Consider the following 68,845-nt stretch of genomic DNA (forward strand, 5'->3'; position numbering starts at 1 on the left):
CTCCACCAGTGCCCATTCTCCTCCACCAATGATCCCAGTATCCCTCCCACCACCCCTGCCCCACCCCCCACCACCCCACCCTGCCTCTGCGGCAGGGCATTCCCCTTTGTTCTCTCTCCTTTTGGGTGTCCGTAGTTTGCAACAGAGGTACAAGGCCGCCTGTTTCTGGAGCCTGAGAGATGCAGCGAGTAGGTGCTAAGCCAGCCCGAGTTCGATCCCTAGTACCCCATATGACCCGCCATGCCTGCCAGCAGTGATCCCTGAGCACAGAACCAGGAGTCAGCTCTGAGCACTGCAGGATGTGGCTCGAAAACCCCAAATAACAACAACAAAAACAACAATAAAAAAAAGGAAAAAAATTTTATTTATATTTTGCTCTTTGAGTCACACCCAGTGATGCTCAGGGGTCACTCCTGGCTCATGCACTCAGGAATTACTCCTGGCAGTGCTTGGGGGACCCTATGGGATGCTGGGGATCAAACCCGGGTCGGCCACATGCAAGGCGAATACCCTCCCCACTGTGCTATTGCTCCAGCCCTTACTTAGTTTACCTTTCTTGCAAACATCGACCCTGTTTCTAGCAGAATTCAGGGAGCTCCCGGTCACTCTGTCTGTCGCAGAGAGGGGAGTCTGTGGAAGAGGCTTACATCCCACCAGGAAGGGCGTTCTCGGAGCCCCAGCGCTGGCTGAGGGCTACTTTCTGCTCCTTGTGGGAAAGAATTCCAGTTCGTGCTTCCACTCTTGAGCTAACGAGAGGAACTGCATTCCCTGGTAGTTTCTAGAACATTCCTTCTCCGGTTCCCAAGGTGAACGTTTGCCACGGACACTTGATAATAGTGCGTACTTGCAGATATGTTTTTGGCTCCACATCAGCAGGATTCCTCGTATCAAGGAAGACCCCTGAGCAGGCAGGAGGCCGGGCCTGGGAGGGCAGGGGTTGGCCAGAAGGAGGTGTGAGGTGTTTCTCTCCGTGCTCTCAGTACAGGAGCCCCCGGGGCCTGAAGCGCCGCTCCCCGCTGAGCCGGGAATGGGGTCTGGCTGAAGCATCTCCTTCCTGCAGGCTGCCTCAAACCTCCATACGGATGCTCACGGGCCTTTCCACGGAGGCAGGGTCTTTCCAGGCTTTATAAAATCAATATAAAATACATTTATACAAATATGCTTATACATTTATTTATATTTATATGTAATATATTTATTTATATTTATATGTAATATATTTATGTATTATATATTTATATAAAAATTTATACAAAATGATAATTTTGTTATAATTTGCCCTGCGGGCAGAAAGCAAGACAGCACCCATGGGTCCCCCTTAACAGGACCATCTGGAGAGCGGGGCCTTGTCTCAAGGTACGAAGAGTGCGCGCACGCTCACACAGACACACAGACACACAGACACACAGACACACAGACACACAGACACACAGACACACACCCCTTAAGCAGCTCTTCAGAAGAATTTAAAAGCTCGCTCAGCTCTGGCTGTTCCCAACTGGGTGGAGGGAGGGGGGCTGTGTCTGCTCCCTCCCCAGACAGCTCTGCACCCCTGCGGTAGGAAAGATCTTCCTCAGGGTGCTGACGCGGGACCTGAGAAACGGAGGCAGGCCTGAGAGGGAGCCTCGGGACTCGGAGCAGGGGGAGACTGAGGCCACTCGAGGCCGGGATGAGACCCGGAGACGGGCAGGCCAGGTGGGTTCCGGAGGGGTTTCCTGACTTCGACGGGCAGATGCTGATGGAGACGGGAAGAGGTTCGGGCCCCGGGAACAGCCGAGGCGAGAGGGAGAGCAGGGGCAGAGGCAGGCAGGGGAGGCGGCAGCCGGCGAGGCTCTCGGCGGACAGTGAGGAGCAGTGGCGTGAGGCCAGAGGGGGCCACCGAGCAGGAAAGCAGCCCCCGGTTTACGCTCCGGGCAGAAGGCGGGTGGGACTCAGCCCTCGTGACCTGCGCGGGGCGCGATCATCGGTGCCACAGCATCTCTACATCCCTCCGGCCCGCCGGTGGGGCCCGCCAGTGGGCGCTCACCCAGCAGGACTCAGCCCAGTCCTGGAGGATGGACGGTGTGGGCAGAGGGTCCCAGGTGAGGCGGCCTCCCGGCCTCTCCCATGGTGATGTGGGCTGCCGCCCTGGGATGCCCTGAGCTCGGCTTTTGTGGCGCATGCCCCCAGGGTGTGTCCAGCCACCTGCCCTCCCCTCCCTCGTGCCCCCCTCCCTGATGCCCCCCTCCCCCAGAGCACTCCCGTCTCTCCCGGCACAAGACCCCGTCATGCCCCTGCCATGCCTCTGCAGAGAGCCCATCCTCAACAAACTCCTATTCTTCTTAAATTTTTAAAAAAAATTTATTTCCCCCTTACACATCATATAAGCACTGCAGATTACAAAGTTGTTAACAATGATTTGTTACGGACAGTCAATGTTCCAGCACCAATCTCACCACCGTTACTCCCGACTTTCCCGACCACCCCTTAAGCCTGCCCCGTAGCAGGCCCTCAGTGATTTACATTGCTTGCTATTATTTGCCAAAAGAATAATTTTTAAAATGTTTCCTAACATGAAAGTTGGTGGAGACTGCCGTACCTCACTGTGGAGCCACTGAGCCCTGGGATGTCACGGTTAAGCCTACTGTGTTTGTACTGCATCGAGATCGGTTGCCTTCCCCATTACACCCCACCCAATCCGCTGGGCTGCTCCTGGCTTGTCACTGTTGTAGTCTGAGATGTCACGTGGCCACGCATGCAGTCACGAGTCCAAATTTATTAGTGGGGTGAGACAGCTGGAGTTAAATACTTAGCCGGGTGGCAGCTTCAGGGCGCGTGCGTCACCGTGGGGGCTTCTGGACGGGCAGGGAGATGGAGGAGGTGGCCCGTCCTGGCTCTGTGAAAGCCTGGAGATTTCAGTCACAAAACCAGTAGATCTGCATTTTCCAATAGATTGATTTTTGGAATGAGGCTCAAGTGGAGTGGGGTCCGGCCAGGGGCAAGGCGGGGACTGTGGAGTGTGGGGGTTCTCGGCTGCCGGGGCTCTGTTTTGGCGGTGCTGCAAGGTCCCATTCTGAGCAGCAGGGAAAGAACATCATCTAGGGGAGTGAGCTAGACAGCGCTCCCTAGAGGAGGCAGGCAGGACAGCAGGAGGCGAAAGGGTTGACTTCCGCCCTCTGGGGAGCTCTGTCCTGATGCTCAGAGGGGACCCGGGACATGGAGGATGTGTCTGCAATGCCAGGACTCAGCCAGGAGCCTGCCTGCTGGATCCCATTCTACTGCTCCCCGATTTTTTTAAATTAAATTATTCAATAAATTAAAGAGATTGTGCTAAAAGGTTTGTTTTGTAACTTTCCATTCCCCGTGAAGCTGAATATATTTGTGGCCAATTTGTTTATTTTTTTAAATTTCTTTTAAAAATAATTTTTAATGAATCACCAGATACAGTTACAGACTTACAAACTTTCGTGATTATGTTTCAGTCATCCAATGATTGAGTACCCATCCCTCCACCCATGCCCATTCTCTACCACCAATGTTCCCAGTAGCCCTCCCGTTATCCCCACCCTATCCACCCCCCACCTCTGTGGCAGGCACACTTCCTTTTCCTCTCTCTCTTTTTGGGTGCTATGGTCTGCATTACAAGTAGTAAGTGGCCACCATGTTTGGTTTATAGTCTACTTTCAGCACACATCTTACTGCCCAGTTTTCTCAAGGGCACGACTCCCATCCCCTTCGGAGAGGGGCAAGTGTTTGATATTGGAAATCAACTCAAAGGTAGGGCCTGGCAATTCTAGTCCTGACTTAGCTCCTTTGAACGTTAGCACAGGGGCGTGATCTCGGAGATGCCTTCCTCTTCTGTAAAATGGAAATGTCCAACTGTTTTCTCATCTGCTCTGAGTGTGCTGAGGACCAGGGAAGGTCCTTCTAGGTTATTCCTCTCAGGTCCTCGAAGAGAATGAAATTTATTTTATTTTATTTGGTTTTTGGGTCACACCTAGTGCCAGCAGTGCTCAGGAGACCATTTGGGGTGCCGGCTGTACGCTGGCCCCCAGGACAAACTTTCTTAGGGATCCCTGACATCACCTGCTTTTGTTTATCTTGGGGCCACACCCAGTGTTGCTCAGGGCTTCCTCCCGGCAGGCTCGGAGACCATATGCGGTGACCAGGGAAGGTCCCTCCCTACCCAGCGTACGACCACCCCGCCCAACCTCACCATCACTGAGAAAGTTGCTCTACCAGACAGGCTTGTGGTTGCCGGCAGCAGGTCTGAAGACCTCGAGCCACACGGTGCCTTAGCAGGCTTGGTCCCAAGGGCTGGGCCCAGGTGCCTGGTTCAGACACTGCAAGGGGAGGGTCTGGCTCCTTTCTTCCCGCTTCTCACTCACCCTCCATCTCTGTGCTGCTTGTTTAAGCGCCGGCGTCTTGCTCAAAAATCCAGCCAGTGGTTTCAGCCTTGGATGGATCTCTCGGTCCTCTGGGTGCAGGCAAAGGGAACATGTCCCAGAGGCGGAGGGTCAAAGGCAACCCGGGGCAGCTGCGAGGGCGGGATGTGTCTACAGCCAAGGGGCGCTGGAATTCGGTCAGGTGTGGAGACTCAGATGGTCTGTCTGCACCCAGGAGTCGCTATACCAGAGATCTTGCTGCCTTAATCTCATCACCGCCAGCGAGACAGCAGAGGGAGAAGGGGCTCGCCCTGCACGTGGCCCGCCCTGGCTTGATCTTAGCCCTCATGTAGTCCCCTGAGCAGAGTCAGGGGTGGCCTCTGGGGCACTGCAGGCAGTGGCCCAACTCTAGCTGCAAAAACACACGATTTATCACACACACACACACACACACACATATATATATAAATATAATATATATATATATGTTTTGCAGTTAAGAGCTCAGATTCTAGAGTTGTAGGAATCTCAGACTAAGTCTCTGCTCCAAGGACCTGTATGGCTTGCGGAGCTACTTACTATTCAGTACACAAGAGGCGTGAGTTTCCTCATCTGTAACTGGGGGATGGTGAGAAGTCTGATCCTATACAGAGACTATTGTGCCGGTGAAAGGGAATGCACATGTAACGCCTGGCCCATGAGAGATACGTCACCCAATACTACCAACAATCACTGGCATCGCCAACTTCAATGGATTTTTTGCTTTCCTTGAGGAGCCTTCACAACCTCTTCCATCTTTGATGCACGCAGAAACTCTGGTTACCACCAGGCAGTTGGGTGAAGGGCACACACCGCTGACAACTGCCCCGTGAGGCCAGTACCACTCAGGGGAACTCAGAGTCAGGGCCGGGGCTGCTCTGCCCACCGCTTGCCTTATCATCAGGCTGGGGGCCTCACGGCGTATCCCAGCAGCTCTCCTGCAGGAGAGAAGGGAGTGTGGGAAGATGCCCAGGCTCAGTGCTCAGGGGCCACAGGTGGAGGTGACAGTAGAACCAGGGTCAGCCACACGCAAGGCAGGTGCCTTAACCCCTGCACTCTCTACCCCACTAGTGGGCCTCTGCATGCAGGGGGCTATGCTGGCTGTGCTCAGGGGTCACTCTTGGTAGTGGTAGGGGCTCAGGGAATCACATGGGGTTCCCGAGACTGAGCCCAGGCCCACCGCATACAAGGCGCAGCCTCACCTTGTACTGTGTGTCTGGTTGGAAATTGTGCCTTATCATTATTTTTGAATGCTGGCACACTGCCATCAGCCCCGCCCTCTCTAGGCATTCTCTCTCTTTTTTTTTTTTTTGCTTTTTGGGTCACACCCAGCGATGCTCAGGGGTTACTCCTGGCAGTGCTTGGGGGACCATATGGGATGCCGGGGCTCAAACTCGGGTCGGCCGCGTGCAAGGCAAACGCCCTACCCGCTGTGCTATCGCTCCGGCCCCTAGGCATTCTCTTTCAGGGCACATTCACTGCGATACTTAGGAATGAAGTTGCACTGCAAACAAGTTAGTAACAGCAGAGGTTTGCTCACTGAAGGAAAAGCTGTGATGCACCACACTTACATGTTTGAGGCAGCGGGGCGAGCGATTCGTAGGAATTAGCACATACTGCTTGAATTTTGTTTGGTTTTTGATTTGGGGCCAGTCCTGGAGGTACTCAGGGATCTCTCCTAATGCGCTTGGGGGACCATATGGGATGCCAGGGCCGGAGCCCCGGTCAGCAGAGTGCAAGGCAAATGCTCTCTCCAGTCCCTCTGCTTGATTCTCCTTTTTAAGTAACAGTTTTTACGGATATACTCATAGGATCACTGTATCACTGTCATCCCCTTGCTCGTTGTTCATCAATTTGCTCGAGTGGGCACCAGTAATGTCTCCATTGTGAGACTTGTTACTGCTTTTTGGCATATCAAACACGCCACGGGTAGCTTGCCAGGCCCTGCATGGGGAGATACTCTCAGTACCTTGCCGGGCTCTCGGAGAGGGGCGGAGGATCCAACCCGGGTCGGCCACATGCAAGGCAAACGCCCTACCCGCTGTGCTATCCCTCCAGCCCATATATACTCATAGTACAGATAAAAATTCATTGCTGAACCACTCTAAGACTTTCCCCTCCCTACCTGCTTGGTTTCCACTTTCCAAAGGTCCGCACTGCCTGGGGCTCGGGGTGCGACTCTAACGCACAGGCGCGAGGCCCTGGCGTTCCCAAATGCGTGCTGAAAAATAAAATCAACACGGTTTCCTGGGCTTAGACAGGAGTGATCCCTGAGCACAGGGCCAGGAGGAAGCCCACAAACAAAAAGCAAACAAAGAAAATCAATCTGCTGTCTCTATTTTCCCTTAGGAGGAAGTTGAGCCCATTTCTAAAGAAAGAAGTTACGCAACTCTGCATCGCCCCACCTTGGAACCCCATCCCGCTTAGCACAGGGAACCGGTCCAGCCCCTGAACAAACGCCACCGGCACGCAGTGTTCAAGGAGACGGCTTGAAACAAGGAGTCGGGTTTTTAAAAGCACTTTCGGTGACGAAGCCGGGGCGGGCCGTCCTGGGGCTCCCCTCCCCGCGGGGACCGGCCGGGGGTCACCGCAGCGGGCTCGGGGGGCCTGTCGAGCGCCCAGGTCCTGCAGACAGAGGCAGGCAAGGGCTGGGCCACAGGCTCGGGCAGAGCCGCGCCCCGCGGGACCCCAAACCTCCCGTCCGGACCCCACCAGCTCCACTCCGCGAGCACAGCGCCCCCGCCCCCAAGCGATGACGACCCCGATGACCCCCGCTACCCTTTTCGACAGTTCCCTGCCCCCACCCCAGCTCACACATCAACTCCCACCAGCTCAGGACGCCCCCGAATCCCAATCATCCGCGTCCCAGGCCGTCCCCCAGCACGTGACGTTGCCCCCACGCTCCCGACCACACCGTCTCTCCTCCCCAGCCACTTTCAGGCCCCGCCCCCGATCACTCCCCGCCTATCACGCTCACAGCCGCTTCTCACGCCCCGCCCCCAATCACGCCCCGCCTATCACGCGCACAGTGGCCCCACAAGCCCCGCCCTCTGACACGCCCCGCCTACACGTCACAGCCGCTCCTCACTCTCACACCACGCCCCTACGCTGCCGTCACGGCCCCGCGTTTACAGCAGCTTCTCGGCCCCGCCTCCGATCACGCCCCGCCTCCTACGTTCACAGCCGCTCCTAGGCCACGCCCCTGGCTCTCACACCACGCCCCTCACGCTCACGTCACCCCCGCCACAGCTTTTTGGTCCCTCCCACAATTACGCCCCGCCCCTCACGCTGACGCTCCGCGGTGCGCGCTGACCCCCTGCTGCCCCGGCCCGGCCGGCCCGGCGCTGACGCCCCGCCCCCGTGATGACGCCCCGACCCTCACGCCGGCGCCCCGCCCCTCACGCTGACGCTAACCGCTCACGCTGGGGCCCCGGCCGGTCCACCTGGTCCCCGCGCTGACTCCCCGCCCCCGCGCTGGCGTCCCGCCGCTCACGCTGATGTCCCGCCTACGCGTGGACGCCCCGCCCCTCACGCTGATGCCCCGCCCCGCGAGGACGCCCCGCCCCCACGCGCACTCCCCGCCCCGCTTTGCCACTGCTCCGCACACGCTGGCGCCCCAGCCCCGTGCGGACACCCCCGTCCCCGAGCAAGCGGGAACCCGGCCTCCACGCAGAAAGAAACCCCGGCCCCGCGCGGAGGAGAAGCCCCGCCCCTCACGCGGACGCCCCGCCCCGCGCGGACGCCCCGCCCCTCGAGGAAGCCCCGCCCCGCGCGGGCGCCCCGCCCTTCACGTTGCCGCCGCCCCGCGCACGCCGGCGCCCCGCCCGCCGGCCCGCCCGGCCCGCCCCCCGCGCTCACGGCCGCCTGCGCCGCGGGCCGAGTGGTGGGCGCGGCGGCCGGCCGGGCTGGTCGCAGGCGCTGCCGCTCGGGCGAGGCGGCCCTCGTGCAGGCGGCGGGGCCGGCCGCGCCCCGGGAGCGCCGGCGGGGAGCGGAGCGGCCGCGGGTGAGCGAGGGGCCGGCGGCGCGTGCCGGGGGGGGGGCGCGGCGGGCGGGGGCGCGGGCGGCGGCGGCGCGGGCCGGGGGCGCGGGGCCGGGGCCGGGGCCTGCTTCCGCCCTGCCCGCCCCGCCGCCGCCCGGCCCGCCCGCCCGCGCCGCCGCCTTTGTTGCCCGCCGCGCGCGGGAGGCGCCGGGGCCCGCGCGGCCTGCGCGCCCGCCCGGCCCGGCGCCGGGACCCGCGGCAAGTTGGCGGCGGCGCGGGCGGGCCCCTCGGGGCCAACTTCCCCGGAGTTGGCGCGCGCCCACCCCCGGGGGCCGCCAGCCCCGCGCGCGCTCGCCGCCCCGCCGGGGACGCCCGGCCTGGCCCCCCGCCCGCACCCCTCCCCGCACCCCTCCCTGCACCCCTCCTGCACGCCACCCCGACCCGCCGGGAAGGCCCCCCGCGCTGCGCCCGCGCTCACCGTCCTGCGGGGCCCCGGGGGCCACTCGCCCACCTGGCTGGGGCGCCTGTCGGGTGGCCCGTCCCTGCTGCCGGCCTTGGGGCGCCTCCCCGAGCCTCCCCGACGGTGCTCCCGGGGCCACTCCTGCGGGCCGGGGTGCAGAGGTGGGCGCTCGGCCGCGCACCTGCCGGGCTGCGCTCTCTCCCCCTCTCCCCTGCCCCGCACACTTTCACTCTGTCCCTTTCTCCCTCTCTCGCACTCTCTGCGCCTTATCCGTCCTCCTCCTAGTCCCCCTCTTCTCTCTCCGTCTCTCCCTGCTTCTCCCCCCCCAGCCCCTCTACCCCTCCTTAGGCTTAGCCCTGAGCCCTCCTCTCTGCACTCCTGGAGGACGCTGGGAGCCCGACGGGGCCTTGCTGGACCTTCCCTGGTGACCGGTGCTGCGTGGTCGCTGCACCGCCTTACAGGAACTCTCCGCAGGTGCCGCGCGGTTGCTGCCTTTCTGCTGGGACCCGCCACCCCGTGACGTGTCTGCGCAGCCGGGCGGGCAGGTGAAGGACTCAGCCAGGAGCGTCCCTCGTCCTTTCGGCTCTGTTCTGCGTGTTGTCTCTCCCGGGGAGCTGAGGAAGACTCGTGTTTCAGTGCTCTCCGCAGCCCTAGCTTCCCCCGCTTCGGAAATGGCCCCAGTGCGTGCTGCCAGTCTCGTCCCGTGACGAAAGGGGAGTCTGCCACCCCACTGTGTCTCGCGGAGTGGACGCAGAGAAAGCCCTGTCCGGGCTGGAGCCGGGCCAGCAGGTGGGTTTGCTCTCCAGGGGATGGCCGCCACTGTCGTTACCGTGTCCCCGAGTCCTCGAGCTTTGGGCCGGAGGCGCACTGTCGTGGCAGCTCCCTTGGGTGACTGTGGTAGTGTCGCCCGCTGGGGGTGACGTTTAGCCCCCGTGGCTCGCGATGTCGGTTCTGTTTGCAGACCGCGGGCGTGGTGGAGGCGTTCGCGCCTTAGGGAAGAGGGCCGCTGTGAGCCCAGGAGCGAGCTCTGCGGCCCTGGGGGTCTCACTCCTCCCGACGGGACCCTCAGGACAGCAGCCCGCAGACAGCCTCCCGGCACTCTTGTCACTCCTGTGGCTGGGCGGAGAGAGACAGTGGAGTCTGATGGGCGCCGTGCGGCCTGCGCGCTCTCCCTGGCTCGCGCCTGCGTGGGGTCTCCCCCGGGGCATCCCAGGGGCTGCCACCGCCGAGACCGGCGTGTGAGGGGAACCGAGCCCCTCGGCCGGCCCTGGCTGAGTGTGGGGTGTGTGCGGGGGCAGGGGGCGCTGATGCGGGCAGCCCGGACTGGCCCCCACTGGAGTGGGGTTAGGGCCGGGGTTGGCGGGTGCAGCGTGACTCGGGGCCCTCGGGAGGGGTTCGGTAGGGCGCGAGTGGCGGAGACGGGGCAGGCGCTTTGGCGGTACCGGGCGGGCCGTGGCCAAGTGGATCCCCTCCCGGCCTGTTTGCACCCGCGAAGTTAAGTGAGGACAGGCTGAGCAGGGGGTCCCTGCGGGGAGTTCCCGGGACCGTGCGGCGTCATGTGTGCCCGAGGCCCCCGCGGGGAGGCCCCCGACCCACACTCCTGGCCTGCAGGATTGCCGACCCCGTCTTCGATGGTGACCTTCCCCCCGCCTCGGAAGCTGGCTCTGGCTCCCCTCCCTGCGCCTTTCCTGCTCGTGGGAAACGCAGTTCTCTGCCCCGCGTGTTCTCAGCTGCTTCTGCCCTCCCCGCCGTTGGGAGCGTGGTCCTGTCTGCCCGACTCTCCAGGCCCCGGCCCGTTCCCAGGCCTTCCCGTCGCGTCCCCGCCCTCCTGGCCTCCGCTCTCCACCCGGGCCCCGCTGCAGCCCCCTTGCGGCCTCGGGGGTTTCCGCCCTCACACCGGTGACGGTGGGCTCTGCTTTTTCCTGGGCTGTCTCTCCCCAGGGGAGGGGTGGTCTGTGCCCTGCCTTGGTTTCCCCAGGAGCCTGGGTCGGGTGGGTAGTGGTTCTCGCCCTCGGAGTGCCACTTTCTGACCCAGACACGCTGTGTAGACCCGGGCACTCTGCTGGGTCTGGCGGGGCTTGTTGGTCCCGATCCGGGAAGACTTGATGCTTGGGTGAGAGCAGCTTTGTTGTGCCCCGCGCAGGTAGCCACGCAGAGACAGCCCCGGGTCCAGCCACGCTCCCCAGGGGCTGGCCAGGAAGTGTCGGGCACTCAGCAGCGTGGAAAGGCCCTGTGCCAGCGCCGTCCCCGGGGCCCCGTAAGGTGAAACCCCAGTCCCCGGGACGCTGGCCGCCCGCCCTCTGCTGGACGGTTGGCAGGAAGGAGGACCGACGGACAGTGAGCCGAGCCAGAGGCCCACGGGCTCGGGTAGCGGCAGGTGAGGGCGGCTGGCTCGGAACGTCAGCCCCGAGCTGACAGGGTCGCCTTAGGACGCGGCGGACGCCCAGATGCCCAACTGGCCTCGCGGTCGGTGTTTCTTAGTAGGGAAGCCGTGGGTGAGAGCCCAGGCACACGAGGAGGGCCGCAGCAGGGGACGTCGTCCCTCCTGGCCGGGCCTCGTCCAGCAGGGGACCCCACCTGCCGTTCTGCGAAGCCTCCGCTCTGCCTTCTTACTGCCGTGATGGGTCGCTCTGTGCTGGGACGGCGCCCGCGTTTTCCTTAGAACAGGACAGGAGAATCCCGCGTGCAGACGTTGCTCTGGGCGGGCTGTCTCGGCCCCCGGAAGCCGACGCCCGGGCGGTCAGGAGGAAGGAAGGAGGAGGACAGGCCCCGGCGGTCACTGTGCAGGTGAGCTCGGGCCCTGCACAGGCTCTGGGGACCTGGTGGCCGCCTGTCCCGCATGCACGTGTGGTGAGCATCTCTGAAGAAGGCGCACGGCACGGCGCCCGGCTCCCCTCAGAGACGCTCCCGTCAGGACCGATGTCAGGAGTCCCAGGGTGCCATCGAGGGTGGCCGAGCTGGCCAGACGTGCTGGGTTCTCTGCTTGCGCTGGCACCGATTCTGGCCACGCTGAGAGCACACCGGGCGGCGGGACAGGGCTCTCACACCGTCTCGGTGAGGGGGCAGTGCCCCAGGTTGCTTTATGTGATTTTCTTTTTATGAATTTTGGTAGTTACAATAATGAAGGGATTTCGAACTACTGCGGAATTTTGGTTTGAAGGAAACGTCCCTTTGATAACAGTCCTACTTGGCTGTGCACGTTGCTTTTGGAATAATACTGTAGCTGTGAGATGGCGCATTTGGGGCGCGTGCCTGGCAGGTACCCCCGGCCCAGGCCCTGTGTCCAGCATCTCCCAGGGCAGCCCTAGAGAGCGTTAGCCGCAGACAGAGCCGTATTAGGGCTCTGGGGGTCTGTCCGTGTCCTGGAAAGTGCTTAGAATTCGGAGGGGTCGTTTATCACTGACCCGCGTCACCCTTGCACAGCTGGCGAGGAGGTGGGGATTGGAGCCGTGTCGGTCAGCCCTGGGCCCCCCCGGCTGCAGAGTGGTGTCCAGCAGGGCCGGCTCTCCTGCCACCCGTGGGGTGTTGCTACCTGCTCCTGGCATGCAGGGGCCCGGGGCGTGCCCTCCAGGGCGAGCCCCGTCCTAGCTGGCTCTTGGGGCGTTCCCGTGCTCGGGGGGAGCTGGGGGCCAAGGGACAGTCTCAGGCCGAGCGGCCGAGCTGGGCGGGGGTCAGAGCCACCCCGACACTTCCGCTGCCGTTGACGGTGCCTTTCGTCCAGCCCCGTGCCTCAGTCGCAGACAGCACCTGGGCTGGCCCGGGGCAGCCCTGGCGCCGCTCAGCCGCACCCAGCAGCTTCCCAGGGTGGCGAGAGGGGCCCCTCGGGTCGGAGCCTGCCGCCTGCTGGGCTCAGGGACGTTGGGGTGAGTGACCGAGTTCCCGGGAGTGCGGGCGGGGCTCCCCGGGCCCCTGGGAGCCAGCCCGCTGTCCCCCGCGGGCAGCTCGCTGCTGCCCCGGGCCCGGGCGTGGCCGTCGGGGCCTTGCTCCCGAGGTCACTGTTCACTGCGTGACTTCTCAACCTCAGGGCCTTGGTCTGTTACCTGAGTCCTGCCCCGTGGCCGGCGCCCGCGTCCCTCCAGGAGCGTCCCGGCAGCCGGCCGCCGTGCTTCTGCCCCGAGAAGGCGCGGCACGGTTTCTCCTCGCGAGTCCCCCGCACTCGCTTTCTTTCCTGGCCGGCTACTGTTCCTGGGTGCCGAGCCCCCCAGGTTGACACCTGCATTCCTGAGTCTGTCTGGAGTCCGGCTCTGTGTTGTCACTCAGACGGCCACGGGGACTTTGTCCCAGTACCCACCCCCCCCCCCCAAGAACCCCTGACCCGCCAGTGCCCCACGGACACCCCGGCCCCCACTGCGTAAACTCAGCTCTCGGAACAGAATCTCCGGTTCTGATGACTTTGACTGTTTGTTGTTCCCTTTCCTTTTTTTTTTTTTTTTTTACTTCATATTTTGGACATCTTCCTCTTTTTTAAAAAAATTTCTCTTAACTGTGGAGGTGGTGACATTTACACGCGAGGGTGTGTAGAGCTAATCTCCTGGGGCACCACAAAATTCTGAAATCAGTGGTAAATTTCAAGTAAGATTTTTTTCAGACACCATCTTTCTTAGGAGTATGTTTTTAAACAGTATGAACGATTCTGTGCTGATACATTTTAAGACTCCTATAGAACAGATTAACCCTATGAACGCAAAATTAGTGAGGATGAAGGGAGTTAAGAAAAATATAAGGGAGGATTTGCATAGGCCAGTAGGAGCAAAAATGTGGGTTTTCTCCCACGGAGAGGGACTGTGGTTCTGTGCTAGGGAATGCCGTAGGTACCGCTTAAGTGCCTGCGTTAATAAGTAAAAGACTGTCGTAAAAGTCTCCCTGGGTGTAACAGAAACTGGGATGAGGGGTACGGCATTCGGCGTAGGGAAATGTGAGTCTGTCCCTGCTGATATGTACAGTCCTTAGCTGTTCCTGAATCTAGCCGTGGGCACCTGCCGGTGCCATGAGGAAGTGATGCCACCCTTGGTGCCAGGTGCTGAGAAGCCTGTCTTGCCTCGTAAAGAAGCCCCTGTAATATGCCACTTGCACGACGGGTTTCGTCGCTGTAAACTCCCTGGTGCTGCCTGGAGCTCTGTCCCTCCCGGGCGCCTGTTCTTGGTACGGCGAGACTCGGAGTTTTGGTTGTTCTTTGGCTTCGGGTGGGCCTGGGGGCTGGGTGGGGGGGAGGAGGAAGAATTCCTAATCTCACTCCTGTCTTGGCCCCGGCGGGCCCTTGTCTCTGCTGCCCTTCCCCGCCGGCCCGGGCCTCCCTCTTGCCCGGCCCGCCACACGCTGTCCCCGGCCCTGGCCTCCCTTGCCCTTGCCCTCGACTCAGGAGGTACGGACGGGCGCGGTGGGTCTCGGAGGATCTAACCCAGACGGGTTTGTTTCTTTTGCTTTTGAAGTGAGGTGTGTGTGTGTTAAGGTCTGACTTTGGGGGCAGGCAGCTCCCGTTCTTCTTCACATAAATCACGTTCTCAGGCATCGCTGTCAGGAAGCCCCACCAGTGGCCTGGGGCTTGGTCTCCCGTGGTTGATGGGGGGTGGGAGGGGAGACCAGGGTGGGGCGGGCCGGCGAGGGTCGCAGCCTTACTTCCCTCTAGGGCCCTTGGAAGCCGGTTTGCCCATCTGTGAAGCGTGGTGACTCGGGGTCACTGCCATGGTGTGGCGGGCTGTGCTGAGTAACTTAACGATTCCTGCCCAGTGGGGTGGGGTCTGCCCTGGATCCTGACACACACGTGCTGAGTGTCCTGTGGATGACTTTCTGTATCTCAGGCTGCTTCTCCGAAACGTGTTCTTTGATGTGGTAGAGCAGATGATTTCAGCTGAAAACTTCCGTCCCGTCAGTCGAACTGGGCGAGAAAGAAATCTTTCCTATTCCGTGCGGACTGGTTCAAACCATCGGGAGATTGCTCTGTAAACTGGAACCTTTGCTTTGAAATCTGCAGAGAGGAGTCAGAGCGACTGTTTCTTCCCAGTTAGCTTTATGTCCGTGTGTCTCTGGAAGGTGAAGACACGTCAGGAAACAGCCCACTGTAGTTGAAATCTTACTGAATTCTCGGTCTCCCCGGGTCCCTGGGGGCACGGCTGTGGACCCTTGGCTCGCAGGGCCGAGGCAGCGCTCGGGTGCCACGTGGTGTCACCGCGCTGGAACAGCGTGAAGATTGAAGGGTAAGAGAGCCCCTCCCAGGGGACAGCGGCCTCGTCCCCGCTGAGCAGCAGCCGTGCTCTCTGGCTCTGGTCGGCCAGGACTGTCGGAGCGTCTCTGGGCACCTGCCCTGCTTGGTGGATGCCCGTGAGGTTGATCTCGAGGAGGGGGGAGAATGTTCTGGAAACCCACTGTTTAGCGCACATAGCGCCTGGACGGGCCTAGACCTGCCAGGGGCCTGGAGATAGCACAGTAGTTAGGGCCCGTGCTTGGCGCCTGGGCAGCGCCCCTTCCGCTGGCTCCAGCACTGACCCTCTGGCTCCACTGAGGTGTGACCCCAGGACCCCGACACTGCTTGCGATGACCCCCAGAACAAAGGGCCACGTTGACGTGCGGTATGGGCACGCCTAAACAGGATGTGGGTGGCATGTAGGTGTAAACACACCCTGGTAAGGCCCAGTGAGCGCCGGGGCAGAGCACAGCGGGGAGGGCTTTAGCCTTGCATGAGGCCGACCCAGGTTCGAGCCCTGACAGCCCATATGCTCCCCCGAGCACCGCCAGGAGTAATTCCTGAGTGCGGAGCCAGGAGTTACCCCTGAGCATTGCGGGTGTGACCCAAAAGGCCCCCAATAAAGACTCAGGAGTGAGTATCTTACAGTCGTTCCTAGGAGCTTTCTGAGCGTTTAAATACTGGAGTAAGGAGCATTTGCTCCGTGTTGCGTTTATGAGGCCACAGCAGTGGCTCAGCTGTGAGGCACTGGCCTTGCAGGTGCCCAGCTCGGTCCCACCCCCTGCGTCCTCTGTGGCCCCCGGAGCCCCGCCAGGAGAGATTTCTGAGCACAGAGCCCGGGGTGAGCTCTGAGCCCCCCTGGGTACGGGACACACGCATACCACACACACACACACACACACACACACACACACACACACACACACACACACACACACACACACACACCACGAACAAAGTTTTGAGCAGGTCACAGGGGAAGGGCGCTGAGAAATGCCCCCCTGGAAGTCTCGGTCCCTCAGTCCTTGTCACTGAGTCTCGTGCTCCAGGGCGGGAGCGGAGCAGCAGTGGCCGACCCCCGGGGCCCCTGGGCTGGTGCTGGACAGGGGCGGGCACTGCGGGGCCCGGCTGGAGAGGCCCCTTCACCAGGGAGGGAGACTGGGGGGTCCTCGGGGTCCCGCTGCCCCGGGCCTGCTGGGCACTGGGGTCCTCAGAGGTTTCCTGGCACCCTTGGATCCATTCCTGGTTTATTCCGCTGTGATGCCGGCAGAACTGTCAGGGTCACTGCCCTCGCCTTTAGACTTCCCTGTGCTTGACCCTTTGGGGGTCTGCAGGTTCTCGCGACCACTTTTGTCTGGGGCGACACGTGGCCGAGCCCAGGTATCAGTCCTGGCTCTGAGCTGGGGGGTGTGGCCTGTCGGGGTGTGGCCTGTTGGGGGTGTGGCTTGTCTGGGTGTGGCCTGTCGGGGGCGTGGCCTGTGCTGGGCCGGGCTTTACCGGGAGCCGAGAGGTGTCACAGCAGTTCTGTTCCTGCCGCACGTCTGTGCTGCTGGCATGGTGTTGTCAAGGCAGCGACAGCGGGCAGCCGGGTTGTCCCTGGGTGCCAGCTCGGGGGTGGCCCCACCGGTGATGGGGACCTTAGTTCCCTGGGCAGAGCCGGGCCCAGGGTTGGCCTTGGTGCCAGTGGGGGTGGCCGTGTGGGCGTACAGGTGGCTGGGTTGTGGCTTCCTTGGCGGGGAGCTGCGGTGGGACTGTGAGTGTCAGGGCAGCCTGGGGACCGCAGGGCTTTGGGTGCCGCCTGAGAGGGAGGGAGGGGCTGCTCCAGGTCCTGCTCCAGGTCCTGCTCCTCGAACCCCCCGCCTCAGGAGTGCAGTCGAGCTGACCGCCGCGGGCGACCCTGGCAGGAGCCGCTTCTGTCCCCGTGTCGGAGACACGGTTGATGTGGGCCGGGAGAGGCGAGAAAGGGCCTGTGGACCCAGGCGCCTCGGGTCTCCGGAGGGGCTGCTGCCCCGGGGATCCCAGCCGGGAGCGAGCGGGTGGGCAGGGAGGTCTCTGCAGCTGCCTGCAGAGTCCCGGGGTGGGGGCGGGGGCACACAGGTGTGGGAACACGGATTCCAGCCCTGGGCCTGGAGTCGGAGTCTCCCGCTGAGCTGGAGCCGGGCTCGGGTTCTCCCTGGGTGGGCGTGGGAGGGTGTGTGTGCTGGCAGGGGCGGCAGGGGGGTTGTGAGGGGCAGAGAACTGCAGGGTGAGGGGATGGCGCTTGCCTCAGGAGCTGTCGGCTGGGGTCTGGGGTCGGGGTCTGACTGGGGCCGTGGGGCGGGGGGGATCGGGGAGCGGTCAGCCTGGTCCCGTTAGGATGGCCCCAGTCGGCTTGTTCCTTTCCACACAGTCCCGTTCACCCTGGCCCGTTCAGGATGGTCCCGTCCTGCTCAGCCTGGCCCGTTCAGGATGGTCCCGTCCCGCTCAGCCTGGTCCGTTAAGGATGGTTCATTCATCCTGGTCCCTACAGGATGGTCCCGCTCAGCCTGGCCCGTTCAGGATGGTCCCACTCGGGGCTGTCACCAGTGTGCTGGGGGTTTAGCTTTCTTGCCGGGGTCATCTAGACTTTCTCCCTACTTCGGGCCAGTGTCTGCCTCTGCAGACTCGGTTAAAGCTCAGTGTCGGACTTGAGGAGACTTAACTTTGGGTGGGACAGGAGAGCTCTCTGTTGTTGCATTGTTCTGTTGTTTGGTGGTCCTGGTGTGACTGAGGCCACGGAAAAGCATATTTGTGTTTTCCTTTAACCTGGTGGTTTTGTCCAGCCATTCCTTTGAAAAAGCAGCTTAAGAACAAACATAGCTTCAGACTTTTTTATTTAAAAAAAAAAGTTTGGTGCTGGTTATAGCCTATTTTACAAGTTTAACATCGCAGACACTTTAGAAAGTTTTTTATATGCCACTGACTTTTCTGTATTTCTGATCCAGCTTTCCCCTCTATTCTTTCTCCATAACCGGGACCACACTTTACATGGGATTTTGTTCCCTGTGTTTTTGTTCTTGACACACAAGCAGTCTGAGCTTCCCCCCATTATTTATAACTCCGAATAAATGCTCATTTGCGTAATTCTCTGAAGTGCCATTGTGTAGATCTGCCCGAAGTTTGTTTACGATTCCTATACAGAAATGAGAAGGTTTCTCGCCTTTAATTTTAGACTTTTTACCTCTACGCAATGGCGCCAGGGCCGTCGCTGTATTTTGGTTTTACATTCTCTCGACTTCCCGGGGCAGAGTCCGAACCCCGGGAGGCTGCCGGGACCACGTGCCACATCTGTCCCGAGATGCTCTCCCGGCTGCTGTGTCTGCCTTCTCGCCGCTGGGGACAGCGCCCCTCGGGCCGAGGTTTCGGGGGAGACCTGGGGCTGGGGGAGGGCTGGTGCGGGGCTCTGGCCGTGCCCCGGGTCCCTGAAGCCCCTACATTGGCCGCCTCCGGCACCTCCTGGTTCCCGGATGAGCTGTGGGTTCTGCACCGAGTCTCGGGTGGCTGTGTGGGGCCTGCAGTGCCTGAGCAGGCGGGGCCGGGGGCTCGGGTTAGCGGGGGGGATTCAGGCCGCAGAGGTCCGGCGTGCAGGTGGGCTTGTTTCCCGTCGGTGCCCCCAGAGATCGGCCTGGGGGAGGTGCTGGGAGTGGTGTGGGAGTTGGCCGGGGAGGGGTGGGAGCAGGCGTGGACTCCGTGCTGCTGCCCTGCCCCCCCCTCCCCGCTGCTGCTCTCCCTGGCGGGGGCCGGGCCCAGGGAGGAAAGCAGGTCTCCTGTCCCACTCCTTTTTTAAAAATTTGTTCCTGGGTTTTGGGGTCGCATTTGGAGATGCTCAGGGCTGACTCCTGGTTCTGTGCTCAGGGGTCCCTCCTGGCAGGGCTGGGCGCTCAGGGCCTGCTGGGGGCTGGACCTGAGTCAGCTCCCTGCCCCGGGACCCCCAGCGGCCCTGTGAGAGACCCCCTGTGCGTGTGCGGCCACGCGGCCACGTGGGTGGGCCGTGCCTGCGTTTCGTTGTTCAGCTTGCCTTTCGCAGCCGCTCTCCCTCCCGAGACCCGTTTGTGGGTCTCTGGGTCTCGGCCGCTCGTGAGCTCGTGTGGCACCAGAGGCCATGTGGGGTCACTGCCGGGCTCCCGGGAGGCAGGGAGAGGGGCGCGGAGGTTGCCCATCCCCAGCTCCATGTGAGTGTACAGATTTCGGTCACGAAAGCGAATACCCGAGTTTCCCGGCGGGTTCATTCTCGCACCCGAGGGGCTGTCCCCGGCCGTGAGCACAGGACGATGGGGCGCTGTCGGGGCGGGTGCCAGAGACCCCTGTGGCTCGGTGCTTCCTCTGAGGTTTACTCGTGGGTCCCCCAGCAACGGTCTCGGACCTCTTTAGCCGTGACCCCTGTGCTTGGGTTGGTTCTGCCTTCCGCCTCGCCGGGCTCCGGGAAAAGTGTGCAGTCACTCTGTAGCCAGCCACTGTCGTCTCTGCCTCAGTCTCCCTCTCTGAAAGCGGGCTCGGCCGTTGCTGCTCCGTGTGTGTGTGGGGGGGGACACTGGGCACCCCCAGCTCTGTTGTCTCCGGGCGGCAGTGCTGGGCACGGGTCCCGGTTCCCACCAGGGGTGAGTGCTTGCCCCCCCTGGGGCCCAGGATCCAGCAGAGGCGGAAAGGGAAGGCCTCGCGCCGTTGGCCGGTCTCTAGTGTCCTGTGGATGCTGGCTGGCACTGGTGTGTGGAGAGGAGTACTAAGCTAGCACTGGTCTAGGACTGGCCTCTGGAGGCCACTGCTAGACTAGTACTAGAGTAACGGTGAAGAAACACTAGCTGTCTGTGTGACTGCTGCTGTGTTGAAGTGTGTTTTCTATATGTTCCTATTTGGGAATGTGTCTGAGCCCCAAAGGAAGCTTTCCTAATAGCGTAATTACTTCCTTGGTCAAAGCGTGTGTGAATGCAGAGTTCTGATGATTATTTTCAAATAGTCCTCTACAAATCGTACCAATTTAGTCTCGACAATTGGCTCCAAGTGCCCAGTTCCCACAGCCTTGCCAGCAGCGTCACAGAACTCAGGAGGGAAAATGCCGTGTGTGAATTTCCTTTCCAGTGGGGTTTTGGAAGTCGGCAGACGATCTGCATATGGCCGGGGGTGCCCTTAGCGTGTGCAGACTGTTGCGTCTGAACACATGTATGTCCCGTGCGTGTGCCAGTGCGGTTGGGCTGGAGAGAGCACGGGGGCTCGTGCCCCGCACGCAGCTACCTTGGCTTGGCCTTGGGGTTCCCCAGCCCCACCGGGAGTGGCCCCCAAACAGGAAGCTGGGATGCTGCACCCGGCCCTGCAGCTCTGGGCTCGCCCGTGAGCGGGTCCAGACTCCGGGTTGCTGCTCGATCACTGGAGTCCTTCACTCCTGCAGTCTGTTTGTCTGTCCGTCCGCCCATCTGCCCGTCCGTGCCCTGGTAGCTTGACCGCGTCCGCAGATGGGCCAGAGCAGGGCCCTTTCTGCCCTGTCCCGCGTTCGTCTCCCTCTGCCTGGCACTGAGAGCCACGCCTGGGTCCAGAATCAACCGTTGGTGGTTTGGGGTGAGGCTTCCGTCCAGTTTGGCTTTATTTTTGCCATCTGGCGGGCGATCCAGAAATTCATAGTCTTTGCGTTTGCCAGCCTGTTGATGTTTTCCTGTGGATAACTGTGTTAATCTTAGAGCAGTCTGCAGTGCCAGGAGTTTTAGGGTTTCTTTTTCTATTCGAGTTATTTATTTATTTATTTATTTATGGTTGCTTGATCCTCCAGGCATTAAATTTTATTTATTTTTTGCCTTTTTGGGGTCACACCCAGCGATGCACAGGGGTTACTCCTGGCTTTGCACTCAGGAATTACCCCTGGCGGTCCTCGGAGGACCATATGGGATGCTGGAAATCAAACCCGGGTTGGTGGCGTGCAAGGCAAACGCCCTCCTCCCCGCTGTGCTATCGCTCCAGCCCCAGACATTAAATTTGATATAGACAATAAAGTAAGAGCCTTACTCGTACCCTGTGATACCCTCATTTCTTCTTTTTTTTTCTTCCAGTTTTTAAATTTTGGGATTTTGGAGGGATACACATCCACCAGTGCTCAGGGATTACTCATGGCTCTGTGCTCAGGAGAAAATTATTTCCAATTTTCTTAGCCACCCCTTGAGCCTGCCCCGATAGCAGGTCCTCAGTTTATTTTGCATTGCTTGTTACGAGTAATTTGCTAAAAGCATGGTCAAGGACGTTTCCCTAGGAAAAAGTTATTGAAGATAGTTCTGTCTCACCGTGGAGCCCTTTAGCCCTTGTATAAGAGATTGCTAAAATGTCGTTACAGATTAAGCCTTCTGTGTTAATATTTTGTGAATCGAGATTGGTTGCCTTCTGCATCACATCCTGTCCAATCTGGTGTGCCACTTCTGGTTTATCAGTGTTACGGAGTTTGAGATGTCCAAAATTTTTAATGGGGTGTAAAGCAGGAGTTAAGTTCTTAACTCAGTAGGTACTTGTGTGTGTGTGTGTGTGTGTGTGTGTGTGTGTCTGTTGGGCTTCTGGAAGTACAGGGAAAGTGGGGGAGGTTGTCTGTCCCTGGCACCATGAAAGCTTGCAGGTTTTGGTCACAAAAGCCTCATACCCGTTCAACAAATTAATCTCTGCGTGAGGCTCGTCCAGCTGGGGGGTCCAGCCGGGAGCAAGGCAGTGATTGTGGAGTGTGGATGCCCGCCTTTCCTGGGCACTCCCGGTTTCTCGCCATCCCGGTGCCCTTGGCCGCTGTGCCCAGCACGCCTGTGCTCTGGACAGCCCGGTGGGTCTCCCCGCTCTCAGCTGTCCGCCTGCTGCTTTCTGCACCTCATCCGCCCTACTCGTTCTCCACATTGCTCCTGAACCTTCATTGTTTGTTAGAAATTAACTGAATGTAATTTTGTTTTGGATGTTTTCTTGGGATCTTGACTTAATATTTTGACGGGATCAAAGTGTTTTAGCTAAAAGCAGGATGCGTCTTTCTGTATATTTAGATTGTTTATGAACCCCCTGAGGAATTGTCACATCTTTATCTATTTTGAAGCAATTAAAATTGAATATAACCTTTTTAAAAGATTTATTTTTGCCAGCCTCTTACAAGTATAGAATCAGCGTAATTTTTATGTGTATATTTTATAATTAGTCACCTGAAAATTTCTTTCTTAATAATTGTGCAGCTCCTGCATCTGTTAATGTTTTTGGATTTGGGCTTCACTCCGTGGTGCTCCCGGCTTACTCCTGCCTCAGTGCTCAGGGGACCCTGCCGAGGGCTGGCTGTGTGCCCCCTGGACTCTGTCGCTCCCGCCCTCGGGTTGCGGGTGACGTCTGCCCGTTCCTTGCGCTTCCTCCTTCCTCGCCCTGACCGCTCGGCTGATGTGCCAGAAGCAGGCCGCCCGGTAGCGCCGGCCACTGCCCTGGTCATCGATGGGATCCTCGCCGCTGGTGTCAGCGTCCCTTCTTAGCAGGACTCCTGCTCCTGTGCTCTGCGCGGCTGCCCAGCAGCGAGGCCGGGTGCGGGAGTCGCCGTGTGGTGCTGTGTGACTCGCCTGGCCGGGAGGGCTCTGCAGGCGCGTCTCTCCCCTGCCCTGTCTCTCGGGGTCCTGGGGCAGATGGTTCCCCGCCGGCCCGCCGCTCGGGGACAGGAACTTCTCAGGCACTCGACTGCTCCCAGCCGCCTCGATTCCGGCCTGTTTCTCTCCACGTCCGGGGGATACGTGTTTTGCCATGTAAGTGGTCGTTAAGCCCTACTTTGGGTCAGTTCATATTTATGGCATCTTTAAAGTGCTCTTGTCTCTTCTTCATTATTTACCTAATATCCTCTAAATATGTATATGTATATATGATATATATATACACATACACACATACGTGTTTTTTATTACTATTTCCTTGTGACAGCTGGTTGTTTGGTTACCAGTGTCAGTTTACTCCAGCTTGGGTTGTTCACTGCCATCTTCTAATTCAGATTCATGCTTTGCCCCCCCCCTTTTTTTTTTCTTTTTTGCTTTTTGGGTCACACGTGGCGATGCACAGGGGCTACTCCTGGCTCACGCACTCAGGAATCACTCCTGGTGGTGCTCAGGGGACCATATGGGATGCTGGGAACCGAACCCGGGCCGGCCACATGCAGGGCAAACGCCTTCCCCGCCGTGCTATCGCTCCCGCCCCCGTGCTCCCCCCTTTTTAAGTTCCGATCACCTCCTTGAGGTGAAATAACATGGTTTGTTAATCTTCTAATTCTTGACAGTTTACTTCGTGGATGTTTGGGACCAAAGATTTCTGAGTCCGCTTTTAGGGCCTTGCAGAATCACAGGGATTTGTTACCGAGTCGGTTTAGAGTTATTTTCCAGGGACCCGCTGGCTCAGTGCTGGCGGGCCCCTGGGGGGCGCGGGCTGGGGCAGGGGCAGGGGCGAGAATGATGACTCTAGTTTTAATTCATGGGGATTTTTATACGGAGTTTTATTGTCTGGAAGCCACTTAATGAAATCTTAATGATTTTTTAAAAATTACTGTTTTTTTAATGATATCTTAGTGTCCTGTCACCTTTAATTAAGTCTTCCATAATATTTAGGAACGATTTCCTGACACTTCAGAATGTCTGTGTTTTGGATGTAGCTAGTAGACAGCTGAGCAGGGTGAATCTGCTCTTCCTACAGTTTCCTTAGACTGGAGAGAGATCCAGTGATCTCCTGCTTGGGGTGTGGAGATTTTGGCAGTGTTTGTGTTCTGATTGTCCCACTAGTCTGCTTGCTTTTGTCTGTTCGGGGCTGCGTCCCTGGTGGTGCCGGGGGGGTCCCTCCCGGCTGTGCCTCCCCCCTGAGCCCCGCGGGGGCCCACCGCTCTAGTGTTCTGGTAGCATGTGCCTTTTTTCATCCTTGTACAGGATTTATTTTTTCTGAAATACATAAAATGGGTTTTGCATTAATTTGAAAAATGCACCCAAGTGTGGACTCATGTACTCTGAATGTTTTGTCTTAAATTAAATCAAGTAGGTGTGCACTCATTAATTTCCAAATGTTGGGCCAGTGTTTTCGTGTCCATTGGCTGAAGATGGTCGGCCTGAATTATGTAACTCCCATCCTTACGTAACCTGGCCTCGGAGATTTCAAGTTTAGTCCATCTGCAGAGTGACCTCTGCGGCGGCCTCGCTCTTGTTTCTCTGTTCGCGTTTTCCTTCCCCTTGATCCCACAGGCCTGTAGCCGCCTGCGTCGCCCGTTTAGAATCAGCTGTTTCTGTAGAAAGGATGTTTGAATATTTGCCTTTTTTCTTTACATGGTGACGTCATGCGATAAAATTTTGGTGGGGAGACGGTTCCCCAGCAGTGCTCAGTGTGGTCACTTGAGGGTCAGTCCCGTGGACACCTGTCAGAGCATGACCAGAAGTTTCAGCTCCTGGGCCTCCAGGCTCTGCCTGCAGTGCTCTGGGCCAGGAGGTGCTGGGGGCTGGGTCTCAGGGCCTGGTGCTGGCCGGCCTGTGCGCCTGCTCCCTGGCCCGCGTGGGGAGGCCCGTGCAGGAAGGAGGGCCGGGCAGGAGCCACGCCAGGGGGTCGCCACGTGAACGCCGCCCGCGGGGAACGACAGGGAAGCAAGGCGCTCGCAGGCAGGCCAGAGACTCGCGTGGGGATCTCCCGGGCGGTTGCTCGAGCGTGGGGTCTCCACCCGCAGGCTCGCGTCTCCCGGTGACTGTGCTCGTCCCCTCCGTACTGGCGCAGTGTCGGGCCCGAGTCACACAGAGAAACAGTTGCATGTCCTGTGCTCCTGCCCTTTCCTTCTGGTGGGCGTTTCTTCTTCCCCCCCGTCTGGCAGGGACTCGCGGGCCTGCTCCTTATTCTCCGTGTTCGGGCACCCCGTGTCTCTCTGCTGCTCTGCTCTGTGACTCCTGCTCGGGAGAACCGGCCCGCCCTGTCTGCTCACCCCGGCTGCTGTGGGTAGACAGGGCCGCGCCCGCTGGCTCCTGGCGAGTGCTCCCGCCGGTGTGGCCTGTACTCCCGAGACTGTCCCTGTACTCGCAGGCCCAGGAGCCCCGCCTGTATTCCCGCCTTGCCGTGGCCAGCCCAGCGCGTCCGCGTGCTCATCTCCAGTGTTTGTGGGAAAGCAAGATTCTCAAGGGGCATTTAAAATTGTCGATGATGAAGCTGTACGAATGTGTTGGGCTCAGCTCTGATGCCCGAGAGTCCTGGGGGGGGGCGGGGGCCGAGAGGGCAGGGCCGGCCCTCGGGAGGAGCCCTGGCCCCGCTGCTCTGCCCGACGTGCCGCGGCCACCCGGACGTTGGCTGGTCAGATGGTCTGCCTCCAGGTGGCCCGAGACGGGGGTGGACAGGGGTGGACAGGGGTGCTGCTCCTCACGGCACCAGGCTGGCGAGGCTGCGGCCGGACCCTCGGTGGCTCCTCAGTGACCCCTCAGTGACCCCTCTGACCCCTCAGGGCCTGCGGGCATCCGGCCCCGGGGTGCAGAGTGGCACTGCTCTCCCCGGCGGGGCGCCAGGCGGTGGCCTCACACCCGACCCACCGGCTTCCGTCTCAGGCCGCGGGTCCTGCCGGGCGCGATCCCTGAGCGCGGTGAGCCGTGGCCCAGCAGGAGAGCACCGAGTGCGGAGTGCGGCCCGTGGGCTTCAGGACACCCCCTGAGCAGTGCTCTTGAACTGACCCTGCACTTCCTGGTGCAGCGGCCTTAGGGAAGGCTGCTTGAGGGGTGGCGGGCGTCTCAGGAGGGTGTACACTGCTCGAGGGGTGGCGGGTGTCTCAGGAGGGTGTGCACTGCTCGAGGGGTGGCGGTGTCTCGGTGTCTCGGGAGGGTGTGCACTGCTCGAGGGGTGGCGGGTGTCTCGGGAGGGTGTGCACTGCCCGAGGGTTGCCGGTGTCTCAGGAGGGTGCGCACTCTGTCGCCAGGCCTCCCCTCACGCCTCGGGGGGTGTCGGAAGCCGGTTCCACGCAAACAGGGCAGCAGATGGCAGCAGGTTGGATGCAGATGCCAGTGTGAGCGAGCACAGCTGTCCGGGGGGGAACAGGAGCCACCGGAGTGTGAGACGGCGCTGCTTCTCTCCAGGGAGTTCTGGGAAGTTCTGCTTGGGAATTATTTAATGAGGATTTCATGTTGACGTGTAACGAATCTATTATTTTGAATGAATTAATAAGTGAATATTTTGAAATTTTCTCATTTTAAATTTCTAATAATAGATTCGATATAACCTACAAACACAAAAAAACTTTTCTGCAGTTTGATAATCTTTATGCTAATAATTATTAAATTATTAGCGCTAAGGAAGTCTCCAAAGCAGAATATTTGGGGACTTAAATATTGATTTGAACATAGAATAATTACGTCTTGTTACAAGGGAAGGAATATAAACTTTGTGGGGTTTTTTAGAGCTTCATTGATTGAGGTCCTGTGATTTATATAGTCTAGTACTGATGTTTCCTGTGCACGTGATTCCAGCTCCACCCTCGCCCGCAGTTTCCCCGGTCCCCGTCCCCCCTCCCTTAACAGCCCCCCCAACACACACACACACACACACACACACACACACACACACACACACACACACTCACTCAGGTCGAGGGACCTGTCCTCCCTTGTGCGGGCTTTACTTTTTGCTTTTGTGTTGCTGCCTTGCTGTGAATCTCTAAGTCCCGCATACGAGGAAGGTTCTAGTGGCAGTTTGTTTAATTTTCTTGGACAGCTCTCGAGTCCCCGAAACCCCGCTTCTCTGGTGCCGTACGGCACTAAGAAAGCTGCTCGCTCTTCCGGAAGACTGGGCTGTTACTTATCCTGTCTTCCAGCTGTTTCCCACCCAGTGTCAGGGGGCCGGGAGCTGGGAATCTGCTTTGCAACAGGTTTGGGGCCCCGGGTCTGATCCCGGCACCCCCGGCCCCCGGAGCATGCTGGACCCAGCCCTGCCTGCACCGGGCTCGTCCCACAGGCACTGCCGTCCTTTGAAGGCGGATCCCCTGCTCGAGTGGGAGTGCTCCTGCCGGAGCCTCTGGCCGGGCCCGAGTGTGCACAGGTGTGTGTGTGAGCTTAGGTTCCACGGTGAGCAGCGCGGTGGGCTGGTCGGGGGCTGACTGCGGCCGCGGGAGACAGATGGAGCCTATAAAAAGATGGCGTGTATTTTTGGAAGTGCAGAGGGAGAAGCAGATACTCAGACTCCCGAGCAGTGTCTGCCCAGAGACGGGGAGAGATATCGGGACCCTCTGGCCCAGGGGGTCTCCACAGCTCTCGTGCCTGGGGTGGAGTCTCTGCCCAGAGACGGGGAGAGATAACGGGACCCTCTGGCCCAGGGGGTCTCCACAGCTCTCGTGCCTGGGGTGGAGTCTCTGCCCAGAGACGGGGAGAGATATCGGGACCCTCTGGCCCAGGGGGTCTCCACAGCTCTCGTGCCTGGGGTGGAGTCTCTGCCCAGAGACGGGGAGATAACGGGACCCTCTGGCCCAGGGGGTCTCCACAGCTCTCGTGCCTGGGGTGGAGTCTCTGCCCAGAGACGGGGAGAGATAACGGGACCCTCTGGCCCAGGGGGTCTCCACAGCTCTCGTGCCTGGGGTGGAGTCTCTGCCCAGAGACGGGGAGAGATATCGGGACCCTCTGGCCCAGGGGGTCTCCACAGCTCTCGTGCCTGGGGTGGAGTCTCTGCCCAGAGACGGGGAGATAACGGGACCCTCTGGCCCAGGGGGTCTCCACAGCTCTCGTGCCTGGGGTGGAGTCTCTGCCCAGAGACGGGGAGAGATAACGGGACCCTCTGGCCCAGGGGGTCTCCACAGCTCTCGTGCCTGGGGTGGAGTCTCTGCCCAGAGACGGGGAGAGATATCGGGACCCTCTGGCCCAGGGGGTCTCCACAGCTCTCGTGCCTGGGGTGGAGTCTCTGCCCAGAGACGGGGAGAGATAACGGGACCCTCTGGCCCAGGGGGTCTCCACAGCTCTCGTGCCTGGGGTGGAGTCTCTGCCCAGAGACGGGGAGATAACGGGACCCTCTGGCCCAGGGGGTCTCCACAGCTCTCGTGCCTGGGGTGGAGTCTCTGCCCAGAGACGGGGAGATAACGGGACCCTCTGGCCCAGGGGGTCTCCACAGCTCTCGTGCCTGGGGTGGAGTCTCTGCCCAGAGACGGGGAGAGATAACGGGACCCTCTGGCCCAGGGGGTCTCCACAGCTCTCGTGCCTGGGGTGGAGTCTCTGCCCAGAGACGGGGAGATAACGGGACCCTCTGGCCCAGGGGGTCTCCACAGCTCTCGTGCCTGGGGTGGAGTCTCTGCCCAGAGACGGGGAGATAACGGGACCCTCTGGCCCAGGGGGTCTCCACAGCTCTCGTGCCTGGGGTGGAGTCTCGCTGTGCGTGTGGGGCCGAGGGTCGGGCTCGGGGCTGAGGAACAGGCGTGGCGCGGACCCTCCTGCTGCAGTGGTCGCTGCCTCCTGTCCAGTCAGTGCAGTGGCTCCTGGGCGCCTTTCGGCCATAGTGGGCCACTGTGCTCGCTCCGCAGTGCTCTCTAGGAGGACTTCTTGGGGCCAGCTGCGAGCCGGGTGGGGCACCGTGCTGGGGAGAGGATGCGGGGTGCCCACTCGGCTCTCCCTGCGCCCCCCGGGCCGGGCAGCCCCTGTACAGGCTGCCGTCTGGGGGTCAGGGCCCGGGAGCAGCGTCACGCCGTCCATCTCCGCGTCCGCGCCACAGGACGCTGGCCCTCGAGAGGGAAAGCCCCTCCGAGCCCTCGGGTGGTCCTGGAAGTTTTGTGGAGTCTGAGGTGGGAATCCGGGGCTCCCCTGGGAGGCGGTGGGAGCACTGGAGGGGGAGCCCCCCGCAGGCTCCTTGGCGCGCGCTGTGGAACAGCCTGTGTAGACAGGGCCTTGTGCCAGCGGTGGGGGTGGGGCGGGGAGGGCGCGGGGGAGGCGGGGCTGCATCTCGCGGCCACCCTGGGCGGTGCTGGGGGGCGCCCCTTCCCGCCCTTGGCCGGCCGGTTCCTTCCGGAGGGTTCCCCGGCCCCCTCCTGAGGCTCAGGGAGCAGCTGGCGGAGGGGAGGGCAGTGGCACCGGCCGGAATGTTCCGGAACGTGGCGCTGCGCCCCCAGGGCCACTCTGCCGAGCCCTGCGCAGTGTCCCGGGAGCAGAGGGCCTTTGCACTGCCACGCGCGCCTGTGCTCGGCACCTGGGGTGGGCCCTGGGGAGCCACAGCCTCCGAGGGGCGCGTGTTCGGGGCACGTCCCGGGGGCCTGTGGCCGCCTGGCTGGACAGGCCCCGGGGCTCCTGTTCTCTCCTCGAATGGACCAGGGAGTCCACGCAGGAGACGCCGGGATGGAGGGCTGCTGGCCAGGCCTGGGGGCAGAGTCAGCCCGGCCGGGGGCGAGGGAGTCGGACAGCCCCGCGGCCCGTGGTCCGAGGGGGGCGAGGGCTGGGCCGTGAGCGGGCTCCGGGCGGCACAGAGTGACCGGAGGAGGAGCTCGAGTGTCCGCAGGGAGGCCCGGCCCTCTGCCCCGCCCCCCCGCCCTCTGCCCCCCCTGCTTCTGCCCCCCCCGCCCTCTGCCCCCCCCCGCCTCTGCCCCCCTGCCCCCCCCCCGCCCTTTGCCCCCACCCTGCCCCTCCGCCCCCGCCCTGCCCCCCCCGGGGCCGGGGCCGCGACCTGGCTGGCGCCTGGCAGGAAGCTGCAGACCGGCCGGCTGCCCGAGGACCGCAGGGCCCCTGGGTGTCGGGGCTCGGAGCCTCTGGTCAAGGGTCTTTTTTGTCTTTTTTTTTTCAGTTGCAATATATCCTTTCTCTGCAACATTCCTGCTTGGCCTCAACAGTCTTCCTCTCATCCCGTGGGTATCGGTGATCAGACGTCCCAGCTCCTGTGCAGGGCCGGACCACACTGGCCGCCCCGCGGGGTGCTGGGCCTCACCCCGCCTTCAGGCCGCCCTAGGAGAGGCCGTCCCGGGGCGCCTGGGGAGGGCAGTGCCCCCCCTGCCCCCTACAGTGGCAGGGCGTGGTCTGCTGCCCCACAGGGGGTTTCTGGCAGACGAGACCTCAGCTCCTTGGAAGGGACTTTCGGACCGGACTTTCCTCCTGGGTTCTTCTTCTGCTGGTCTAAGGGATTGTAGGTCTGGGCAGTGCCGTGGACAGCGGGTGGGGCAGGCGCTCGCCTTGCTGTGACCGGCTCGGTCCGATCCCCAGCACTCCTGAGCACTGCCAGGTCTGTTCTAAAAGCAAACAATTTTTTTTTTTTTTACCTCCTCTCACTGCCCTAAAGGTATTTTATGCTTCATTCTAGTCAGAACTATAGTTTAGATTCAGCTCTTGAGTCTGCCGGTGATGTGTCTCATCAGTGGTGCGAGTCGTGGGACCCAGTGCCATGATTTCTCCCGCCCTGAGCAGTGACCTAGCCCTGAAGGTGCTGTGTCTCACTTGCCCTGGCCGCTTCTCCTAGGGTGGGACTGTGTCCCCAGGTCACTAGTACAGAGGTTACGACAGACCGTCCCAGGGTCCGCATGCCTGTAAGATCACCAGGTTATTTTGTTACCTAGAATATCTTTGCAGCTTGTTTTGGGTATTTTAAAAACAATGCGGGGTCCATGCGATAGCACAGCTCGGAGGGCGTTTGCCTTGCGTGCAGCCTGCCTGGGTTTGATCCCCGGCATCCCATAGGGTCCCCCGAGCACCGCCAGCCGTGATCCCTGAGTGCAGAGCCAGGAGTAACTCCTGAGGCCGCCGGGTGTGACCCAAAACCAAAAATAAAACGCTCAGCTAAAAACACTTAATGCTTTCTTCCCTTCAATGAACACTATCTTTAATAGCATCATTGACTCCATAACCAGAAGAGAGGAGAAATGATTTCAGCAGCTGTATTTATAAAGTACAGCAGTGAAGAGGAAGCGGTGCACATCGCTTTGAAAGCTAGCACTTCATGAGGGAACGAGGGGTGTGCACGTTCCCTGCGGCGTTCCTGCAGGACAGGGGCCTCCTCCGGGTCCCCCCGGAAAGCCAGCCCGGGCCTTCGTGCTACTTACTCGTTTCCCTGATGCGCGTTTATGGCTCTCAGTGTTGTCACTGATTGTTTTTTTCCTTGTTGACCATTCAAAGTTACCATTTAAAATGCTGACATGATTTATGCTTGTTATTCACAAGTGAGTAGGTTCCTTACATTAGCGTCCGCTGCCTTCCTGGTTGCCGCTCATCACGTGCGCACACCTCCAGGCTGTCCGGAGATGCTCTCCCCGCATCCCGGAGAGCGCGGGCACCACGGGACACCCGGCCCGTCTGCCCGGCAGTGCGACCTGCCTCGCCGGCACTGCAGTCCCCATGCACGCTTCTGAATGGCTGTATTTGGTCAGATAAAAGTGTTAATAGCTTAGCGTTAGATCTTCATGCTGGGGTAGTGGATTGCTGAGCACACAAATGAACGTGAAGTGTAAAAGTAGCAGCTGTTCTGAATGTTCTTGCTTAAACATATGACTTAAAGTTTAAAAGAAAAAGAAAGGTTTTAATTTGAAGCACTGTGGTGTACAGCGCCGCTAATTACGGGTCCCGTGCCGGCGTCCTCCCGGGCGGACTGTCGTGTCCCCCACCAGCACGAGACTGTAACAGTGGCCCCTTCCTTGCTGGACACGATGGTGCCGGCGCGGCCCCTGGGCAAGTTGGCAGGTGGCAGAGCTGTCTCCTCTCGGGGCAGGGAGGCCCCCGGAGGGTCTCCGCACGGGGACCGGATCTTGCTTCGGTCGGCGGGTGGGGGGGCGTTCCCGCCGCCCGGGGTGGGCTCGCGGTCCCAGGTCTGTCTCCCCGCGGGCCGCGGGAGCGTGGCCGGGCCTGGGAAAGGGTGGCCGGCGAGGGTGCCCGGCCCCTCGGCATCTCTCTCGGGGAGCTGCGGGGGCCTGGGCGGGGGAGGGGAGGGTCTTGCCCTCGGTGGTCACTCGGTTCTTATCTTATGCCTGGTGGCCCGGGCAGCGAGCAGGGGCGGCGCGGGAGCTGGCGGGTGGCTGCCCTCCCCCCGGCCCCTCTCTCGGGCCACCGCGGTCTGCCCCGAGGTGGTCCCCAGGGCGCCAACACAGAACCGCAGCCCTGTCGCCCCAGCGGTGTGACTCACCCGTGACGGACGTCGAGACTGTCTCCTTGGGTCCCAGTGGGCCGTGGAGGCATTAGAGCAAGAGGGGGGAGAAAGGAGGGGAGCCTGCTGGGGCCGCAGAGCCACCGTCAGCCACACGCCGGGGGGGGGGGGGGGGGGGGGGGGCGGCTCTGTCCCCGGGAGCCACCCGGTGCTGCTCCCAGTTTCTCCAGGCGTTGGTTGGGTGCTGGGCCCCGCCGTGCCTGTCTCGGGTGGTCTGTGCCTGTGCCTTCCCCGGGCCCGCCCAGACGCCCGGGACTCGGCTGGGTGCAGGGCCTTCTCTGACGTGTCTCTTTCCTGTGTCCCCCCAGGAGATGGCTCAGGAGGGCGCGTGACGGGGACGCCTCGATGCGCCGCGGCGGGCCGTCCCGGTGCGTGAGGGTGCGGCCGCAGCCGGGGTGGGGCCCGGCAGGATGAAGAAGATCAGCCTGAAGACCTTCCGCAAGTCCTTCAGCCTGAGCAAGAGCAAGGAGGAGCCCGAGTTCCTGGTGGTGCCGCCGCCCGCGCTGGCCGCCGGCGACTTCGGCAAGGACGAGGCCCTGTTCGGCGGCGGCGAGGCGGGCGGCGAGGCCGAGCGGGCCGGGAAGGGCCGGCCCAAGGCCGAGGGCCTCATGGGCACCCTCAAGCGGCGCCTGTCGGCCAAGCAGAAGCCCAAGGCGGCCAAGGGCGGCGGCGCGGGGCCCGGCGGTGGCGGGGACGACGACGACGACGCCTTCTCCTCGGCCTCCGCCCCGCTGGCCTTCAAGGACGCGCGGGCGCCGCGGCCCATCCGCTCCACGTCGCTGCGCAGCCACCACTACAGCCCTGCGCCCTGGCCGCTGCGGCCCGCGGCCTCGGAGGACACGTGCATCAAGGTGGAGGTGCGGGTCAAGGCGCTGGTGCACGCGCCCGGCGCGCCCGGCCCCGCCCTCAACGGGCTGCGCAAGGACCTGGCCGAGCGGCCGCCCGAGCCGCCCCCCGCCGCCGGCGGCCCCGAGCCCCCCGCGGGCGGCGGCCCCGCGCCCCCCCGGAGCCCCGGGCCGCCCCCCGCGGAGCTGCGGCTGCGCCTGGACGCGCACGTGCCCGTGGTCCTGGGGCTGGTGCCCGACTACATCCACTACACCGTGCCTTTGCTCGAGGCGCCCTCGCCCATGGACGTGTCGGCCGCGGGCGCCGGGGACCCCGACGACGACGACGAGGAGGACGAGGACGAGGAGGTGGACGCCGAGGGCCCGGCCGACGCCGACCTGTGCGCGGAGCCCGCGGGGGCGGGGGCGGGGGCGGGGCCCGCGGTGACCGGGCTGCTGGTGCTGCAGGGCCCCCGCGCGGACCTGCCCCCGCTGTCCCCCCTGCTACCTCCCCTGCAGAGGACCCTGGCCGCGCTGGCCGGGCCCGAGCCGCACGTGGCCTTGGGGCTGGACGCGGGCGCGGCGTCCGGCCCGGCGCTGGCCGCCAGCAGCCTGACGGAGGAGCTGAAGAAGCTGGCGCGGCAGGGCTGGTACTGGGGCCCCATCACGCGCTGGGAGGCCGAGGGCAAGCTGGCCAGCGTGCCCGACGGCTCCTTCCTGGTGCGCGACAGCTCCGACGAGCGCTACCTGCTCAGCCTGAGCTTCCGCTCGCACGGCAAGACGCTGCACACGCGCATCGAGCACTCCAACGGCCGCTTCAGCTTCTACGAGCAGCCCGACGTGGAGGGCCACGCCTCCGTCGTGGACCTCATCGAGCACTCGGTGCGCGACTCGGAGAACGGCGCCTTCTGCTACTCGCGCTCGCGCCTGCCCGGCGCCGCCACCTACCCCGTGCGCCTCACGCACCCCGTGTCGCGCTTCATGCAGGTGCGCTCGCTGCAGTACCTGTGCCGCTTCGTCATCCGCCAGTCCACGCGCATCGACCTCATCCAGAAGCTGCCGCTGCCCGCCAAGATGAAGGCCTACCTGCAGGAGAAGCACTACTGAGGCCCCGGGGTCGGGGTGGGGGTGGGGGGCCCGGGCGCCCCTCCTCCCCGCGGAGCAGAGTGAGCCCGCCCCCGCCCCGCCCCGCCCCCCCCACACACGTCCTTTGCTGCTATCCACTGTGATTTTTATGCATTAAAAGCACATTTCATGTGTCTCCAACCCGAAGTCGAATGGAATTTACAGAGTGAAATAATGCCAAGTCTCCCCCCTCTCTCCCTCCCTCTCTCTCTTCCCCCCCCCCGCCCCCCATGGCCCATTTTCAAACGAAGGTGTTGGAGCCACCACCCATGGGTACCACTCCCCGGTTCCCACGGACACGGGCGGAGGTTGGGCGGGGCTCAGAGCCGGCGAGGGAGATGGAGCATCCACCCGCAATCTCTCTCTCTCTCTCTTTTTTTCCAACAGGCATTTCTAAATTACGTTTTAAAAGCCGTGCTGATTTTTCTGGTTATGAAAAGTCCCCTGTTTTTGGTTGTTGTTGCCTTCATTTCTTGTGGTTTGTCAATTTTAATAAATGGCCTTACTTTAGGGGGGTGGAAAGACATGCTACACCACCAGTTCTAGAAGTTGTTGCCTTTTTCTGTCGTTAAACTCTGGTCCAGATTGGCATGACACATAAAGACTGACGGGGTCAGGATCATGGAGAAAATGCTTCGGTGAGCGTAGGTTCCTGGGAGAGCAGGTCCTTTCTTTCTTTTTTTTTTTTGTTACCCATGTTTTCATTGTTGAAATACTTTGTCTCTCAAGATGAGTCGACGTTTTCTTGGATGAACTTGATATAGAACTGATTTTTATACAAATGGAAGTTTATATATAAAATTATTAACTGATTTCAATAGAAAACATTGCCTCAAAATCAATTTATCTTGTCCTTTTATGTAGTCTTTACTAAAGACGCGTGAGCTTTGATCCTCTCCTTCCTCCCCCGCCAAGAAAACAGACCCCAGTGACCTTGGGCAGAAAGTGGTGATTGTGGCGTATCAAGAAAGAAAAACCAGCTGACCTCTGCGAGCTGTGTGTAATTGTTTTCCCTACCGTCTATGCTGCCATTTAAATGGGTTCCCAACGTCTTTGTAATTTAGCTGCATCTTAAGTAAATTGGCACCGGGGTTGCTTTCTCTCTTGCTACTGGGGGCGGGGAGAGCCTCCTTCCCAGTGGCTCTGAGCTGAGGAGACTGTGTCTCTGGGATTGTCCCATCCCCACAGTGCCTCCAGCTCCACAGCTTGAAGGGAAACATTTCACACAACTTGGGGTTCGAGTCATTTCTTCCTTGGTTCCTGTTTTCCTTTCTCCTGCCTTTTACAGGGTGGGAAGGTCCTTGGTCAGACTTCATGGTTTTGTCATTTGTCGTATCTGTGGTCCCGTTCCCTCGCCCCCCCCCCCCAATTTAGTGTAAGAACTGAGAGTTGCCAAGAAAGGCCACAGAATGCCACGATGCCGTGTTCCAATTTTGACCTGCGGGAGGGAAGGTACTTGATTCTGGTGGACTGTTGACTGTACCTTGCCACAAAGACTCCTCTGTCATGTCCTGTGTCTCAGTAAGATGGAATATGGAGTATACTGTAATAATATAATTTACGTGTTCATGATAAGCTATTTGGAGTAAGAACTATTACAGAGTTGTAAACTTGTTATCAAATTAATGCAAGACATTTAAACTATTTTTTTGCAAAACTATTTATTTTTAAACAATTTAAAAATAGAGCTAGGGTAAGTTAAAGGTCCCTGTGCATCTATATTAGATGGCAGGTATTGTCACAGAGTCACTGTGTGTTCGTACTAAGTGTCGAGCTGGCTTCTCCGTGTTTCCTGTAGCATTTACGTGGACACCCCGTGACATCGTGGTGCACAGAGGTCTTTGGACTGCCCTGAATCCGTCTTACCGCGTGGGCTAGCGTCTTCCCCGCCCTCTTCCCCGTGACACCCTGGATGGGAACATCCAGCCCTGTCATTTCTTGTTCAGATGATTCTGGATTCCGTTGGAGCGTCCCCGAGATTGTGCTCTGTGTCCTCTGAAGGGCGAGTCTTGAGACTGTTTCCGTGCAGAAAGCCTGTTTTTTCACGTGCTTTCGCATTAGCCATGAAATAAATACCTGGCGGTTGAAGTGCCCTATTCTGATGCCGTTCAAAGTCTGGTGGGGAATCAATTTTGAAAGTATCTGCCAAGGAGTCACAAACCACGCAGCACCACAGCGCACGTGCCCGAGTGACTCTGCAGACAGAGGGAGAATGGCACCTTCATCCTGCAGTTGGGTCTAGATACAGTTTGGGTCAGTGTCTGGATTTTCTAGAGTGGCAGAGTGGAGACATGTGGACCCCGCCTCCGGGGGACCCCCTGCATGTTTCTGCGGATCAGAGTTTAAGGCAAGGAAAAGAAACCAGGAAAACCGTGTCCTTTTTGCCATAGTAAATGAATCAGAAAATTTTGTTTTCATCTAATACTTCATCAGAAAACCTGATGGAGACCCGGAGCTACTTCTAGACTTTCTAGGACACTATTATGCATTTTTATAAATAATAAAACTATAGAGAGTACTTGAATGATATCTCACTAGCTAAGAAAAACTGTTCTCTTTCTACTTGGTGCAATAATTAATCTGAAGACTTAGAAGGTAAAAAGTTCTTACATCACAGAAATGATCATAGAACTCAAAATAATTTCTAAAGAAACCAGCTACTCAAGGCAATCGTCTTGATTTAAAAATCATGTGCCAAAAGGCCAACTCGCTGACTTACAGTAAATAAAATGCAGAGTATGCAGAGGAATTTCTGAGCCAGTATTACTGAAACGGGATGAAAAACGGGATACTAAAAACTTAACGATTGTATGCAATGTCAGAGTTGCAGATCAGAATACCTTAATGCATTCAGAAATGCTGATTTGAATCGTATATTTCACGTTGTTTATGAGATTTATTTTACGGATGATTCAGAATAATATATTTTAAATCTTAACGCCTTTAAATCGAGTGTGAGTCTTAATTTGGAAGTGAAATCGCGCTGCCTGAGTGGGCAGCCTCGGAGACTCTCAGGAGGACCAAGCGCCCCTTCCAGAAGCAAGTTTAAAATGCCAAAATGAAGTATTGGTACGCGAGTAGTCACAAATTTGGTGTCTCTGAATACCTTTTTTAATCCTGTGATGATTTTTTTTATGAACATCTGTTTTCCTAACGATCCCGTGGCGAGGCCGTGGTCGGTCCACACCCCAGTCCAGAGGGCAGAGCAGTTTCCCCCAGAGTTTCGAAGGAAGGACACGTGCGGGGCTAGAGGAGCTTTATAGCTGTTGGAGGGCCATGACGTTAACACTCGCAGTCCAGATTGCTGTAGTTTACACTTTCCTGTAAGTTTCAAATCAGGTGTGCACCATTTGTACTGAGGACACCGCAGAATGAATTATCCAAAGTCCATTGATTTTAATACGTGTTTTGGTTTGTAAACAAATAGTAATTTCTTGCACATTTTTTTGGAAATTGTATAAGGATTTATGTATCTGCTTCTAGATACGGTGTGTAAATAAAAATTTGGTTCACAGCCTCTGCCTGCCAGTGTCGTTGATGGGGGAATCTCCTGTGGTCCCCGGTGCAGGGGGAGGGGGGCCCTCCGGGTGTCCGGGTGCCCCCTAGAAACGTGGCAGAAACTGGAGGGTGGGAACCTCTAAGTCGCTTCGTGAAGATGGAGACGTGACATGTGTCAGGGGGACGTCACTCGGGCTTGAGGCCTTCCTTTTTTTTTTTATTTAATTTTTTTATTGAATCACCATGTGGAAAGTTACAAAGTTTTCAGGTTTAAGCCTCAGTTATACAATGCTTGAACACCCATCCCTTTACCAGTGCACATATCCCACCACCAGGAATCACAGTATAGCTCCACCCCGTCCCCCCACACCCCTAGCCCCCCACACCCCTAGCCCCCCCCTTGCCTGTGTACCTGATAACTTTCACTTCCACTTTGATTGCATTCAGTATTTCAACAAAACTCACTATTATTGTTTGGAGAGTCTCCCCGCTAAAGTCAGACCTGCCGAAAAGGAAGCATTAGATAATTTGTTTCCCATTGCTGAGAATGAAGAGGTATGAGGTCGAGTGACCACACTTAGTGGTTGAGGCCTTCCTGTGTTGCCCGTGGCCTGGCGCCTTGGCCTGGCCGGAGCCGGCAGAGACTAGTTACCGGCGGCTGATCCCACCGCAGAGGCCCCTGTGTCCCTCGAGTGTCCCTCATGTGCCCTGCCCCTCCCCGGACTCCGTGACCAGCCACACCGCCGTGTGGCTGGCAGGTCCCTAGAGCCCCGGGCTGGACCCCGCCAGCCTGCAGGGGGCAGGGGGTGTCGTACGGAGCCCGGCTACCCAGCAGGGGCATGTTAAGGGCGGGGAAGGGAGGCACGTCCGTGGTGCTCACGGGTGACCCCTGGCTCTGCACGAGGAACCGTGGGGGGTGCTTGGGCACCCTAGTGTGCTGGGCCCACCCCGTTGCCGCATGCCAGGCAAGGGCCCACCCGCTCCACGTCTCCAGCTCCAAAACATTTTCTTCTCTGGGCCGTTCCTGGTGGTGCGTAGGGGCGGCTGCCGGGTTTGCCAGAGGGGCACAGGGGGCCCCGGGACTCCTGCATGCAGACACTCGAGCGCCCTCCGACCCTCTCCCAGGAGCCCCTCAGAGCCCGAGGGGACCCGAGAGCTGGGGTCTGTCCCACTCCTCACCACGGGCTGACAGACGGTGCTGAGACGTGCCCCGGCGCCTAGCCTCTCAGCGCCAGACTGACCCTGTGCCACGCCAGCCCCGCATGGCCAAGGACGCCGAGGCACGACGGGGACACGAGTGACCTCCCAAGGAGACAAGGCGCCCCTGACTAACAGCTTCCAGACGCCACGTTCTTACCCAGTCGGAAGCACAGCCCTGCTATCTGCTATTCAGTTTCCTGGTGCTGTTGCTTGGGGGGGGGGGTTGTTTGGGGGCCACACCTGGCAGTGCTCGTGGGGCGTTTCCTGGCTCTGTGCTTGAGAAATCCCTCACAGTGCTCAAGGGGCTAGTTAAGGGACCGGGGATTGTGCCAGGGCCAGCAAGGCCATGGCCTCACCGCCTGGACCGTCTCTGGAGTTGGAGCCCTGCCACTGGGTTGCCCGCCGGCTTCTCTCCCCTGCCGGGACCTCGGCCCGAACCAAGTCACCCGTAACCTTCCCGCAGGAAAGGTCACGAGTGGGCACAGGGTTGGCAGGAGTGTGGCACGGGGTCTGGGAGGGTCCCGCCCTCCTTCCCTGCTCACATGTGTGGCAGACGGCTTCGGGCTCTGCTCGGGCCCCACTCACTGCCCAAAGCCCCGGTCCTGGGCTGTAAGAGCAGGCGGGCCGCCCCGTCTCTGCTCGGTCTCCTGTGCTCCTGCCGTTCAGCTCTGCCGTGGCCACGCCCACAGCAGACACATCCTCGCGTGTGCAACTCCAGTCACACGTGCACTCCGTGTTCTACCGTCTGCCCACACCTGAAAGCCACCTGCCCCTGCCCATGAGCTCAAGGCCCTGATGAAAGGGGAATCCCCCTCCCGCCTCTGCCCCGCAAGGAGCCATTTATGTATATGAACCTCAGGCCCTTGTATGACATTATTTATAGAAAGAGAAACGAGGGCCGGAGAGAGAGTCCAACTGGCGAGGAGTTTGCCTTGTATGTGGCCAACCTGGGTTCGATCCCCGGCACCACATACTGTCCCTGGGGCTCCTCCAGGAATGATCCCTGAGCACTGAGCCAAGAGTAAGCTCTGAGCACTGCTGGGCGTGACCCCCCCAACTGAAAATAAAGGAAAGAGGGGCTGGAGTGATAGCACAGTGGGTAGGGCGTTTGCCTTGCACGCGGCCGACCCGGGTTCTAATCCCAGCATCCCATATGGTCCCCTGAGCACCGCCAGGGGTAATTCCTGAGTGCAGAGCCAGGAGTAACCCCTGTGCATTGCCAGGTGTGACCCAAAAACCAAATAAATAAATAAATAAATAAATAAATAAATAAATAAATAAATAAAATAAAGGAAAGAGAAATAAACTCTGGGAGGTAAACTTGGAACCGTTTCCCGAGTCCTCCCGGCACGTGGGACTGTGTCGCGGGCTCAGACAATGCCGGGAAGTGGACAGTGCCCGCGTCCTATTTAAAGTCCGGCCTAGTGTTTCTCCAGGCGCGGGCAGGCGCCCGGGAGCTCCGCGCCTGCTGTTTTCCCTTTATTCGTGCTCTGTTGGAAAGTCATTTTCTCTGGAATCCTGGGCCTGCCTTCTCTCTCGGCCCTCAGCGTCGGGGTTCCATTGTCCTCTGTCTAACGCCTCCGAGGCTGCCCCCCCCCCCGCCCTCTGGAAGGGTGGCAGAACCCATCACCCGGGCCCTGGCAGGGGTCTCTCGTCACCGCCACACAGCGTGGGCTGGCGTGGATGCTTCCTGCTCTGGGCTTCTCGTGCTTTTTCCCTTCTCCAGGACGGCTCTCTCCAACTTGAGGACATTGGTCGTCACTCTTTCCGCAGATACTCCCTGTGTTCCTCTCCTGCCCGGTCGTCCGTGTGCTGGGACTGCCATTTTCCGGAGCATAAGCGAGGCCCTGTATTTCACACCTGTTTTTCTCTTTGCCCTCTTGACTGCGCCGTTTCCCTGGACCTGCCCTTGTTAGGGTATTTTTGTTCTGTTGGGTTGGGGCCGCAGCTGGCATGCAGCTCAGCACTCAGGGATCTCTCCTAGCGGGGCTCGGGTTCCCCTGTGGGGTGATGGGGGTTGAACCTGGGTCGGCCAGAGGCAAGGTGCGCCCTGAGTAATCGTGCGTGGCTCTGCTTTCCCTCCTCTCCGGGCTGGACCGACGACACAGCCCATCCTGTCCATTTAAGAGCTCAGGTCCGAAAGCTTCTGAGTTGAGGGCGTCTGTTTGACCTCAGTAGCTCCTGTCTCTGAGCAGGATTCCTTCCATCTGTGCCCAGTTCTGCTGTCTTACTTCCTTATTGCCTGTTTTGAATGGCCATTCTGGGCTTCCCCCCACCCCCCACTCCCCGCCTCTATTTTTTAACACTACTGATAAATTTGGTTGGGTTTTTTTTTTTTTTTTTTTGCTTTTTGGGTCACACTCAACAGTGCACAGGGCTTACTCCTGGTTCTGCACTCAGGAATTATTCCTGGCGGTGCTGGAGGACCATATGGGATGCTGGGAATCGAACCCAGGTCGGCCGTGTGCAAGGCAAACGCCCTACCCGCTGTGCTATTGCTCCAGCCCCACTACTGATAAATTTTAATTTATTTTTATTAACACTATTGATAACATTTTACTGAACATTGTGGATCAAAAAATGCTTTGAAAGTCCAGACAACTCTGTGGGGGCTGGAGCGGAAGGCAGCTAGTTAGCAGCCCACCGTGCTCCTGTTATTTCTTCAGATTTTTTCACTTTTCACTTCTCCTTCTCCTTCTTGTCTTTGTTTTTTTTTTTTGCTTTTTGGGTCACACCTGGCGATGCACAGGGGTTACTCCTGGCTCTACACTCAGGAATTACTCCTGGTGGTGCTCAGGGGACTATATGGGACGCTGGGATTCAAACCCGGGTTGGCCGAGTGCAAGGCAAACGCCCTACCTGCTGTGCTATCGCTCCAGCCCCCCCCACCCTTTTTTTTTTAATGAAGACATGCATAAAAATTCTAAGAGCCAGGCAGTGACTTGAGGAAAATGCATATGAGGGTTCCTGGGCTTTCCTCCATGACTTCTAACTTTCTGTAGTTTCACGTCTCAAGTCCCCAAATACTTAGTGCTCCAAATTCTGGCTGTTGTCCTTCGAACTGATACGACCTGCTTTCATCCCGGGCACCTTTTTTCCATATTATTTGAAAATCCACTCAGGGTTCAAGTACAGGAGACCTGGGTTCCATCCTTATCGCCGTGTATGCTTCTCTGAGCACCACCAGGAGTGAACTCTGAGCACCAAGCCAGGAGTATTCCCCGAGCACCACTGGGTGTGGCTCTCGGGAAAGAACCGTAACGACGACTCAGTATCTGTCCCTTGACCCAAGGGAAGAGGTGTGCAGTCGATGCTTCTGTTCCAGGCCCATCCCTGGGTTTCAGAAAAGGACGGCTTCCAGAGAAAGGGGCAGAAATCAAACCTCAAGAGAAGGAGTGGGCAGACTCGAACCCAGAGACCAGCGGGTAGTTGGTACCGTGCGTGGCAAGGCCTGGAGCACGGCCACGGGCAGGGGCACCTCGGCTCAAGGAAAGTTCTTGGCAGCATCTCCCCCTGCTGTGCCCAGGCACCAGGCCTGATCCTGAGAGGTGGATACTGACGTGGCCTCCACAGCAGGGGTCCGGTTGAACATTCCGGATTTTCTAGCGTTCGTGGCACCTCCAACCTCTACAGTGCTGACGTTCCAGTAGTGACACAGCAGCTCGGACGGGATGTAGCGTAGAAGCCAACCCGTCTCGCCGAACAGAAATTTTAACACAGAAGCTGAGCTTGCAGCAGCAGCTTAGCACATGCTCAGGCAAGGACTTAATACCCCGGTGGTGCATTACAGCGATTTTCACAAATGTTCTTCTTCTGGAATTTTTTTTTTTTGGATCATTCCACTAGCCATGTAGTGGTAACAAGCAATATACAATAAGTTATTGTGGGTCTGCTAGGGGGGCAGCCTGAGGGGTGGGTGGGAAAACGGAGGCAGTGGTGGAGGGAGGCTGACAGCCATGGTGGAATTGGTGCTGGATTACTGAATGCCCGAAACAACTTTGTAGACCACGGTGTTTTTTTTTTGTTTTTGTTTTTGTTTTTTTTTGCTTTTTGGGTCACACCCAGCGATGCACAGGGGTTACTCCTGGCTCATGCACTCAGGAATTACTCCTGGCAGTGCTCAGGGGACCATATGGGATGCTGGGAATCGAACCCGGTTCGGCTGCGTGCAAGGCAAACGCTCTACCCGCTGTGCTATTGCTCCAGCCCCTGTAGACCACAGTGTTTGAATAAAGGTCGATTTAAGAAAAGAAGGAGGAGGGGGAAGAGGAGGAAGAAGAAGGAGAAGGAGAATGAGGAGAAGGAGAAGAAGAATCACCATGTTTTCATTTTTCCTAACTTCAGTCAGCGGCAGGCCACGCCCTGTGGTGCTCAGGGCTTACTCCTGGCTCTGTGCTCGGGTCACGCCTGCTGGACTTGGGCTTGGGGACCGTGTGGGTGTGGTGCCAGGGCAGCCCTGGCTCAGCACATCCAAGACACCGCCCCGCCCACGGTGCCATTGCTCCAGCCGCGTCGGGGACATGAGCTTCAAGGGTCAGGGAGACAGAAATGCCGGCTTGGGAGAAGGTGATCGGGAGTGGACTGTGACTCACTCCGTCCTCAGACAGGGAAGCTCTGACGCTCTCAAGCCCTGTAGGGCTGCCGGCTCCTTTGCTCCGTGTTCCCGTCTGCACCCACTGGTGTCAACTTCGCTCTCGAAAGCATCCCACGAGAGAAGCTAAGCGCTGTCTCTGGGCTGTCCTCTCCCTCACCCTCCCCTTAGCCGGCTCCGCCCATGGGCAGAAACCTCAGGGTCTGTTGCGTTGTCTTTTGTCTTGTCCAAAGGTGTGCAACTCCTGACTATTCTCTGGTGAGGGTGCTCGAGGCTGGATTGGATTGCTTTAAGGGGAATTTAATTTTCTCTTTTTTTTTTTCACGGTTCCTAAGGAAGTCATATTGCTCTGTTTAGAATTTAAAGAAACTTGAAGGAATCCAGAAATTTGGCAGATGCCAGCTAGTCAGAGAGATTTGAGCATATCCGTTAACAACAGTTGAAACCAAGTATTGATATTTTTCCCCCTTTTCTGCCTTACATGTTGAGATTCTTTTATGATTTCTGATTATTGGTTCTTTTAAGAAATCTACATTTGCCACGTGCGGAGTAGATCAGTTTGCCGTGTGATGGAAAGATTGCGTATGAATTCTGCCTTTGATAAAATTAATTTGTGTGAATTACTAGCTCAAGGGTATGAAATAATTTATCTGATCACACTACAGATGTCACCTTTATTAACTATGAATTGTTAGCCTTTATCATTAATTGATAGAACCTTGAATTTTACCCTTGTCATTAACCTGTTTCAGTTGACAGAATTCCTAGCGCGGGAACATATTCTGTGGTTCTCAGAGGAAGTTAAAATTCAGGAGTTCTACTGGGCGGGGCCAAGTGATAGTACAGCAGGGAGGGCATTTTCCTGGCATGCGGCTGACCCGTGTTTGATTTCCAGCATCCCAGATGGTCTCCCGAGCACTACCAGGGTCATTCATTCTTGCTTTTTTTTTTTTTTTTTTTTTGGGTCACACCTGGCGATGCACAGGGATTACTCCTGGCTCTGCACTCAGGAATTACCCCTGGCGGTGCTCAGGGGACCATATGGGATGCTGGGATTCGAACCCGGGTCGGCCGCGTGCAAGGCAAATGCCCTACCCGCTGTGCTATCGCTCCAGCCTAGGGTCATTCATTCTTGAGTGAAAAGTGAGGGATAACCCCTGAGCATTGCTGGTGTGACCCAATAGAGGAGAAAAAAAAAACATTCAATGGGTCTAAATGTTCAAATAGGGTCGGGGGTGCGGGAAAATATTTAACCAAAAGGACCTGAGCGAGTGTGTGCAGGGTCCATGGGCATTCCAAGCCCTGGGTGTGTGGGGGGGGCTGTGGGGGGGCTCTCCTGAGCTAGAGGAGTTAGAACTCTAAGACGTGTCCACGATCTGAAACCGCCATCTTCTTGCTGGCCTGCCCTTCCCAGACACACAGTGCTGACCCTCACAGCACCTGTGTCCTCTGTCCCCGCCAAACACCACTCAGCTTGGAGGTGTAGGCAAGAACTGGGAGCCACTGGTGTTGGGTCCAGCATTTGCCATGGACAAGATGCCGTGACCCAGAGGCCTCGGGGTGAAATGCTCATCGGTGAACTTCTCCCGATGGATGGACTGGACACTTATGGTGCCCTTCCCGGGAGGGCTATGTCCACCCTGGCCCATGCATCCGGGATGGCCCTGTGAAAGCAGGCGTCTGTGTAGCCAAGACCTTCCTCACCAGTGCTCAGAGCGTTTCCTGCCGTCTTTGGAACGGCGTCTGCAAGCAGCTCCAAGGAGACACTGTTAAACCTGGCCGAGATCTCCCCAGAGGAATCACACGGACACAGATTGCGATGCAATAAGCAAAGGGCCCTTATTGCTTAGCTCACGCTGGGGCCCTCGCCCCGCAGCCTTCTCGGGACGAGAGGCCCCGAGTCTCAAAAGTGAGGGGCTTTTATACCATGGCATTATATATCAGGGACTTTCCGAGGCAGCCGGGGGATGCTGATGGGCCGAACCCGGAGACGAGACCAGCAAGAATGAAAGCATTCAGAGAAAGGCAAGGGGGCTTCAGCCTGAGGGACGCCGGTTGAAGGAAAGAGGGCGTGGGCTTGTGAGAGGCGGGGGGCGAGAGGGGGCTGTGCAGGGACCCAGAAACAGGCTGAGAGACATCCCAGGGACGCGCGGCTTTCGTAGACAAGAGACTCCGCCATCCTGTTCACAAGGAGACCGTGAAGATGATACAGGAAGGGGATTTTCAAGGGAAGAGAGGAAAATGGACAGACAGCCTGCTACGTTTGAGAAAGGATTTCTTTTTTTTTTACTATTATCTTTAATTAAAAAAAATTTTTTTGGGGGGGGGCTGGAGCGATAGCACAGCGGGTAGGGCGTTTGCCTTGCACGCGGCTGACCCGAGTTCTAATCCCAGCATCCCATATGGTCCCCTGAGCACTGTCAGGGGTAATTCCTGAGTGAAGAGCCAGGAGTAACCCCTGTGCATCGCCAGGTGTGACCCAAGAACCAAAAAAAAAAAAATTATATAGTAGTTCACTGTAGGGAGCCAGAGCACATTGCGCATGCGTGGCGGCCATGACAGAATGACCTCATATGGGGTGATTGGCGAGAGCCAATAGATGAGCACCACGTCAGAGGCGGGGCAACCAGGCTATATAAGGACTGCCGTTACCCGGGTTGTGGTTCTTTCTCTTCGTGAGTTAACTAAATAAACGGTTGCAGAAGGATCCTCAACCCGTGTCGTCTCACTCTTTGCTGGCGAAGGGAAATCGCGACGCGGGCGACGAACAGTTCACAATATCTGATTACATTTAATATCCAGACACAACCCCACCTCCATCACACCTTCCCACCACCACATCTTGGGTGGAGAAATGACTCCTAATTCCCTTCCGAATGCCGAGAGCGTAACGTGGGCCGAGGCCCGGGACACACAGACTCACAGTTGTGGGGGAAGAAAGAGCAGCCTCGAGGACTGTGTGGAGTGTGTTTCCGCTGTGGAGGTATTTGCTGCTGGTGATGCACATGTCTGGGCCGTGATGGGATTATTTTTTTTCCTTATTTAATAAGGAATTTTATTATTTATATATTTTTTATTTTATTTATTTTATTTTTTAATTTTTAATTTTTTTTTTGCTTTTTGGGTCACACCTGGCAATGCACAGGGGTCACTCCTGGCTCTGCACTCAGGAATCACCCCTGGCGGTGCTCAGGGGACCATATGGTTTGCTGGGAATCGAACCCGGGTCGGCCACATGCAAGGCAAATGCCCTACCCGCCGTGCTATCACTCCAGCCCCCGTGATGGGATTCTTGAGCAATGGAGAAAGGCATGTGTAGGTTTGGTGCAGGGCACACACAGGCATTGAATCCTTATTGTTGGCTTCACAGTAAGACCCAAAGTAGCACTGCACTGTAGCACTGTCGTCCCGTTGTTCATCGATTTGCCCGAGCGGGCACCAGTAACGTCTCCATTGTCAGACTTGTTGTTACTGTTTTTGGGATATCGAATATGCCACAAGTAGCTTGCCAGGCTCTGCTGTGCGGGCGGGATACTCTTGGTAGCTTGCTGGGCTCTCCGAGACGGACAGAGGAATCGAACCCCGGTCGACCACATGCAGGGCGGATGCCCTACCCGCTGTGCTATCGCTCCAGTCCGAGACCCAAATTAGACCAGAAAGAGTGGTAGTAGACTTTGGACTGGAACAAAATAAGACCTAGAGGTTGGCACAGGAGTGCGGCCGGCAAAGCCTTCCCAAGACAGCCTGTGTCCAAACAAGCCCGGGTCCAGTCAGGGCACGGGCTACCGAGGGGCCTGCTGACAGACTCTGAGGTGGTGGAGAGATCATCCAGGCGACCCGAGGGATCCAGTCTCACCTCGCCGCCCACAGACAGCCTGGCCTGGCCTGAGGCCGCCGGGGCCGGTGAGGGGAGAAGCGGCACCATGAAGTCAGGGCAGGTGACGCCTGAGGGAGACGTTTTCCTCTGGTCTGGAACTCTCTGTGGGATGCCTCCTCTCCCGGGCGGCATTCAGATGCTTCAGACAGAGGCTATGGCTGGAGTCAGGGCCCCCTGGCGGCTGGGAGACCTCGCTTCCCTGAGCACTGGCTGAGGAGTCCACGGGGAAGTGGGGTGGGCCCCCGAGCTTCCTCTGGGATAGTTCTGGAAGAGCTGCCTCGTGCTTGGCAACAGAAGAAAGTCCAGCATCGACTTTGCCTCCCGGGATCAGGTCTCTGCAGCTTCATGTGTTTCTAGAAGCTTCCTTCGCTCTCTGCTGCTCATTTCGCCTGCCTGGCAGGCCCTGTTTGCCGAGGGCTCTGAGTGGCAGCCCCTCCCGGACTCCTTCGTGTGGGTGCTCTCGGATATTGCTTCTCCTTCCCGCTTTTATTGTCGGCGTTCAGGAGAGCCGGGCTGGCCGAGGTGCCGTAATTACAGTGACTTCCGTGAGCCGGCCTGATTGGCCCCTTTCATCTGTGCGCTGGCTGGGTTGGGGGAGGGGCCCAGGGCGGGGTGACTCACTGGGATGCTCTGCGTGTCACCAGCTCAGGGAGGGCCCTGGGAGAGGCCGCGCTGTGGCCGCGGGGTGGAGAATCTGCCCGTGCGTGCGGCTGCCTTTCCCGAGGGCTGGTAAGTAGCCCCCACGCTTCCTGTTCCTGCATCTGTTCCCTTCGACGGAGGTGACACGTGCCTCCTTTACGCCCCGTCCCTGTGGGTATTGCCGAGATTACTTGTCACTCAGCGCAGAGCAAGAGCCTCAAGCACTGCAGAGATGTTTGCTCAGCAAAGGTCAGAGGCCGGCCTCCAACTTCCTGCCTCGTGATCGTGGCGCCTACAAGTGCAGTGACGTTCTCGGCAAGGGGACGTGTCCCAGCTCCTTCCAGAAGAATCTGACATTCATTCCAAACCTCGAGCGCTGGATCGACTCCAGCTGGGCTCTTTCTCTGCCAGGTAACAGTCTCCCAGAATGTTCCAGATAAGCCTGAGTCACACTGTTCATGAGTTTGGCAGCACCTGTGCATGGCGTTGTGTCGCGTCCCGCCTTCCCCCCCCGGTGTCGTGCTGGGTCCCACCTCACTCGGTCTGTCTGAACACACAGCCCTGTGTCTGGAACATTCTTGCAATGCCAGACGGAGGATCCCCGGCAAGAAGGGCTTCAAGGTGATGACCAGAGCTCGGTGTCCTCAGTGATCATTCACCTGATGTCATGTGGGAGGGGACGGGCTCTTGTTCTCCTTCCACTCCAACCTCTACGGCATGTTAAGTTTTGTGCTTTGGTACCTCCCAATCAACCACATGGCCGGTGCTACGACTGCTCTCAGGTGACTGAGAGTGTCAGTCTCTGAGCATGTCTGTGAGAGTGTCACAGTCTCTGAGTGTGTCTGAGAGAGTGTCACAGTCTCTGAGTGTGTCTGTGAGAGTGTCACAGTCTCTGAGTGTGTCTGAGAGAGTGTCACAGTCTCTGAGTGTGTCTGTGAGAGTGTCTCAGTCTCTGAGTGTGTCTGTGAGAGTGTCACAGTCTCTGAGTGTGTCTGAGAGAGTGTCACAGTCTCTGAGTGTGTCTGTGAGAGTGTCTCAGTCTCTGAGTGTGTCTGACAGAGTTCCTGAGCATGTCTGTGAGGCGCTTGAGGGTACCTGTGAGAGGGTCTCTGAGAGTGATGCAGTCTCTGAGGGTGTCTCGGAGAGAGTTCCTGTGAGAGTGTCCCAGTCTCTGAGGGTGTCTCTGAGAGTGTCTTGAGAGAAAGTGCCTGTGAGAGTGTCCCAGTCTCTGAGGGTGTCTCTAAGAGTATCTCTGAGAGAGAGTGCCTGTGAGAGTGCCACAGTCTCTGAGGGTGTCTCTGAAAGTGTCTGTGAGAGTGTCTGTGAGAGTGTCGCAGTCTGTGAGAGTGTCTCTGAGAGTGTCGCAGTCTGTGAGAGTGTCTGTGAGAGTGTCACAGTCTGTGAGAGTGTCTCTGAGAGTGTCTTGCGAGTGCCTGCGAGAGTGTCTGTGAGTGTCGCAGTGGGTGAGAGCATCTCTGAGAGTGTGGCAGTCTCTGAGAGTGCAGGAGCGAGACATCTTTCAGTTCTGAGGGTGTGTGGAAGGGTTACTCGGGAAAGGGAGATGCACCCATGTGGCGAGGCGGCCATGGAGGACCCCGAGGAGGGACCGGCTGGGTGTGGCAGGCTCCGGGCGCTGTGTCCTTCCCCTATTCCTGGCCTCGTCCGCCCGCCCGCTGCCACGGCTCCCACACTGCACCCCCTTCCTCTGGGGCCTCAGAGAGATGGAAGGCGTGTTTCCAAAGGGTTTTTAAGTTCGTGGTGGTGTGCGGGAAGTCTCCAGCAGTGCGTGGGGCACGCTTGGCCGGCCCGGCCTCAGGCTCCGCGCGGGAGCAGTTGGACCCGGTGCCGCCCGGCCCGAGTCCCAGGCTGGAAGCCGGTTGTGCATCCCCACCCCGAACCCCCTCCTGCGCCGGGTGCGCCCTGGCTGCACAGTCTGAGTGTGAGGGGAAGAGCCCGGGGGCTTCTCGTGTCTCCCACATCCGTCACGGTCCTTCTGCTTTCTCGCCGCCCGCATGTGGACTTGACTGTTTCCGCTGAGAGGCCGCGCCCTCTGCTTTGGGGTCCAAGGCGAGAGTGTCGCGGTCTCTGAGAGAGTCTGTGAGAGTGTCCGTGAGAGTGTTTCTGAGAGTGTCTGTGAGAGTGTTTCTGAGAGTGTCCGTGAGAGTGTTTCTGAGAGTATTGCAGTCTCTGAGAGTGTCTGTGAGAGTGTCTGTGAGAGTGTCTCTGAGAGTGTCTGTGTTTCTGAGAGTGTTGCGGACTCTGAGAGAGTCGGTGAGAGTGTCTTTGAGAGTGTCTGTGTGTGTCTCTGAGAGTGTTGCTGTCGTCTCTGAGGGTGTCTCTGAGAGCGCCCGAGAGGGTTTCTTTGAATGTTGCCTTCTCTGAGAGCACCTGTGAGAGTGTCTCTGAGAGTGTCTGTGTGTGTCTCTGAGAGTGTTGCTGTCTCTGACAGTGTGAGAGTGTCTCTGAGAGTGTTGCAGTCTCTGAGGGTGTCTCTGAGAGCGCCCGTGAGGGTTTCTTTGAATGTTGCCGTCTCTGAGAGCACCTGTGAGAGTGTCTCTGAGAGTGTCTGTGTGTGTCTCTGAGAGTGTTGCTGTCTCTGACAGTGTGAGTGTCTCTGAGAGTGTTGCAGTCTCTGAGGGTGTCTCTGAGAGCGCCTGTGAGAGTGTCTCTGAGAGAGTCCCAGAGGTCACACAGGCCTCTGAGGAGACTAGATGTTCGTCAGCAGCAGACTCTGCGGGAGGGGTTGCTTCCCAAGGCCTTCCGAGGAAAGCCTCTACAGGAAAGCTGAAAGGGTGGTACAGAGGACAGCCAGCCACCCCCTGGGTGCCGTAGTCAGAATATTGCTGCCCCATTAAGTATCTCTCCATCTACTTACCCTGAAGGGGAACCGTCCTGTGGCACGTCTGAGTGAGCTGAAGGAGCACAAACAAGCAGATGGTTTATAGCCTCTTTTCCTACGAGGGAGAGAGCGAGTTCAAGCGATAATGGGCGACAGCTCCAGAAACGCCCTGGTTACCTCAGACACCAGTGCTGTTTGCCAGCCAGTAGGGGGTGGCATGGGGGGCTCCCGGGGAGGGTCTGAGTGTTTTAGGCAGGCGGCGGCCCAGACCTGAGCGGCGACTTAACACAGTCCCGGCCTAGTTACGGTGTTATTGGGCCAGGGTGTTGCCCACACCGTGTTTAAGTATCTAAAAGGCACAGGGAGAGATGCCAACCACACAAAGCTGCATTAAGGATTTTAAAGCCTAATGGGGCTAGGAAATCAATATTTGTCATATGCCTTTTGCACGGCTCAGCGGGCACCAGCTTAGTCCCCAAATGGATGTCAGCTTGGTAAATGCACAGGCAGGGGCAGCCTGGAGGGGAGCACTGAGTCCAAGAGCAGCGCCCGGCGGGTCACTCGGAGCATCTGCTTCCGTTTCTCTCCTGTGCCCTTTCTGAAAGCAAAGAGGCTTCTGCGCGGCCACGCCCGGGAGCTGGACGCTTGTGCTACGGAACTCTAGCATACGGCATCTAACCCTGGGCTCTCTGTGGCGTGTGTGTGTGTGTGTGTGTGTGTGTGTGTGTGTGTGTGTGAGAGAGAGAGAGAGAGAGAGAGAGAGAGAAAGTGTGTGAGAGTGTGTGTGTGTGTCAGAGGTGGTCCACGCCAGGAACAAAACCGGGGTTGGTTACATGCAAAGCAGTGTCTCGAGTCCTCAACTAGCTCTTTGGCCCCGTTTGATAAGAACGTTTGATTTTCCTGTTTATTTGAAGCTGTGGGTTTGTTCAGGTAACTTGGAGGGAGTCTCTTCAGAGGTCTGGCAAACTTTTCCTGTGCAAATGTACAGAACTTGCCTTGGTGGGGAGAGAACAACTGGTCATGTGGCCATTGCTGTATTTCTATTTTTGTCTCTACTGAGATTCAGCTTGTTGATTTCTATTTTTAGCTTGATTGGTTATATACATGATTTCATATACATATATGCATATATATAATTTGACGATTTATATTCGAATCTGCCCCTTCCCTGCTGAGTGTCAGGTCTGACTACATTTGAGCAGATGATTCTTTTCTGATAACGCCGTTTTGAAAAAGATACAACCTCACGTCAGGGAACACCAGCTTCTCTCCCGGGATCTGATCTGCGCTGTGCTCGGAGGAAATCACGCCCCCACCTCCCCAGCTAGTTGGGTGAATCTGTTTATTAGGAAAACATTGAAACATTGAAATATATTCAAATTTCGCTTCTGTTTGTGGGGTCCCAACTATGCAATTCCTTCCTCCTAGGTGACTTTCCTCTGTGAGTCTTTGTGGTTCCCAAGGCCGAAGCTGTAGCAGCATTAACAAACTCTTAACGGCTCCGGGGTGAGATGCAGTGATCTTCACACACTTTCTGCTATGGAGATCTTTTCTGAACATTTTTTAGCAAATTAATCATAACAAGCAACATAAAATAAATCACTTAGGACCTGCTACTGGGGCAGGCTTAGCTGGTGTTGGGAAAATTGGAAATAACGGTGGCGGGAAGGTGTAATGGTGGTGGGAATGGTGTTGGAATATTGAATGTAACAAACTATTGTGAGAAACTTTATAAAATAAGATAAAACATGTATTTGTGTCTATTGTGAATGCCTCGCTCTGCTCCTGCTTCCTGAACTGAACCTGGTGTGTGTAAAAACACAAAAATAAAAAGAAAGGGGCGCCACACCAGGGAGGTTGAATGGCGATGACGAGGCAGGTGAAGGAAGGAACGGAGCCAAGATGGTTGGTCTCACCGCAGTTTATTCCAAACTCCTTTCTCCACTCTCCTCTGATTCTCCTCCTGCTTCTTCCTCCCCCATCCTACTTCATTCTCTCTCCTGCTTCCACTGGAACTCCACCCAGCCCCCTCATACAGCTACCTTAAATCCCCCACATCCTCCCCAGATGCGGCGGGGCCCGGGGCTTACACAATAGGTGTGGTTACAGTCAATAGGGGGTAAAGTTCTATTCCTTAGAAGATGCTTTCACTAGGACAGAATCTCTCAGCGAGACACCCGCCCAAGAGCGGAATCCCATGGGTGTGTTTCTCCTCTCTTTGTCCAACTAACATATAAGTATTCATATTATGAATCATTTTGTATGGACATAGCAAGAGACGCATTAAGCTTATAGAATTGCTCTCCCCGGGTCACCTCGATCTCAGACTACAGTGCTCAGGCCAGATTAGTCTTTCCTAGCCCTAGCAGGGCCCTAGTCTCATCATTGCTTTTGGATCATGACATGACATGCCCATGACCAAGCTCTTAACATATAGTTAAGCATTAGGCACTTTGGCCAGGCCCATCTCGATGCCAGGGTAGCACATAACTCACCACTTGCCCTGGGTCCTTCCCGTCCCTCGTCGGGACCCTGCTTTTGGGGGTGCTAGGAAGTAAGGGCAGCTGAGGCTTAAGTCCAGAAAGCAGATGCCCGGGAATGAATAATATTTGAAGCCAATTAAATCCCATGTTACCAAAGCATATTAATAAATGTCTTTCTTTGTCCATACAAAAAGGACATTGTTTTAAGGTAAACTATTCAAAAGACATGAGAGGAGAAAGACAATATTAACTTACAATACAAGTACACTGTCCTAGCAAGGTCTGATCTTACAAATTAACAGAGTTTGATTAGAGGAAGAGCAGATAAACTGGTAGAAGTGCTTACAGATAAACAAAGGAATGGGAGTGACTCGGGAGCACTTTGATGGGTGTGACTGATAAACCTAAGCTCCTAGTGGCACGGGAGCAGGACAAACCAATGATATCCAGCACCGGTGGAACTTTTTTTTTTTAATAAGAATTTTATTTTATTGAATCACCATGTGGAAAATTACAATGCTTTCAGGCTTAAGTCTCAGTTATACAATGCTGAAATAACCATCCCTTCACCAGTGCCCATATCCCACCGCCAAAAAAAAAAAAAACACAGTACACCGCCCATCCCTCCCCCCTCGCACCCCCTCCACCTTGTAACTGATAAATTTCACTTTACTTTCTATTTACTTTGGTTACATTCAATATTTCAACACAAACCTCACTATTATTGTTAGGAGTACCCCAAGAGTCAGACCTGTTGTGAAGAGAAATGAGGTCACGCGGTTTTGGATTTCTGTACTTTAGCAACTAAGTCCAGGGAGATTTCTTCCAGATATTGGATCATTGCAAGCTTGTAAACCCCATCCGTGGTTGTCATAATATGGCGGTCACCACGCCCTTCACCCCCAGCAAGGAAGAGGTGAGAGAGAGAGAGAGAGAGAGACAGAGAGACAGAGAGACAGAGAGAAATACCTTTCCCCTCCTGGGCAGGCATAGGGCCACGGCTTAGTTCTCAGGCTGGAAACATTCTGCGAGGAGCTGCCCATGCCGAAACGAGGAGCTGCCCATGCTGAAAGTAATTTATCTGGGTCTGGAGTCACGCTCGTGCAACTGCGGAGAGGCCGAACACACGTGCGGCCCCCGGGATCACATCTTGGCGGCAGCGGAACTTCCTAATCTAAGGTGGCTTTGGTACTGTAGGGCTGGGATTTCAAGCATTTGGATATTAATTTTTTCCCACTGCCCATTCGAGAGAGTACAGTTAAATAATGGCAGAGAAGACCACTTTTCCAGGAACATGCACAGGAAATTAGAGAAAAACTCCGGTAGGTGAAACTACAAGTTCCTGTGAGCAAGAGAAAAAGGAAGACAAAGACAAGGCGTGTGTGGACATCTGGGTGAAATGGAAAGTTCTGGAAAGTTCCAGAGCAACGTAGGAATGTGACTGAAATAGAACAGAGTCGGTTCTAGGAGAAAGCACTTCTCCGCTAAGTTCCTTCAGAGGGAGAAAACTCAGAGAACATTACAAATTCGGAGGACCAGAAGAGTACTAGTCTCCGGCCCAAGAAAATAAGCTCCAAAAACTTCTTTCTCTTCATAGTTTTTCAAGGAAGGAGCTGAATGTTTTAGGAAAATGGTGACCATGACGTGAGGTGTGTCTCCCGAGGCAGTTCTGAGCGTCAGGCACTCTTCCAGGTGTCCGGCTGGATGGGGTCGGAGGGTGGGGGGGGTCACACTGGCCTGATCTGCATCATGAAGCCGTTCGGACCCTTCATCCAGAAGAGGGGCAAGGTGTGACCCGTCTGTTGGGGAAAACGGCCTTTCGGGGTCCTTGGGCTTACGATGGCAAGGCTGGTCTCCCAGGCCCTCACAGCGAGCCTGCAGACGTGAGGAGCTTTGACTGCGCCTGCCCACGCACGGACGCCTTCTAGGAGAGGCCGTGGGGCCCCCTGTCCATGAAACTGGAGGAGAAGGAGGTGAAGCAAGAGTGGACGTGGCAGGGACCTTCTGTTTCCGGGAGAGGCCAGAGAAGTTCTGAGAAGGATTTTTTTTTTTAAGTCACACCTGGCAATGCACAGGGGTTACTCCTGGCTCTGCACTCAGGAATTACCCCTGGCGCTGCTCAGGGGACCATATGGGATGCTGGGAATCAAACCCAGGTCGGCCGCGTGCAAGGCAAACGCCCTCCCCGCTGTGCTATCACTCCAGCTCCTGAGAAGGATGTTTTATAAAGCACTTTTAGAATGCCCTGTCTCTGTCTCTCTGTCTCCGTCTCTCTGTCTCTGTCTGTCTCTCTTTCTCACACTCTCTGTCTGTCTGTCTCTTCCCGTCTTCCCAGAACACCCTTCCTGCTCCTCAAAGCTGCGCTTCAGTCTTTCCCTCTGACTGTCAGCACGCCTTCGGGAGGAGTGACTTCCCCGTCCTTCTCCAGGACACGGAGGCCACGAGCACCTGGACGCCGGTAGGTTTGCACGACCCGTTTCCGTCATTTCCTAGCAGAGCTCTTCAGAGCGCGAGAGTGAGTCCAGGAGGCAGGGCACTTGCCTGCCCGCAGCTGGCCGGCTCGTCCCCAGCACTGCGGAGGGGCCCTGCGCGGCCGGGATTGGCCCTGAAGTGCCGAGCCGGGGGTCCGCCCTGAGCAGCGCCCGGTCATAAAGGAGAGCAAGCGCTCTGCGTGTCCTGCACACGCACGGTGGGCTCCGTCACGTCCAAGTTCTCAGCAGAGACGCGTGGCTGAGGCTGTGGAGGGACACGCCTGGGGCAGATGGAGGAGGCGCTGCTCCCTCATCTTCCCAGCCCCGGGGCTACGGAACGGCCACATCTCTGTTCCCTTCGCCATCCTCCCCCGCCTCCCTCGGGCGAGCCCAGGAGCAAACTGTGAAACCGTGTCTCCTTCCTTATTCCTTTGGCCCCGCTTCCTCGTGACCCGTTGGCCAAGGCTGACTCTCAGCGCACCCCGCGCTGGGGCTGACACAGGCCGACGGAGACCCCCCACTCGAGGACATTCCCTCCCCCACCCCCTTCATTTAATAATTTTTGGAGCAAGGCTTATGCCTCCGGATATCCCAAGAGCTGGACCAGGGGTCATTGTCCATTTCATAGACAGCTCCTGAGTCAGTGATTTTTTTTTTTTTTTAAAAAGGAAGATCTGGTTGTTGGGTGACACGCTTGCCTCTCCTAACCCTGTCACCTTACTTCTGAGAAACCCCCGGTCCCCACGAGGGGCAGCCGGGCGCCGTTGGGGACAGCGCGTGGAGGCGGCTGCAGAGCTGTCCCCGTGGGGCGCGGCCTTGCTTATCGGGCCCATCAGCGCTTTCCTGGTTTCTTCCTCGGGAGGGAGCTGGCTCTGGGCGGGTCCGAGCGGCTGATTCATTTCCTCACTGTCAGCAGAGCCCTTGAGCTTCCCATCATGCAGAGGCTGCCCGGGGCGCCCTGGGGGCAGGGCCCGGCCCACGTCCTCCTGACCTCGGGCCGTGACTCACCGGGGGTTCCCTCCTGCCTGTCCATGCTGCGTTTGCGGTGGACACAGTGCAGAGGGAAGGTTGGCCTTGCGGGGGCGGCCGCGGGGGCTGGGAACGTCCGTTTCCTTTCCCAGAGTGAAACACGCGTCTCACTGGTGTCTGTGGAGGAGCAGGGGTGCGTGTGGCCGGGAGGAGGGTGCCCGCGCGGCTCTCCCCGGGGACATGGGCGCGGTTCCTCGCTGTCTGACAGCGGCTCTGTGGGAATCCCCGCCGGCAGGTCCTGGCAGCCTCAGGGAATGCAGAGGAGAGGCGGGAGCCCGGACAGCCCTGCTTCCTGCCGTGGCCCGGGGCATCTAAGAGCATCATAAATACGTATCTGCAACGAAACTGAGTTTTTTTGGGGGGGCAGAGAAAGGTTTTGGACCACATTCCTTGGCGCAGGGAGGATACTCCTGTTCCCTTCTGGTTTTTTAATTTTTTTTGGGGGGGTCACACCCGGCGATGCTCAGGGGTTACTCCTGGCTCATGCACTCAGGAATTACTCCTGGTGGTGCTTGGGGGACCCTATGGGATGCTGGGAATCGAACCCGGGTCGGTCGCTTGCAAGGCAAACGCCCTTCCCGCTGTGCTATCGCTCCAGCCCCTCCTGTTCCCTTCTGAAGTGCTCAGGTGACCACGAGGCTCTGGGGACTGACCAGGGTCAGCCTCACGTCAGGCAAGTGAAGACCCACCTCTGGGCTTCCCCCCACGCCCGGGAGAGGTGGCGTGGCCTCCTCCTGCCCCGTCAGCGTGATGCTGTTGTTGGTGATGTTGGGGGGCGGGGGGTTTAGGGGTGGGGGAGCCCACAGGTGGCTCGTGTGAAGCGGGGAGGAGAGAGACGGTCACTTTCTCTGGATCTGCCTCTGATACCCGGGCCCCAGGGTCACTGGGTTCTTGTCTCGCCTGGCAGAAAGGAATCTCAGGAGTAGACGGGCAGTGGAATTACGGTTTCTATTTGGAGGTTTTGAAGGGGGGAGGGGGAGAGAGTGGGAGAGAGTGGAGAGTCGCGTGCTCAAGAGAGAACCCGGGCTGCCCCAAGGGCGGAGAGACCCCGACACACCCCACACTAGACACAAAAGCATGAACGTCCACATCTCAAGAGGGGAGATGCGGGCGACACATGTGCTCGGGCGACACACGTGCTCGGTGACACATGTGCTCGGCCACATGGGCACAAGCAGCCCGAGGGCTCAGGAAGCACATGCTTGCTTCCTTTGCCCCAGGTGGCCTTTACAGGATTTCTCCAACCTGCCCCCACGGGGGCTTCTACTATACCTCACAGTCCGTCCGTTGCTAAGGAGGTTGCCAAGGAGGTAGAGTCGGGGCTGGTGATGGTCTTTGAAACTCCTTTCCTGGCCTTCATTCCCAAGGGAGCAGCTGTCGAGGGGGCGTCTAGCCTCCTCTGGGCATGTCACAGACTGGCACCTGTTCTCCCTGAGGTCAGGGCTCTTCCTTCCCGGAAACTTCTGCCGTGGCCTCGGGGGCGGGGGCTTCCCTACCTGCCTGCTGCCTACACCGGCGGGAGACGCTGAGCTCTAGAACCCCGGGGCGCAGTGAGAAGGTTCTTGCCCATGACTGCTGGCCTTCAGGGCGGCCGGGCCGGGCTCCGGACAGCTGTCCTGGAGATGTTCTCGCTCCCCCAGTCTCATGAAGCCTATCCGGACCCCCAGATGGGGGCTTCGTGTCCAGCTCCCGGCCCTCCCGGTGTCTCTCGGGCCAACTGCACGGGTTGGCTTGGAGCTTCCCGGGACCCTGGAGCCCTTTGGCTGCCGCCTGAGGGGGTCACTCCGGACACAGTCCCAGGGCTCCTCCGCGGCTCTCTGCAAGCCCTGCCTGGCGGCCCTGGGGGTTCCAGCATGGGGAGGCCACAGGTGGCCAAGGAATCCTCGGACACGGACTCCACCGAGTCAGGCCCTGTCGAGCCCCAGGAAAGCTGGTGAGCCGCTCCCCGAAGCCGCTCACTGGTCCAGGTGGTCTGACCTGCACCTTTTATTTATTTATTTCTTTTTTGCTTTTTGGGTCACATTCAGCGATGCTCGGGGGTTCCTGCTGGCTCTGCACTCAGGAATTCCTCCTGGCGTGCTTGGGGGACCCTATGGGATGCCGGGGATTAAACCCAGGATGGCCGCGTGCAAGGCAAACGCCCTCCCCGCTGTGCTGTCGCTCCGGCCCTGACCTGCACCTTCTCTCCAGACTGTGCTCCCCAGTCTGGAGCTGATAACACGAGAGGTCCAGCCAGGCTCAAGCCCCTCACGTGACCCAGAGCAGATGCATCGTCTTGCTGGGCTGAAAGGAGCTTGACTGGGACCCAGGGCCAGGGCATCTCAGCACGCTCAGACCCTCAAACCCCCCATCCTTTACACCCTGTCTGTAGCACTGTCATCCCATTGTGCATCGGTTTGCTCGAGCGGGCACCAGTAACGTCTCCATCGTGAGACTTGTTGTTACTGTTTCGGGCATATCGAATACGCCACGGGGAGCTTGCCAGGCTGTGCCATGCGGACTTTACACCCGGGGGGGTTTTCTTATTCTCTTAGTGGACTCCAGACCGGTGGGTGCTCGATCACTGGTCCACCGGCGAGTGCAGTCTGCAGGAACAGGAAGGGTAAAACCCTGGGGTCCAGCGGAAACTAGCCTGGGGTCGGCTGCCCTGGAGGCCCCGCCGTGGCCTTTCTTTCCTGCACGTTGGCGCCTCCTGACACCGTGTCCCCCGTGGACGGCTCCTCACGTGAGCGCTTGACCCCCGCTGCAGTGGCGGCAAACTCGCTGGCTGCAGGATGGGGGGGGGGGCTCCCGCCACGGGGGCCTGTCACTGCCCGTTCTCCAGGGCCAGGCGGGAAGCACAGGGGAGGTGGCCCCGTCAGAGAGGCAGCGAGGCTGGGCGGGCGGAGAGGCTGTGCGTGCGGCTGACCTGTGTGGGTCCGCTAGGCCGTGCCCGTGCCTCTGCTGAGCTGCCTGTGGACAGGGGAGGGTGGACACAGGGGCTTGTCTGAGAGCCACGGGCAGGGTTTGTGGCCAGTGGACTCGGCGTCTGGGGTGGGGGCCCTGGGAGGGGCTTGCTGTCCTGGACGGCTGCCTGGCTCTCATGTGTTTTCTTTCTTAAATGTTTTTCTTTTTACTTTTGGGGGCAGCTTGGTGCTCAAGGTTTACTCCTGGCTCTGTGCTCAGAGACCCCTTCCTCCCGACCCGCTCCCCCTCCCCACTCCTCCCTGCTCATGGAGGCCGATGCCGGGAGTCCAGAGAAAGCCATGGGCCCCGTCAGCGTCTGCAGCGGTCGTACCTGCAGACGTTCCCCCGTGCAGGGGAGCTAGTGCTGGGAGCGACGGTCCTCCTGCCCGTTTCAGACGCTCCCGCGTGCCGCCCTGGCCTGGCCCCGTCCGCGAGTAGATGACCGAGTCCAGAAGATCCTGCTGTAATGACACCTCCGTGTTCGGTTGGCACAAAAGCCCGACTAACACCCGTCAGAACCCCCGAGCAAGACGGCATTTTTTTTGTTTTGTTTTTTTTTGGGTCACACCTGGTGATGCACAGGGGTTACTCCTGGCTCTGCACTCAGGAATTACCCCTGGCGGGGCTCAGGGGACCGTATGGGATGCTGGGATTTGAACCCGGTCGGCCGCGTGCAAGGCAAACGCCCTACCCGCTGTGCTATCTCTCCAGCCCCCAAGACGGCATTTCTGAGGCCCCAGAGAATGGCGCCTACGCAGACTCTGGCTTCTTTGCAAACACTGCCCTGGTCGGAAGCGCCTGTTTAGTTTCCCTCTTCCTGGGGCGGGGTGGGCCCAGCAGTGCTCAGGGCCGGAGGGCTCCAGGCTGAGTTGCCCAGCGTGCAGGCCGAGAGCAGGTGCTGGCGGGCGAGGCGGTGAACAGGCTGCTCAGCAGGGTCCAGCTCACGGTGCTCCCGCCTCCCGAGTCCTCCCCCGCCCCGCCTTGCACAGTCATTCCGCCGGCACAGCCTCACAGCCGCCCTGCCGTGGGGGCCTCGCCAGTGTCACCTCCGCCCTGCTCCGGCCCCCGCTGGCGCTCCTCTCCTCGCCCGGCTCCCGGCGTGACGCTCCCTCGCCAGGCGCCCTGGCCCCTGTGCTCCGGGCTGTGCACCTGCCCGCCGCTCGGTCTCGGGCCTTGGGCACTGCCCGTAGCAGGGTCTCTGTAGAGCCCCTCCCGGGGGAGCCCGCCCCCACGGCGTCTCCAGGGGCAGCTCCGCCAGGCAGGTCAGTGCCCTGGGTGGTGGCAGGGTGGACACCAGGCTCTCAGCCAGTTCCGGCTGGACACTGTCGTGGCAGTGGGGAGCAGCATCGGGTGTGTGTGTGTGTGTGTGTGTGTGTGTGTGTGTGTGTGCTGGACTCCGTCGGGTGTGCACACATGTGCTAGCAGGTGCCTCCGTCAGTGTGTGTGTGCTGCTGGGGCCTCTGTTGATGTGTGTGTGTGCATGCATGTGTGTGTGCTAGCATGGGCCTCTGTTGTGTGTGTGTTTGTGTGTGTGCATGCATTTGTGTGTGCTAGCATGGGCCTCTGTTGTGTGTGTGCATGCATTTGTGTGTGCTAGCATGGGCCTCTGTTGTGTGTGTGTGTGTGCCTGCATTTGTGTGTGCTAGCATGGGCCTCTGTTGTGTGTGTGTTTGTGTGCATGCATTTGTGTGTGCTAGCATGGGCCTCTGTTGTGTGTGTGCATGCATTTATGTGTGCTAGCATGGGCCTCTGTTGTGTGTATGTGTGCATGCATTTGTGTGTGCTAGCATGGGTCTCTGTTGTGTGTGTGCATGCATTTATGTGTGCTAGCATGGGCCTCTGTTGTTTGTGTGTGTGTGCATGCATTTGTGTGTGCTAGCATGGGCCTCTGTTTTGTGTGTGTGTGTGTGTGTGTGCACATGCGTGTGTGCGCGCAGGGGCCTCCATGCGTTGTGACTCTGGCGCATTAGGGGCCTGGACCCTTACCGGTGGGTTCAGAGTGGTCCAAATGGGATTTTCATGTCACGTTCGCTCTGTGGCAGCAAGGTGATTTCCCGAGTCCTCCTTCGCGCGTCCGGCTTCCGAGCCGGCCAGGACGCAGGTGATGTCCCCGGGCCCCTCTGACGCGGGGTAGCTGGCCCTCCCCTGGCAGGCGCGCTGCGGGGTCTCTCCTGTACCAGGAGCAGAGAGAGGCCGGAGCAGCCGGCGGAGGGGGGGGCTGGGCAGGGACACAGGACGACTTGCCTGACCCGCCCACCCGGATGCGCAGCCGGGCTGTGAGTTCGAGAGCTGCCCGCCGGACGCCTGCTTCTGCTCAGTTCTCCGAACAAGGGCAGTGATGAGCGTCCGCTGGATCACCCAGGGGCGCCTTCCTGAGCTGGACTCACCTGCTGAGAGACCCATTCTGACCTCGGAGACGGGGGTCTCCATGGCCACGGAGCCTGCGTGGTGGGGGGCTGCCTCCTGCCTCCCTTGGCCTGGGCTGTGACGCTGAAGAGACCCCCGGCTTCCAGCCTTGCTTCTCTGGGCTTCTGCCCCCGTATTTGCCTCTCCGTGTCTCTGCCCCTCTGAGAGGACGGGGGGGTCGGGATCCCCGGGGCCTGACCTGAGCTCGCGCTCCTGCCCAGGGAGGGTGGACACTCAGTATTGTGTGACCAGCCATCGCCCTGCTCACACAGGCACGGCCCAGTTCAGAGTCCCGCCATCCGCCCGCCTGGCCCGGCTGCTGAGGGGCCCTGCTGTGCTAGGGTGGGCTTGGTGCAGGGGCCCGTGGCCTCACCCCTCATGGCAGAAGGCGCCAGGCAGCTCGTGTGTTTGGACACGTCTCTGCTTTTAGAACATTTTATTAAAACTTCCTGTATAATTTGCCACTCGGATGTATTTGACCTACTCCTGTGGAAACAAAACTCTTTCATTATTACTTTGTTCCTAAAAGAAGGTATTTCTGTGTCTACACTCTGATTAAGTGAGTAATTGGAGAGAGAGAGAGAGAGAGAGAGAGAGAGAGATGAGGGAGAGAGGGGGGGTGCGCACAGAGGACAGACAGACAGAAACACACCCAAACAGAGCGACAGAGTAGAGGAAGAGAGAGAAAGAGAAAAAACACACAGAGGACAGACAGACAGACACCCAGGAGAGAGAGAGAGAGAGAGAGAGACAGAGACAGAGACAGAGACAGAGACAGAGACAGAGAGAGACAGAGAGAGAGAGAGAACACAGGACAGACACACGGTGGGGGGGGAGAGAGAGACAGAGAGAGACAGAGAACACAGAGGACAGACAGACACACGGTGGAGGAAGAGAGTGAGAGAGACAGAGACAGAGAGAGACAGAGAGAGACAGAGACAGAGAGAGACAGAGAGAACACAGAGGACAGACAGACACACGGTGGGGGAGATAGATAGATAGATAGATAGAGAGAGAGAGAGAGACAGAGAGAGAGAGAGAGAGAGACAGAGAGAATCGGTACCAACACAGCCTGGGTCTCAGGGTCGCCGGCCTGGTCTGTCACTATCACGCGGTGCAGCTGAGCCTGCAGACATTAGGGACGTTAACTCAGCCACGGCGCCACTCCCTGTGCCGGGTTAGGCGTGACATGCCGCAGAGAGCTCCACATGGCCCCCACCTCCCCCCCACACCGCTGTCCTTCAGGCTGCCCTGTGGGCGTCACCCGAGCCTGGGGTGCCAGGAGTCTCACTGGAGGGACGGCCCTGAACACACTTGGCTGAAGCCCAGGGCCCCTGTGAGGTCACAGGAGGTGGGTCACACAGAGAGGGACACAAAACCCACAAGACAGCCCAGGACTGTGCAGCCAAGGCTGGCACCTGCATTCCTCTGCCTGCTAACGTATCAGAATTACATTTTTAAATGAACTCTTTGCTTCTGTACATTAAGATGAACTCTCCACCTCGGATAGTTTACTGAGAACGATTGTTCGCTAAAGCAAACCGTTTAGTGACCGTGACAGTCACAGTCTTATCTAACGACGGCAGTGCAGGGAGGCTCGGCCAGCCACCACAGTGTCACCTCCAGAGTGACGCAAACACATCCGAGAGCTTGTCCCGGGCGTCCCTCCCTTCCTCTCTCTGTCCTTGCCGCTGGGACTGGAGGCGCACGCACTTCCGGATGGCACCAGGGACCTGATGGCAGAGTCAGCAGGACGGCCCTTGGCCCCTGGGAGGCGGGGCTGGCATCAAGCTCAAGGCTCGGGGCTTGCAGTGTAGACGCTTCTGAGCCCCCGAGGGGGCGGGTTGCTGCTCAGAAGCAGCCCTCACGTCCTGTGGCCAGGAGATTATTGAAAACATTTATTATTATTTTTTTAGGGAATGCCCTGCCGCAGAGGCAGGGTGGGGTGGGGGGGGTGGGGGTGGGGGTGGTGGGAAGGATCCTGGGAACGTTGGTGGGGGAGAATGGGCACTGGTGGAGGGATGCAAACCAAACGCAAACATGAACTTTCGTAAGTTTGTAACTGTACCTCACCGTGATTCACTAATAAAATTTTTTTTAAAAATTATTATTATTTTTTTCTCAAAAAAATATTTTTTTTAACCAGCCACTTCCTTCTAATGATTTCTCTACCATGCTGATAGTTTTTTTTTTTTTTTGGATCACACCCAGCAATGCCCAGGGGTTACTCCTGGCTCTGCACTCAGGAATCACTCCTGGCGGTGCTCAGGAGACCCTATGGGATGCTGGGAATCGAACTCAGATTGGCCACGTGCAAGGCAGACTCCCTCCCCGCTGTGCTCTCTTTGGCCCCAAAGTGACATTTAATTTTATTTATTTATTTTTTGCTTTTTGGGTCACACCCGGCACTGCACAGGGGTTACTCCTGGCTCTGCACTCAGGAGTTACTCCTGACGGTGCTCAGGGGACCATATGGGATGCTGGGAATCGAACCCGGGTCGGCCACACGCAAGGCAGGCTCCCTATGCGCTGGGCTCTCCCTGGGGCCCCAAAGTGACATTTTTAAAGGACGGTCTCAGGGCTGGGGAAATGGCTCAAGAGCCGAGAGAAGTTAGGTAGGGTCCCTGCTCGACACGGTCCCCCCGACACTGTCAGGAGTGACCCTCAGGCCGGGAGCAGACTCTGAGCTCTGAGCACTGCCAGGTGAGTCCCCCTAAAATAAATGCTCTTGTTCTTGGCAAATTGTGGGGTCTGTTCTGCATGGGGATTTTGGATCCGTTCCATGCAACGGAGGGGTGTGTATGTCTCTCTCGGCCTCTGGCCTCTTTGCTCATTTCCTCGGTGGCATCAGTGGCCCCGAGGCCACGCCCATGTCCCCGCCCCCTCCCCGCCCCCCAGTGCCCTTCTCCGCCCTGCGTCCCTGTGTCCAGCTCCAGAATGATTTCTCAGGCTCCGTCCCTTCAGTGCGGCCTCCAAGACCCCTTTTCCGGCTAAGGACACATTCGCAGGTGCCAGGACCCCCTCCCTCCCTTCCCCTGGGGGGCCCTGACCTCGCTGCCCCCTGCCCTGCCCGCTGGCATGGGCACTGGGCAGTGAGCCCCCTGGCGGCAGCTCTCTGCCTCACAGGCCAGGCTCCGCTCCAGATTTTGGTACCCAAGGGCCGGGGTTTGAGCATCCCTCCAGTGCCCCAGCAGGGATGCGCGGAAGCCTCCGACGGCATCTTCCACGGCCGCCTGGAGAGAGTGGCGTCCGTGGAGCCAGCCGCCCAGCTTGGGAAAGTAAGAGGAAGCATCTTGGGAGCACTGGGGGAGGAGCTGAGGGCTATTTCACAGCCGCTGCCTGCCCCGCCCTGTCGCTGGCTCGGACCCTTTCCTTCTCGTTTATCTATCTTGGATGTGGAGGCCACACCCGGCCGTGCTCCAGCCTCCTTCTGTGGACCAGGAGTTGAAGAGAGAGACTCTGTCCCGTCTCTCGAGCCCGCGTCACTTCACTTTTCATTTCATTCACGCTTCAAGTTCGGAAGTTTAGAAAGAGCTCCAGGGCCGGAGCGATAGCACAGCGGGGAGGGCGTTTGCGTTGCACGTGGCCGACCCGGGTTCAATTCCCAGCATCCCATGTGGTCCCCTGAGCACCGCCAGGAGTAATTCCTGAGCGCAGAGCCAGGAGTGACCCCTGTGCATCGCCAGGTGTGACAATGTGACAAAAAGCAAAAATAAATAAATAAATAAATAAATAAATAAAAGCTCCATTTCAGGGCGCGTGGGGAGAGCGTGTTGGTTGCAGAAGAGTCTGGGGTCCGGGCCACCCCTGGGCGTGCTCAGGGGCTACTTCTGGCTCCTTTTCTGAGGGGGCTCACTCCTGGGGGTGCTCAGGGCTCCCTGGGGGCTGGTGCTGCAGGCCTCCTGTCTGCAGAAAGCGGCCGCGCTCTGCTGCCAGCGTGCGACCCATACCTGCGCTCAGTGAGAGAGGGACCCTCGCCCTCGCCTGTGTCCCGGACGCTTCCCGCGGGGTCCTCTGTGGCAGAGCTCGGGGGTCTCAGGGGCCCTGCTCTGGGTGGCTCGGGAAGGGGGCCCAGAGAGAGGGCAGGGTGAGCCCCCCAGAGGCCCGAGTCCGGAGGGGGGCCCGGGGAGGCGGTGCTGAGGGACGGAGCGGTGGGCCCGGGATGCACCGCTGCGGGTGCAGGAAGCCCCCCAGGCCCAGCTTGTGAGTTGGGGCTCAGGGCAGGGCTCCCCAGAGGGCCGCGAGAGCTGATGAGAGGGTCTCGAGTCTAAGGCTTTGGAGGCGGCTCCCCCAGTGCGAGAGAACAGGGCGACGCGGCCACCAGCCGCCTTTGGCCTTGGGTGACGGTCTCGGTGTCGCAGGCGCAGGTGTCCCCAGGCACGCGCTGTGGGTGCGGCTCGCACAGCGCCCGCCCCGCGCGGGAAGCTGCCGTTGGTTTCCCAGCAGCGCCCTCTGCTGGCGCCTCTCTGCACGCCACAGCCCCAGTCCGTCTATTGCCGAGCGCACAAGCTCCCTGTAATGTGTGGAGCACGTTTTAGTGCATTTGCTTTAAGTTGTTAATGCAGTTACTCTCTCTCGTACGGCTTCTCTTAGCCCAGCCTAAAAACCATTCTTCAGATCAGAAGAACTCGTTACAGTTCTGGGATTCAAGGAGAGCTCATCACAGCCACACGTTTGTGCAAGTCTGTCTTTCTTTCTTTCTTTCTTTCTTTCTTTCTTTCTTTCTTTCTTTCTTTCTTTCTTTCTTTCTTTCTTTCTTTCTTTCTTTCTTTCTTTCTTTCTTTCTTCTTTCTTTCTTTCTTTCTTTCTTTCTTTCTTTCTTTCTTTCTTTCTTCTTTCTCTTCCTTTCTTCCTTCCTTCCTTCCTTCCTTCCTTCCTTCCTTCCTTTCTTTCTTTCTTTTCTTTCTTTCTTTCTTTCTTTCTTTCTTTCTTTCTTTCTTTCTTTCTTTCTTTCTTTCTTTCTTTCTTTCTTTCTTTCTTTCTTCCTTCCTTTCTCTCTTTCTTCTTCCTTTCTCTCTCCCTCCCTCCCTTCCTTCCTTCCTTCCTTCCTTCCTTCCTTCCTTCCTTCCTTCCTTCCTTCCTTCCTTCCTTCCTTCCTTCCTTCCTTCCTTCCTTCCTCTCTCTCTTTCTCTCTATCTCTCTTTCTTTCTCTCTCTCTTTCTTTCTCTCTCTCTCTCTTTCTTTCTTTCTTTCTTTCTCTTCCTTTCTTCCTTCCTTTCTTCCTTTCTTCCTTCCTTTCTTTTTCTTTTTAAGAATTTATTTTATTTTATTTTGCTTTTTGGATCACACAGGCATGTACAGGAGTTATTTCTGGCTCATGCACTCAGGAATTATACCTAGTGGTGCTCAGGGGACCATATGGGATGCTGGGAATCGGACCCGGGTCTGCCACATTGCAAGGCAAATGCCCTACCCATTGTGCTATCGCTCCAGCCTCTCTCTCTTTTTCTCTTCCTGATTTTATTTTATTTTTATACAGTTGTTCACAATAATTTATTACTTTTAGTATTACAACACCAATCCCGCCACCATTACACCTTCCCACCACCATTATTTCAAATATTCTCATCCCCCCAAAGCCTGCCCCTAAATAATTTATTTTGTATTTCTTGTTATGAATAGTCAGCCAAAAATGATCCAAAAAAGTTTCCTTAGAGGAGACTGTGAAAATTGTTGTATCTCACCCCGGAGCCATAAAGCCCTTGTACAAGAGATTACTGACATGTTGCTGCACTTGCTTTGACACACTTGAATTTTTGTTTTGGTCTTGAAGATACTTTCCGAGTAGACTTTTAGCTTTCAGTGCCAAGTTTGGGGTGCCAGGGAGAGAAGTTGGGCTCTCCTGCAGGAAGAGCCTGTGTGCGAAGCCCCTGTTGCTGGGTTCTGCCATCTTTCCTTTTTCTTTTCTTTTTGCTTTTTGGGCCACACCTGGCGATGCTCAGGAATTACTCCTGGCAGTGCTTGGGGGATATCATACGGGATGCTGGAAATCGAACCCAGGTTGGCCTTGTGCAAGGCAAACGCCCTCCCCGCTGTGCTACTGCTCCAGCCCCACACTTGAATTTTTTTATGTGAGGGGGTGGGGGGAGAATTGAACCCAGGGCCCCGTATATGCAGAGCATATGTTCTACCTCTACGCTTCCCCACCTGTTTATTTTAATTCTAAAACATTTATTGAGGTTAAAGGGCTTTAAATCGCTCATCCTATTTTGTGCTACAGCATTTGTTTATCTTTGTTTGAACTCTGGATATGAATCCTTGAGACTTTTCCAGAAACTACTGACATGTTTAAACACTTAATAAGCTGATAGTCAAAGTCAGCATAAAATTGCTTAGAAATTAAGTTGTTTGAATAAATGCATATGTGAGAGGTACAGGCTCAGGGCAATTTAGGAAAAGATACTTCAAATTAGAGAACTAAAACTCAGAATTAATACATTTCATGTCAGCAGAATATCTTCCCCCCCCCCCCCCCCCCGCTCTAGTTTTGGATACTTTGGCAAGTTAATGAAACTGTTATTAAGTTTCTTGAAGAGTTTTCGGTGATTAGTTTCCTGTTGCTGTCACTGCCCCTCTCTCTTCAAGCTCTTGGGATGATTTAAATTCGGAGGACATTCAGGGATCATTGAAGATACGGTTCTACCCAAAGTATATCGCAGATTGTGTGTGGAGGGGACGAAGGGGACTAAATCAACGGGCGCTCAGTTTGGGGGATAACCAGATACCAGCAAGCTGCTTCCTGGCCCGCCCGTACTCGTGTGAGTGTGGGTGACTGTTAGGAAGCCGGCGTCTGTGTCTTCTAACTCATGAGGAGGCTTCAG

At 57.8% G+C, this 68,845-nt stretch overlaps 1 protein-coding gene and 1 long non-coding RNA gene across 5 annotated transcripts; one reads left to right on the plus strand and one right to left on the minus strand.

Annotated features, from left to right (window-relative positions):
* Positions 1-340: 340 nt before the first annotated feature.
* LOC129402061 (uncharacterized) lies at positions 341-7,300 on the minus strand. Of its 3 annotated transcripts, none has more exons than XR_008628530.1 (5): positions 7,218-7,300; positions 6,529-6,624; positions 4,944-5,341; positions 4,368-4,776; positions 341-1,122 (listed from the first exon to the last, which is right to left on the minus strand). It is a non-coding gene; the product is annotated as an uncharacterized LOC129402061 (long non-coding RNA). The 3 variants fall into 3 exon arrangements; XR_008628529.1 differs by adding an exon at positions 6,809-7,028 and having other exon boundaries at positions 4,368-5,341; positions 7,218-7,299; XR_008628528.1 differs by having other exon boundaries at positions 4,368-5,341.
* A 978-nt stretch (positions 7,301-8,278) lies between these two features.
* On the plus strand, positions 8,279-37,559 carry SOCS6 (suppressor of cytokine signaling 6). Of its 2 annotated transcripts, XM_055126644.1 has the most exons (4): positions 8,279-8,406; positions 9,317-9,631; positions 32,405-33,802; positions 33,908-37,559. In XM_055126644.1, the coding sequence occupies exons 3-4, from the start codon at positions 32,507-32,509 to the stop codon at positions 34,025-34,027; spliced, it is 1,416 nt and encodes a 471-aa protein (XP_054982619.1). In that variant the 5' UTR covers positions 8,279-8,406; positions 9,317-9,631; positions 32,405-32,506; the 3' UTR covers positions 34,028-37,559. The 2 variants fall into 2 exon arrangements, with proteins under 2 accessions (XP_054982619.1, XP_054982618.1); XM_055126643.1 differs by having other exon boundaries at positions 32,405-37,559.
* Positions 37,560-68,845: the final 31,286 nt, after the last annotated feature.

Source organism: Sorex araneus, chromosome 2 (genome assembly GCF_027595985.1).
Source record: "Sorex araneus isolate mSorAra2 chromosome 2, mSorAra2.pri, whole genome shotgun sequence".
Lineage (NCBI taxonomy): Eukaryota > Metazoa > Chordata > Mammalia > Eulipotyphla > Soricidae > Sorex > Sorex araneus.

What these genes read in the sequence shown, in the direction of transcription:
- SOCS6 (XM_055126643.1), top strand. Translation starts at nt 32,507, where the DNA reads ATGAAGAAGATCAGCCTGAAGACCTTCCGCAAGTCCTTCAGCCTGAGC.